The sequence below is a fragment of the Chiloscyllium punctatum genome, chromosome 12, assembly GCF_047496795.1.
Source record: "Chiloscyllium punctatum isolate Juve2018m chromosome 12, sChiPun1.3, whole genome shotgun sequence".
NCBI lineage: Eukaryota > Metazoa > Chordata > Chondrichthyes > Orectolobiformes > Hemiscylliidae > Chiloscyllium > Chiloscyllium punctatum.
Genome location: NC_092750.1, coordinates 101,477,290 through 101,549,378, shown reverse-complemented (window position 1 = coordinate 101,549,378; position 72,089 = coordinate 101,477,290). Strand labels below are relative to the sequence as shown.

Genomic DNA, 72,089 nt, shown 5'->3' with positions numbered 1-72,089 from the left:
ATTTTACAACAATTTATAAAATACTTTAAATCCTGGAGAAATGTGATGTCAGCCCTTTGTAGAAGTGAATGGAAAGTGTGATGTTTGTTTGACCTTTGGCTCTATGTATCAGGTCGAACTGAACCTTTAGCAAGATGTGGGATGTTTCCCACACACTTTGTTTAAAAAAACAAAGATTATGTTCTGAGACTAAAATGTTCAATCAGGTTTAATAAAAATCCTTCCAAAAATTGAGAGTTTGACTTCAGCTCCTTTAAAGAGACTTGCTCTTGGCCTTCAATTTTGTGCCATGTGACCATTCTTTGGTAAAGGTGGCTGTGTGTAACACTGCAGGATGTTGGGCTGAAGTACCTCATCGGGTGGATGAGCTTTATTACTGGGGTAACTTGGCTAATTTTGAGATGGAATATTATTCTGAGTTAAATCTTTTTAAAGTGTTTAAAATGTTTTTAAACTGAGGCATGCTTGTGTAACTCAAGTGTGGAAACTATGCTCATGTTTGCAATGAACCTTTCACTTTTGAAGATTAGCATTTTCCGATCTGTTTTGTAAATAAAGTTCACTATAGAAAGCACAGTGCTAAAGAACCACAGGTCCAGCAGCATCTCTGTGGGGGGAAAAAAAACATTGTAAGTTTAAAGTCTCATGACCATTTGTCCGTTCAGACGAAGAGTCACTGAAATTGAAATGTAACATTATTTTTCTCTTCACCGATGCCCTCAGAACTGCTGAGTTTCTCCAGCACTTTGTTTCTGAGGTTCAGATCTCCAGCATCTGCAGTTTATTGTTTTGTTATAGATCCTATGATTTGACTTGGGGAGCAAGAGGCAGCAACTGTGATCATCTCGGATAAAACTCCCCAACCATGGAAAACAAACACATAGTTCTTTATACTTTGCAAAACACGACTGTAAATAAGAAATGCAATTAAGCTAAGTGCAAGGCGGCATACCACTGGCCTTGTCTCAAACTTGCTACTCATCTTTGAGGACTAATCTGTCAGAATTGTGTTTGCTCGCTTCCTTTGAGATCACAGTCCACAAATGTCCCAGTTACAATTCCTGGGCCAGGCCCAGTTACCACATTGCAGTGGGGTGGGGAGATTTAGGTCAGCCTGAAGTTTTTGTTAATAACAACATTGCAGGTTGAAGTTGAATGTTTTGGCGAATATTGCGTCATCAAACTTGGAGGAAATCCTTCCGAATGTATTGATTAACTGGACTGAGCCTGTTTACATGCAGCCCTGTTCGTAGTGCGGTCATATTCTCAGTTAATAATCACACAACACCAGGTTATAGTCCAACAGGTTTAAATGGAAGCACACTAGCTTTCGGAGAACCGCTCCTTCATCAGGTGATTGTGGAGGGCACAATTCTAAGGCACAGAATTTATAGCAAAAATTTAGTGTGATGTAACTGAAATTATCCATTGAAAAATACCTTGATTGTCTGTTCAGTCTTTCATCTGTTCAAATACCATGATAGTTTCACTTCTTTCTTGTGTAAATCACAAAACCTTTTTTTAAAAGTTGCATCCCTGACAGTGGCCCATCAAATCACTCATTGTATTCATCACTGCACAGTCTCAACAAAGGAATGAAACTGGACGGCCCACATTACATCTACCAATGCACTGGAAAATACATCACAATCAGCCCTCTTGACCCTGCAACTTCTGTCTCACTGTGGGCCAACAACAGCAGCAGAACTGTACTCCAGCCCAATCTGAAATCTCATGGCCTGGTATATTCCTCATTCAACCATTAACATCAAGCCAGGGGATCAACCCTAGTTCAGTGGAAAGTTCTGCAGGGTATGCCAGGAGCAATACCATGCATATCTAAAAATGAGGTGCCAACCTGGTGAAGCTACCCAACCTGCATGCCAAAACAGCACAAGCAACACCAAATAGAACTATGTGATCCAACAACCAATGGATCAGATCTGAGTTCTGCCACACCTAGTCAGGAATGGTGATGGACAATTTAACAACTCACTGCAGGAAGCATCACAGATATCCCCACCCATACTGATGGAGGGATCTCACACATCCATGCAACAGACAAGACAACAGCATTTGCAGCAATCTTCAGCCAGCAGTGCCAAGTGGATGAGCCTTCTACATTGGTCCCAGACATCACAGACATGAATCAACTTGGTTGAAAACTTATTTCAAATCAGATCAAGAAATGGAGAAGAAGTGTAAAGGCTGTCGGCCCTACCAACATTGTGGCAATAATACTGATGGCTGTGCTCCAGAAATTGCTGCCCACCTAGACCAGTCCAGCACTGGCACCTACTGACATTGTGAAACATTTCCTAGGGATGTTCAACACACAAATGCAGGACAGATCCAACTCAGCCAATTTCCCTCCATCAGTCCACACTCGCTCAGCAGTGAAGTGATGGAAGGTGTCATCAACAGTGCTGTCATGCAGCTGCTCAGCAATAACCTGCTCAGCGATGCCCAGTTTGGGTTCTGCCTGGGCCACTCAGTTCCTGAGCTTGTTACAGACTTGATTCACAAACTGACAAACAGCTGAATTCCAGAGGTGAGGTGAGGGTGATAGCCCAGTCCCACTCCAAGACCACTATTTCGACTTCAGTGATATCACCGGACCTCACCACAATCTCAGCTCATTTGCTGAAACTCTCATTCATTCATTTTGTTAACTCTAGATTTCATTGTCTAAACCCACTCCTGGCCAGCATCCCACAATCACCCTCCCTATAATCTCCAGAATATTGAAAACTCTACCGCCCAAGTGCTCACTTGTACCAGAACTTGCTGATCCATCAAAAGGCTCCCATTTATAAGCCACAACAATTTACTTTCACACACTTGATTTAATTCCTGGCTGTAATCATTCCTGCACCACACACCCTTTCGTATCTCAATAACTCATTTTAGTTTAGACTCCCAATGATGTGTTTATTTTTGAGTTCAGCTGTGTGACTGTTTCCATAGATTCCAGGACAACATGGTCTGGAATTCCCACCCTCTAAGATCTGCTTTCTTCCTTTAAGGCATTCCTGAAAAATTGCTAATTTGGCAATGGTTTTGGTCACTGGACATAATATTCTCCAGCTGTGGCCTTATGTCAAAAGTTCTCAATATTTTTGTGAAATTAAAAACATGTTGATTTGTACAGATATCTTCTACTTTTCACTATCGCTGAGTGAATAATCTGTAATGTCTCTTACCCAACCATGTTGTGGGAACGCCTTCACCATTCAAACTGCAGCTGTACAAGGAAGTCAAACATCACCCTCTCCACAGGCAACAAGGCTTTGGCAATGACCACTGGTATCTGTGGAAGGAGAAATACACATGATGTTTCAGGAAGTGCAATATGAATTATAGGGAATGAAAATGGTGCAGAATTTGACTGTCAGAAATGGAAGGAAAATCCACTCACTATTGGAAAAAGGAATTCCTGACTGTCAAAGATATTGTGGAAAAAATAACCGGATAATGGAGCAGCATACGGTCAGGAGTCGGGCAGCAGTGGACAATCCATTTACAAAAAGGTCTGTGAATGTAATAGTAAAATACGAAACATGGCAAAGATACACTCATGTGAGACTGAGGAAGCTAGATAATGAACAAATGGACATCAAGGAGCCCAGAGGTGAATCAGAGCAGTGTTCACTTTTATGATCCCGCAGTCAGAGATGTCTAGCACAAAAACAGACTCTTCAATCCATCCATCTATGCAAACCAGATATTCTAAACTATTCCCATTCGCCAGCACTTGACCGACATCCCTCTGAACCCTTTATGTTCAAATGCCTTTGAAATGTTACAATTTTGGTTTCCCTTTCGGCTCCTTTTGAATTTTCCGATGTGCACCAAATGTTTGTAAAACCTCTCAGCCCATACCAAAACCATTTCCCTCCCACTTCCTGCTGTTTATTTCTTTCCTTACCAACAGCTCTCCATCCACACGTCCCGCACATCCGCGCCCACCGTGAGGATGATCACGTGGTATAGTCTAGTCCCGTCCCTCATTTACTCTGATTGGTCAGAGGACCAAATGCCCCGCCAGGTCCTCCAGCTGTGCCCCTGCCTTTCCATTGGTCTTCAGCTGACATCAACGACCAGGGGCCCATTGTTGCCTGGAGCATGCGCACTGCTTCGTGGCTTTTGTTGCTGTTTATCAGTTACAAGAGTGAGACACAAAGTTAAAAATCACACAACCACCTGATGAAGAAGCTGCAAAGCGAGTGCTTCCAAATAAACCTGTTGGACTATAACCTGGTGTTCTGTGAATTTTAATTTTGTCCATCCTAATCCAACACCAGCACCTGTAAGTCAAGAGTGTGGGAGGAATTCAATATATAACAACAAAAGAACTAGGAACAGGAGAAGGCCGTCCTGCCCTTTGAGCTTGCTCTGCCATTCATTAAGATCATGGCTGATCATTTCATGGACGCAGAACCATTTACCGACATTCTCACCATATCCCTTAATTAATTAGTTATTTCTTTTAAAAAAAAAGTTATCTTAGCTTTAAAAACGTTTACTGAACTAGCATCAACTACTTCCCTGGGCAATGAATTCCATCGAGGTCAAGAAGTTCTTCTCAATTCAGTTCTAAATTTGCTGCCTCTAATCTGGAGGCGATGCCCTCTTGTCCTGGCTTCACCTGCCAGTGGAAACATTCTCTCTACTTCTATTTTATCCATTCCATTCATTATTTTATATGTTTCCATTCTTCTGAATTCCAATGAATACAATCCCAATGTACTCAGTCTCTGTTAAGCCAACTCCCTCAACTCCGGAACCAACCTAGTTAACCTCCTCTGCACCCCCTCTAGGGCCGGTACATCCTTGAGCAAGTAAGGAGACAGAAACTGCATGCAGTACTCCAGGTGTGGCCTCACCAGCACCCAATACAGCTGGAACATAACCTCTGCTTTTAAACACGGTCCCTTCAGCAATGAAGGCCAAAATTCCATTTGCTTTCTGAATTGATTGTTGTACCTGGTAACCAACCTTCATGCAGAAGGTTACTCAGGTGCCCCTGCATAGCAAATGATGCAACTTTTTAAAACTCAAGTAATAATCTCTTTTTTAATGTTGCTCCAACCAAACACTATGACTTTACATTTATGAACATTCTATTCCAAATGCCAGACCATTGCCCACTCACTCAATGTATTTAGGTTCCTCTGCAAAGATTCACAGTCCTCCGCACACTTTGTTCTGCTTCTCATCTTAGTGTCATATGCAAACTTTGACACCCTACATGTGGTCGCCAACTCCAAATCATCTGTATCAATTCTAAATAATCGCAGTCCCAACACTGATCCCTGAGGCACACTATTAGTCACTGATTGCCAGCCAGAATAGTACTGATTTATCCCCACACTTTACTTCCTGTTAGTCAACCAATCTTCTATCCATGCTAATACTCTACTCCTCATGCCATGCAGCTTTATATTATGCAACAGCCTCTTGCACAGCACCTTGTTGAAGGCTTTTTGGAAATCCAGGTACACTGCATCCACTGGGTCCCTGTTGTCCACCTTGCTCGAAATGTCTTCATAGATTTCAAAAAGATTTGTGAAGCAAGACCTGCCCTACATGAACCCATGCTCTGTCAGTCCAATGGGACAATTTCAATTGAGATTCCCTGCTCTTTCTTCCTTGATAATAGACCCAAGCATCTTTCCCACTACAGAGAATAAGCTAACTTGTGTATAATTCCCCACCTTTTGTCCACCTCCTTTTTTAAAAAAGTGGCATCACTTTTGCTGCTTTCCAATCTGCTGGGACTGCCACAGAGTCCAGTGAATTTTGGAAAATTACTGCCACTGCATTTGCTATTTCTCCTGGCATCTCCTTTAGTACCCTGGGATGCATTCCATCAGGGTCTGAAGACTTTTCTGTCATTAGCTCAATTACCTCCAACAGTCCAACATTAGCTGTTCCGTAATAATGATCGTTTCCAAACCCTCACCTATCTTTGTCTCTTTGCTAATTATTGGCAAGATATTAGTGTCCTTCACTGTGATATCCCATAATTAAATGTTCCTTCTCATTTTCCACGGGACCAACATTTACTTTAGCCACTCTTTTCTGATTCAATATAAAATTTTGCTATCTGTCTTTATAGTCTGTGCTTGTTTATTTTTCTCATGTTCTATCTTACGTTTCTTTATAGCTCTTCTGTGGCTTTCTGTTGACATTTAAAGTTTTCCCAGTTCTAGTTTCAGGCTGTTTTTGGCCACTTTGTATGCCTTCTCTTTCAATTTGATCGCTTTCCTTAGATACCCATTGCAGAGTATGCCTTTTCTTACAGTCCTTCCTTTTTACTGGAATGTACCATTGCTGAGCACTTTGTAAAATGCCTTTGAAAATCTTCCACTGCTCATCAACTGTCCCACCATAACATCTTTGTTTCCAGTCTACTTTATCCAGGTTCTCCCTCATTTTATTGTAGTTCCCTGTGTTGAAGCACAGGACCCAGGTATTAGATTTTATCTTCACACTCTCCATATGTATTCTAAATTCAACCATACAGTGATCACTTCTTTCAAGAGGATCCCTAACTCTGAGGTCATTAATTATTCCTGTTTACTGCACAGGGCCAGATGCTGGATAGATTGCTCCCTTGTCAGTTCCATTTCATAGTTTTCTTGAACAGTATCATGGATACACTTAATAAACTCAAGGCTACTCTGACTGAGCTGGTTCGATCAATCTACATTTAGATTACAATCACCCATGATAATAGCCATACCATTTTTACGGGCAATAGTTATTTCTTTGTTTATTGCCCATCCCAATGTGATGTTATTATTTGGTGGCCTGCACATTACATCTGTCAGTGACTTTCTTGTTAGAATTTTGAAAGCATTATTCTTGTTTCTCCTAATGTACGGCAATAACAACAACTACTTACATTGTATGGAATCGTTTACACTGGCAAATCTCCTAAGGTGCTTCATGGATGATCAAAACATTGATTAAAGAGAATGATTTTAAAATACATCTTAAAGGAGGATAGAGAAGGTTAGGGAGAGTATTCCATTGACAGCACCATTCATGGAGTGATGCAGGTGGGGTGGGTTGGAAAAGGAATGTGCAAATGGGAAATGGAGGAGCACAGGCAGTGCATAAAGTCTTAAGGATAGAGGAGGTTCCAGACTGAGTCTGTCTGTCAGAGAGTATGGCTGCCTCATGGAGTTTGAAGCTCTGCAATGGGTCCATACATGTCACATTAGTCGAGGAGAGTATAACGGTGTCTGAGAGAACTTTTGATGAGGACTAGTCTTCTGAGATAGTATGGGCTGAGGTTAGAAAGAGAAGAGGAGAGGTCACACTGCTTGGAGTTTTTTTTATATATAGGCCTCCGCAGAGTTCCAGGGAGGTGGAAGAGAGGATTAGCAAAATTATTATGGATAGGAGTGAAAGTAACAGGATGGTCATTATAGGGGACTTTAACTTCTCCAAAATTGACTGGAAATACTCTAACTCTAATACGTTGGATGAATCGGTTTTTATCCCATGTGAACAGGAGGGTTTCCTAACACCGTATGTTGAAGGGCCAACAAGAGGGGAGGCCACATTAGATCTGGTCCTTGGTAATGAACCAGACTAGGTGTTTGATTTAGTTGTAGGTGAGCACTTTGGAGAGTGTGACCATAATTCAGTTAAGTTTAGTTTAGTACATGCCACAGGTCAAGAGTTATTGATGGGGCAAGGGCAATTATAATGCTATTAGGCAAGAATTAGATGCACAGAATGGGGTAGCAAAATGCAGGGTATGCAGACAATGGAAATGTGGAGCTGGTTTAAGGAACAGATATTGTGTGTCCTTGATAGGTATGTCCCTGTCAGGCAGGGAGGAAGTGATAAGGTAAAGGAACCTTGGTTTACTGCGGAAACTGCATCTCTTGTTACGAAGAAGAAGGAGGCTTAGGTGTTGATGAGGCAAGATGGTTCAGATGAGGCGATGGAGGATTTAAAGAGAGAGTTAAAAAGAGCAAAGAGAGGACACGACCAGTCTTTAACAATTAGAATAAAGGAGAACCCTAAAGCTCTCCATAGGTATGTGAGGAATAAAAAGATGATTAGGGTAGGAATAGGGCCAATCACAGACAGAATGGGAAGATGAGTGTTGACCCTGTGGAGATCAGAGAGATGCAAAATGAACATTTCTCATCGGTTTTCAGTCAGGAAAAGGAGAATATTGTAGAGGAGGAGAATGAGGTATGAGATTTTTGACTAGAAATTATCAAGGTTAGTTACGAACAAGTGTTATCAATGCTGGAAGGAGTGAAAATAGACAAGTCCCCTGGGCTGGATGGGATTTATCCGAGGATTCTGTGGGAAGCTAGGGAGAAGGTAGCATAGCCTTTGGCTTGGATATTTGAGTTGTCATTGTCTGCAGATTTGGTACCAGAGCACTGGAAGATTGCAAATGTTGTGCCCTTTTTCAAGAAGGGCAGTAGAGATGACCCAGGTAATTATAGACCAGTGAGCCTTACTTCTGTTGTAGGAAAGGTTTAGGAAAGGATTATAAGAGATAAGATTTATAATCATCTGGCTAACATCAATTTGATTTCAGACAGTCAACTTGGTTTTGTCAAGGGCAGGTCATGTCTCACAAACCTCATTGAGTTTTTTGCGAAGGTAACCAAGCTTGTAGTTGAGGGTAGGGCATTTGACGTGGTACACATGGACAAAAGTAAAGCCTTCGACAAGGTTCCACATGGTAGGCTGTTGGAGAAAATGCAGAGGAATATAATTGAGGGTGATTTAGCAGTTTGGATTAGAAACTTGCTCTCTGAAAGAAAGCAGCGAGTGGTGGTTGATGGAAAATATTCAGCCTGGAGTCCAGTTACGAGTCACGAGCCACCAGGATCTGTTTTGGGACCACTGCAGGTACAGGCGAATGGATTAGGAAATTTGCAGATGACACTAAAGTCAGTGTAGTAGTGGACAGTGTGGAAGAATGTTACAGGTTGCAAGGGGACTTGGATAAACTGCAGAATTGGGTTGAGAGTTGTCAAATAGAGTTCAATGCAACTAAATGTGAGGTGATGCACTTTGAGAAGCATAACAGGAAGGCTGAATACTGGGTCAATGGAAAGATTCTTGGTAGTTTGGTGTGCAGAGGGATCTTTGAGTCCATGTGCATAGAACCCTGAAAGTTGTCACCCAGGTTGATTTTGCTGTTGAGAAGGCAAATGTTGTGTTCGGTTTCATTCGTGGAAGGATTGAGTTCCGAAGTTGAAATACCATACTGCAACTATACGAAACATTGGTGCAGCCACACTTGGAATATTGTGTTCAGTTCTGGTGCCCATATTTCCGGAAGGATCTGGAAACATTGGAAAAGGTGCAGAGGAGATTTACCAGAACATTGCCTGGTGTGGAGAGAGGAAAGGCTGAGAGACTTGAAACTCTTCTCAATGGCAAGAATAAGGCTAGAGGGGATTTGATAGAGACATACAAGATGATCAGAGGATTAGAAAGGTAGACAGTGGAAGTATTTTTCCTAGGATGATGACGTCAGTGTGAGGGGATTGGGGGTGGAACCCTGCTCATGACTCCACCTCCATTCCCCCCACTCCAGTTACAGGCTCCACCCCCACTCCCAGCTCTACACCCATACCAGATCCCAGCTCCCAGCCCTGCCAAGTTTTCACCATCCCTCCAGACCTTCCCCTCACTGAGGACGAACGATCAGTTCTCAGAAAAGGCCTCACCTTCATCACCCTCCGTCCATGCATCAATGAATCTAATACACGCTGTGACGTCGAACAATTCTTCTGTTGCCTCCGTCTCCATGCTTACTTTCACAATCAGTACTCCTGTCCACCTTCCGAGGACCCCTTCACCCACCTCCAACACACTGCATCCACCTGGACACCACGTGCTGGCCTATTACCTGCCATCGACCTCTTCATTTCCAACTGCCACCTCATTAACCACCTCAACCTGGCTACCCCCCCTCCCCCACTCAATCCTCTCATGCTCACAACACGCAGCCCTCCAATCCCAACCTCACCATTTCGCCAGCAGATAAAGGGGGCACAGTGGTAGACTGGCGCACTGACCTCTACACCGCTGAAGTCAAACGTCAACGCGAGGAGACCTCTTCCAACTACCCCCTCGACCATGACCCCATCCCCCCCCACCCATCACCAAACCATCATCTCCCAGACCACACAGAACCTCATCACCTCAGGAGATCTCCCACCCACAGCTTCCAATCTCAGACCGGGAACCTCGCACTGCCCGGTTCTACCTCCTTCCCAAGATCGACAAGCCTGACCACCCTGGCCTACCCATTGTCTCAGCATGCTCCTGTCCCACTGAACTCATCTCTACCTGTCCTATCCCCCCAGTCCAGGAACACCCCACATATGTTCAAGACACCACCCATGCCCTCCACCTCCTCCAAGACTTCCGTTTCCCCGGCCCCTAACGCCTCATCTTCACCATGGATATCCAATCCCTCTACACCTCCATCCGCCATGACCAGGGCCTCCAAGCCCTCTGTTTTTCCCTCTGCCGACGTCCCCAACAGTACCCTTCCACTGACACTCTCATTTGTTTGGCCGAACTGGTCCTCACCCGAAACAATTTCTCCTTCAAATCCTCCCACTTCCTCCAGACCAAAGAGGTAGCCATGAGAACACATATGGGCCCCAGCTATGCCTGTCTCATTGTTGGCTATGTAGAACAGCCGATCTTCCATAATTACACCGGCACTACCCCCCACCTCTTCCTCTGTTACATTGATGACTGCATTGGCGCCACCTCGTGCTCTCACAAGGAGGTTGAGCAATTCATCAACTTCACAAACACATTCCACACTGACCTTAAATTTACCTGGACCATCTCTGACACCACCCTCCCCTTCCTGGACTCTCAATTTCCAAGAATGACGACCGACTTGACACTGACATTTTTTACAAACCCACCGACTCCCACAGCTACCTGGATTACACCTCTTCCCACCCTACCTCTTGCAAAAATGCCATCCCGTATTCCCAATTCCTCAGCCTCTGCCGTATCTGCTCCCAGGAGGGTCAGTTCCACCACAGAACACACCAGGTGGCCTCCTTCTTTGGAAACTGTAATTTCCCTTCCCACGTGGTTAAAGATGCCCTCCAACGCATCTCATCCACATCCTGCACCTCCCCACTCAGAACCCACCCCTCCAACCGTAACAAGGACAGAACGCCCCTGGTGCTCACCTTCCACCCCACTAACCTTCACATAAACCAAATCATCCGCCAACATTTCCGCCATCTCCAAACAGACCCCACCACCAGGGATATATTTCCCTCCCCAACCCTTTCTGCCTTCCGCAAAGACCGTTCCCTCCGTGACTACCTGGTCAGGTCCACGCCCCTCACAACCCACCCTCCCAACCTGGCACCTTCCCCTGCCACCACATGAATTGCAAAACCTGTGCCCACACCTCCTCCCTCACCTCTATCCAAAGCCCTAAAGGAGCCTTCCAAATCCATCAAAGTGTTACCTGCACATCCACTAATATCATTTATTGTATCTGTTGCTCCCAATGTGGTCTCCTCTACTTTGGGGAGACTGGACACCTTCTGAGGAGTGCTTTAGGGAACATCTCCGGGACACCCGCACCAATCCACCCCACCGCTCTGTGGCCCAACATTTCAACTCTCCCTCCCACTCTTCCGAGGACATGGAGCTCCTGGGCCTCCTTCACCGCCGCTCCCTCACCACCAGATGCCTGGAGGAAGAACGCCTCATCTTCCGCCTTGCAACACTTCAACCCCAGGGCATCAATGTGGACTTCAACAGTTTCCTCATTTCCCCTTCCCCCACCTCATCCCAGTTCCAAACTTCCAGCTCAGCACTGTCCCCGTGACTTGTCCTACCTGCCTATCTTCTTTTCCACCTATCTACTCCATCCTCCGACCACCCCCAACCTATCACCTTCATCCCCTCCCCCACTCAACCATTGTACTCTAAGCTACTTTCTCCCCACCCCCCACCCTCCTCTAGCTTATCTCTCCACGCTTCAGGCTCTCTGCCTTTCTTCCTGACGAAGGGCTTTTGCCCGAAACGTCGATTTTACTGCTCCTCGGATGCTGCCTGAACTGCTGTGCTCTTCCAGCACCACTAATCCAGAATCTGTACCCCACCACATCACTTTGCCCGACAATCGTGGTATCTGGCTGTGCACAAGGAGGAGTGGCACAGTCTGTTCTGGGATGCACTGGGGCCCTGAAACACATGGTAAAGACTAAAATCACCAGAGCATTGAGAGCCCCACCACATTGTTTGCATGTTCTATTGTTTTTACTCTTCCTGCCTTCCCTTGTTTTTTCTTAATAAAGTTGTTATTGCACACCCCTGCATAAGCTGTGAAATGAACTCAGGCCTCTCGATCCAAGATTCGGGATATTTTCACCACATCACAAGGCATCGACTCTAACTTCCCTTGTCCCTTAGCCTGCTGAGTCGTGCCTGAATCAACTCCACAATTGGGAGTAAGGGGCGGAACAGGAGGATCGAGCAGCGGCCGGTCGTCTAACCACAGTGAGTGAGGAGCGGGGCCAAAGCATTCTCGGGGAGTGAACGCTTCAGGATTGGTCAGAAAGCAAACTTTTGCAGGATTGATCATTTTCACTACATAGTGGAGCATTAAACCTCTCCCATAAATCAATGTGAGAGTTTAAAGAAATAGTTGAGATGTAAATATGATAACATACATTTGGGAGATTTAAGCAATCCTTAGATAAACACATGGATGATTTTGCAATAGTGTAGGGGGACGAGCTGAGAATAATTCATAGGTCGGTTTACACAACTCGAGTAAGAAACTTATTTTCAAACTCCCAGAACGATTGGTAATTTACATACCTGGCTAGTATGGTTAAGTTGGACCAAACAATCTATTTGCATACTAATCATCTCAATGACTAGAACGTGATAAATCAATTGTTAATGACTATTATTTCACCCATGATCCTGTGCAGTTATGAATATTCTCTGTAAACTCACTGATAACCTCAGACGCACGCGCAGTTTGGTTTCCATGCAGAGCATGCGCAGTGTCACATTGATCAGGTGACGGAGAAAGATAGAGATGGAGCTGATTTCTCCGGCAGCGGCTGCGATCAGCTTCAGAGAGCGGCGCTCAGAGCCGGTGTGTGGGAGCTTCGCTGGGATAAAGGAGCGGAGAGATTTCACAAATCCCGGATAAAGGTTAAAAATAACTCGAAAAAGACCCTTCAGGCCCGGGTCAGGAGGTGGCGGTCTCAGATCAGGGAAGTGGCCCGGGGTCACGGCCGCCATTTATTTGAGGGAAGAGGGAGCGCGGGCCTTAGGGCCGCCATCTTGAGAAGGTCAAGTTGCTGAAGGGCGGGGCTATTGGGGTCTGTAGAACAATCAGAGGAAAGGGAAGCCCCATTGTTATTGATTAATTCCACGAACACAGCTTCACTGGGCGATCCTGCAGGAATATCCTCTCTCAGTCCTGCTGGGATGTTTCACCCAATCAGAACCAGCAGCTCTCCTCCTCTCTCAGCTCCCCTTCTGTCCTTCCTGCAGCATCTGTCCCCTGGAACATTGACAATAGACAATAGACAATAGATGCAGGAGTAGGCCATTCTGCCCTTCGAGCCTGCACCGCCATTCAATATGATCATGGCTGATCATTCCTAATTAGTATCCTGTTCCAACCTTATCTCCATACCCCTTGACTCCACTATCTTTAAGAGCTCTATCCAATTCTTTCTTAAAAGAATCCAGAGACTGGGCCTCCACTGCCCTCTGGGGCAGAGCATTCCACACAGCCACCACTCTCTGGGTGAAGTAGTTTCTCCTCATCTCTGTCCTAAATAGTCTACCCTGTATTTTTAAGTTGTGTCCTCTGGTTCAGCACTCCCCCATCAACGGAAATATGTTCCCTCCTGCCAGAGTGTCCAGTCCTTTCATAAGCCTATACGTTTCAATCAGATCCCCTCTCAGTCTTCTAAACTCAAGGGTATACAAGCCCAGTCGCTTCAGTCTTTCCGTGTAAGGCAATCCTGCCATTCCAGGAATTGACCTCGTGAACCTACGCTGCACTCCCTCAATAGCCAGAATGTCTTTCCTCACATTTGGAGACCAGAACTGCACACAGTACTCCAGGTGTGGTCTCACCAGGGCCCTGTACAGCTGCAGAAGCACCTCTTTGCTTCTATACTCAATCCCTCTTGTTATGAAGGCCAGCATGCTATTAGCCTTCTTCACGACCTGCTGTACCTGCATGCTTGCCTTCATTGACTGGTGGACAAGAACACCCAGATCTCTCTGAACAGCCCCTTTACCTAATTTGATACCATTGAGGTAGTAATCTGCCTTCCTGTTCTTGCCACCAAAGTGGATAACCAGACATTTATCCACATTAAACTGCATCTGCCATGCATCTGCCCACTCACCTAACTTGTCCAGGTCACCCTGTAATCCCCTAACATCCTCATCACATTTCACCCTACCACCTAGCTTTGTGTCATCAGCAAATTTGCTAATGTTATTGCTGATACCATCTTCTATATCACTTACATATATTGTAAAAAGCTGCGGTCCCAGCACGGATCCCTGCGGTACCCCACTGGTCACTGCCTGCCATTTCGAAATGGAGCCGTTAATCACTACCCTTTGTTTCCTATTAGCCAACCAATTCTCTATCCAATCTAGTACTTTGCCCCCAATCCCGTGCGCCCTAATTTTACTCACTAACCTCTTGTGTGGGACTTTATCAAAAGCTTTCTGAAAGTCCAGGTACAGTGCATCCACTGGATCTCCCTCGTCCATCTTCCGAGTTACATCCTCAAAAAATTCAAGAAGATTAGTCAAGCATGAGCTCCCTGTCCTGTCCCTCCCTCAGCTGTTGTTTCTGTAATACCTGTGATATCCCAGTCCCATCTTAGATTACTTCACTAAAGACAGGAATGCACCCGATGCATTATTCTTAACATCAGCAATTGTTTAATACTCACTTACAGGTTTTTAATTACTTCGTTTTTGAAGCATTTACTTCACATTCAATCATTTGCAATGGTGGGATTAGAACCTGTGTCCAGAGAACACTTGCTGAGTTTCTGGATAAATTGTCACACAATAATGCCACTTGGCCATCACTTCGCCTGCTCACAGTTTGTATATCCCAGAGCAACATGAATCAAAACCCTTTCTTCCTGCACAATTGTTTGACCCAGCACTCTGGTGATGTGACTCAGTACCTCTCCATGTGGTATCCCTCACTGTGTGGGTCTAATTGCTGCCTCTGTCAGCGTCTCTCACTTTTGAAGCTACTCCAGATCATGAGCCAACAGAGTTCTCCACTCCAGAGAGATGTGGCAGCACAGGTCAGGAATGGAGACTGGGATTTTCCAGATCTCTGTGGGGCTCAGTGCCATTCTATGTGTAGCCCTCAAAGCATTAGTCTAATTTCCCATTCTGCCTATTTCTGTGTCCTCTACAGGTACTCATGGAATTCCTGACTCAATAGACTTGCCAACTGCTGGTTGGGATGATGGTTGGTCAGCCAGAAAGACAAAGTCAGGGAGGTCGGGAGTCTTCAATAAACCCTGCTGCCAGGTAAGATCATTCCTGTGCACAAAGCAGAAAGTAATAAGGGGGATCCAAACATCAGCTAACAAGGCATGACATAGAGAAAGTGCTGGAGGGGGAGCACAGTACAGACCCACCCCAGGCTCAATCACCACGCCTGCTGCAAGTTTTGTTGTAATGAGACAGCATCGGGAGTTCCCAGTTATCAGTCCAGGCCTGTGCTTTCTTAGGGAGCATCAGAACAACTGAGGGGAAAGCAGGCCTCCCCCGAGAGTGTGGTAATGCTGCCTGGGATCTTTCTGTTCCCTATTCCCTCTCCAACACTGTATCTATGGCTTGTATTGAGTACCAGTGTCTTCAATCATTCTAACTCCTATAACAGTTCCTATCTCTGTCATCTCCTCCCCTCTCACCAATTATTTCACATATTTGAAACCTCCAGTCCAGATGACCATCCGTATCGTTGTAACTTGCTTCAGTCTCTACAACATGCCTTGTCTCGATAGTCTCCTCCTCCAATAACTGGAGACATCAGGTCTGTTTCTGTGCGGCATGACTCTTCGGCCGAGGTTCCCTAAATGGAATGATTTGCGTTTGCCTGTGCTTGGCTCATATCCCTTCAAACCTTCTCCTCTCCATGGACCTGCCCGAGTGTCTTTTCCATGTTGTAATTGTAATGGGTGGCACGGTGGTCACAGTGGTTAGCACTGCTGCCTCACAGCGCCAGAGACCCAGGTTCAATTCCCGCCTCAGGCGACTGACTGTGTGGAGTTTGCACATTCTCCCCGTGTCTGCGTGGGTTTCCTCCGGGTGCTCCGGTTTCCTCCCACACTCCAAAGATGTGCAGGTCAGGTGAATTGGCCATGCTAAATTGCCCGTAGTGTTAGGTAAGGGGTAGATGTAGGGGTATGGGTGGGTTACGCTTCGGCGGGGCGGTGTGGACTTGTTGGGCCGAAGGGCCTGTTTCCACACTGTAAGTAATCTAATCTGTACTTGTTTTTACCATTTCCTCTGGCAGTCCATTCCGTCTATGCACCATCCTCTGTGGATAATGTTGCCCCCCCAGCTCCCTCTTTAAATCCTTGCTCTCACACCTCACGTTTATGCCTCTTGCTTTGGACTCACCTACCCTTGGCTATTCACCTTACTTAGGCCCTACATGGTTTCATAAACCTTTATAAGGTCACCCCGTGACCTCCTCTGCCCAGGAGAAATATTGACGACAATGTTACAAATATCTCCAACTCATGTACTCAATGCTCTGACCAATGAAGACAAGTGTGCCAATTGCTGCTTTCAACACCCTGTCACCCTGTCATGCCAGTCCAAGGAACAATGTAACTGCACTCCTTGGTCTCTCTCTTTTCTACAACACTGCCCAGGGCCCGACCATTAACTGTGTTAGTCCTCCCTGGTTTGTCTGAACTAAATCCAGAATTAAATTAAATTCCATCTTTCATTCCTTGGCCCACTGGCCCAGTTGATTACCATCCCCTTTGATAACTATATTCCCTGCCTCCTCCTCCACTAATCTTGGTATCGCAAACATACTAACAGGGACTCCTATATTTTCACTCAGATTGTTTATGTAAATGGCGCACAACAGTGGTCCCAGCACCAATCCTTACAGCACACTACTGGTCAGATGCACCAGTCTGAACAACAACCCTCTCCCCCCACCCTCTGTCTCCCACTGACATCCCATTTTGTATCCAGTTGGCTAGCTCTCCCTGATCCCTTGTGATCTCCCCTTACTAACCAATGTATCATGCTACACCCTGAACAAGAGTTTGCGGAAGCCAGAAACAACGTCTGTTGCTCTGCCTTCATCTATCTTTTTAGTCACATCTTGAGCAAACGCCAGTCAAGTTTGTGGGACATGTTATCCCATGCACAAAGCCATGCTGGCTGTCCGTAATCAGGCCTTATCTTTCCAAATGCATGTAAGGCCGACCTCTCAGAATGACCTCCAACAACTGACCCACCCTGATGTCTCACTCATCAGTCTGTAGTTCCCTGGCTTTCTCTTGCAGCCTTTCTTAATTAATGACACAACATTATAATCATAGTCAGAGAGTCAGACCGCAGTGTTTGGTTAAACCTAACCATACTCTAAAACGGATCTCATCCCACCTGCCTGTTCCTGGATCATATCCCTTCAAACCTTTCCTATTCCTGTACGAATCTGAATGTCTTTTGAACATTGTAATTGTCCCCATGTTCACCCCTTCCTTGGGAAGTTCATTTCCCACACAGCCCACCCGCTGTGTGACAATGTGCCTCATGTCTTTTTTTTATGTCTCTCCTCTAAACTTAAAAATGTAGTGCCTTGTCTTGAAACTCCCTTGTCCATGGGAAAAGACAACTCCCTTTCACTCTATCTATCCCCCTCATGATTTTATAAACTTCTATGAGGTCATCTGTCAACATTCAGGTTTCAGTGAAAAATACCAACCTATTCAGCCTTTCTTTATACTGAAGCCTTTCGTACCCAGCCACATCCCAGTAAACCTCCTCCCAACACTTTCCAGCTGAATAATATCCTTCCGATAACTGGGCGACAGAACTGGACACAGTATTCCAGAAGAGGACTCACCAATGGCCTGTATAATCTCAATGCGACTTCCCAACTCCGATATCCAAAGGACTGAGCAATGAAAGCAAGTGAGGCAAGCACCTTTTTTTTTAAACTATCCTGTCTCTCCATGTTGCAAACTTCAAAGAATTATGTAGCTGAACCCTGAGGTCCCTCTGTTCTACAACACCACTGAAGGTCTTGCCATTAATTGTATAATCCCTGCCCGTGTTTGTTGCACAAAATGCATTACCTCGCATTTATTCAGATTGAACTCCATCTCCACTTTTTCAGCCATTCACACATTTCATCAGGATCCCTTTGTCATCTCAGAAAACCTTCTTCACTCTCCACAATGCCACCCTCCAGTCTACCAGCCTATCACACATAGCTCTCTATGGTACAAATATCTCTCCTAGGGGCCCTACAATTTCTTCACCAGCTTCCCACAATGTCCTGAGATCCATTTGATCAGGTCCTGGGGATTTATCTACCTTTGTGTTTTAAAACCTCCAGCACCTCCTTTTCTATAATGTGGACTCATTTCAAGACATTGAGTCATAGAGATGTACAGCACAGAAACAGGCCCTTCGGACCAACTCCTGCATGGCGTTTCCAGTCACATTTGCCACAATTTTGCCAATATCCCTCTGAACCCTTGCTGTTCATACTCCCATCCACATGCCTTTTAAGTGTATTTCTATCAGCCTCCACTATTTGCTCTGGCAGCTTATTCCATCCACTCTGTGGGAGTCAGTTGTCCTTTAGACCCCTTTGAAAAGTTTCCCTCTCCTGGGGAAATGACCTTGTCTATTGACCCTGTCGATGCCCACCATGATTTTAAACACCTTTTATCGGTTAACTCCTCAGCCTCCCATGTTCAAGTGAAAACAGCCCCAGCCTATTCAGGCTTTTCCCTGAAGCACAAACTCTCCAACCCTGGCAACATCTTTGGTCATTTCTTCAGAACCCTTTCAGGTTCCACATTCACAACTCACCAGAACGAAGGACCCGATACCCAGCATGAGCAAAACTAATGTAGTGTAAAAAATCCCATGCAAGGACTGCACAAAACACTACATTGGACAAACAGGAAGACAGCTAACGATCTGTATACACGAACACCATCTAGCCACGAAACGACACGACAAGCTATCCTTAGTAGCCACACACACAGATGACAAGCAACATGAATTCGACTGGGACAACACTACATTATAGGGAAAGCCAAACAGAGAACAGCCAGGGAATTCCTAGAGGCATGGCACTCATCCACAGACTCTATCAACAAACACATCGACCTGGACCCAATATACCGGCCACTACAGAGGACAGCTGGAACTGACAACCAGAAGTGGCAGAGACAGGCCACTATAAATGCTGGAGTAAACATCACAGAAGCACTTCACAGGAGGCTCCCAAGCACTGAGGATGTCACCTAGACAGAGGACGAAACGTTTGCAAGACAAATTGTCAGCTCGGCAAACAGAACCACAACAACAAGCACCCGAGCTACAAATCTTCTCCCAAACTTTGAATGGTCACTACCTCCTAATGGCTCCTTCACTTTGACGTCCCTGATCCAATCCGGTTCGTTGCACAACACCAGATCCAGAATTGCCTTCTCCCTGTTAGGCTGCAGCACCAACTGTCCTAAGAATCCATCTCTGAGGCACTCCTCAAGCTCCATTTCTTGTGTTCCAGTACCATCCTGATTCTCCCAGTATACCTGCATGTTGAAATCCACCATATCTTTGCGACATATTTTTGTAGTAATATCTTTGCGACAGGCCAATTTCAGCTCCTTATTCAACTTACACTCTACATCCAGACTACTGTTTGGGGACCTGTAGATAACTCCCACGAGGGTCTTTCTACCCTAAAAATTTCTCAGCTCTCTCCATACTGACTCCACATCCTCTGCCAACAATGTCCTCCTTCGCAAGGGACTGAATACCATTCCTGACCAACAGGGCCACCCCACCTCCTTTCCCCGTCAGTCTGTCCTTACGATAGCACATATAGCCTTGAATATTCATTTCCCAGTCCCTGTCCACTTGAAGCCCCGTCTCCGTTATCCCCAAAACATCGTAATTGCCAATTTCCAAATGAGCCGCAAGCTCATCCATCTTATTTCTAATGTTTTGTGCATTCAAATATAATGTTTTTAATTTGTTACTGCCCTCACCCTTCCTATCAATCCCTATTTCACTTAACCTTACGGCATGATCCCTTTGTGAGTTTTCTGCTCCATTGATTCCGTTGTCTTTCTTGACTTCTCTTGTTCTAACTTTCCCTTCAATTTCCTTCTTAAACTTCCAGTTTGTCCCCCCGCCCACGCTATTTAGTTTAAACACAACTGTATTGCAGTGACAAACCTGCCTGCCAGAATGCTGGTCTCCCATCTATTAAGCCGTAAGCTGTCTCTCTTGTATAATTTATCCTTACCGCAAAACATACCCCAGTGATCCAAGAATTTAAATCCTTGCTTCCTGAACCAGTTCCCCAGCCACACATTCAAATCAATTATATCCCTGTTCCTGTCCTCTCCAACCCGAGGAACTGAAAGCAAACCAGAGATAACCACACGAGACGTGCGGCTTTTCAGCTTTCTTCTGAGTTGTCCGAATTCCCACTGTAGAATGTCCCTCCTCCTCTTCCTGACATCATTTGTGCCGACATGTACCATCACCTTCGCCCTTGAACACTCTGTCTGCGACATCCTTTATCCTGCACCAGGAAGGCAACACACTATCCTGAAATCCCGCCTGTTGCCACAGAAACCCCGTTCAGTTCCTCTCACTATGGAGTCCCCTATTACCACGGCTCTATATGATGTCTGACTCCTCGGGTCTGCCTCCTACGCCAACTTTTGATTGGCAGACCTGACCGCCTCGCGGACTGGCAGTGTCATCTGTCTCTCCTGTTTCCAAAAGATTCAACCTGTTCCTAACAGATGCTTTGACTAGGGCCTCCAGCACTTGTCTCCTCTCTGCCTTCCTCACTGTCTTTTCCCTTCTGGTATGCTCGGTGTAATCACCTCGCTGAAGGTAATGTCCAGAAAGATCTCGTTCACTTGGATGAGCATGAGGTCATCGAGTTCTTTATCAGTGTTTCAATATGCTGTGTCAGAAGCTGAACGTGTACACTCTTTCCACAGTTATATGAGCCAGATACACCAGAGTACTTGACCTCCAACATCATGCACACAGCCCACTGAACCAGCTTCGCAGTTAAGGAAACCTACACAAACATGGGGAGAATGTGCAAACTCCACATGGGCAGTCGCCCAAGGCGGGAACTGAACCTGGGTCTCTGGCGCTGGGAGGCAACAGTGCTAACCACCATGTCACCATAGGACCTGGGACTTATAACACACCTACTTAAATAACAGTCGCTCAACTTCCCAAATAGCCTCTGTGCTCTGACTTCACTTCCTCCCAGCTACCGCCACTCTCTGCTGCACTCAGACCCTGACACACTCCCTGCAATGACAGTCGTCCTGTCACCGTCACACTCCCCCATCACCATACCAATCACCCCTCACACTTTTTCTGTCACCATCTCCTTGTTGCCTCGCACTTATCCGTCACTGTCGCACTGTCTCCCACACACTCACTCTCACACCATCACACTGACCCGCTCACACTGACTCCATCACAATAACCCTGATACCATCAAACTGACCCCGTCACACTCACTCCCTCCCTGACCTCCTCACAGTCACTCTGTCACTGTCACCCTGAGCCATTCACATTCACAACATCATTGTCACACTCACACCCTGACATTGACTCCATCATCATCACTATGACATTCTCACACTCACTCCGTCACCATCAGCTTTACTCCCTCACACTCACTCCATCACTGTCACGCTGACACCCCAACACTCACTCTGTCAGTCACCCTGACATGCTCACATTCACTCAGTCACTGACACCTGCAAACCCCACAATCAGTCACTGACACCTCGATCCCCTCACACTCATTCCGTCACCGTTTCCCTGAACCCCTCATACTCACTCCGTAATTGTCTCCCTGAAACCCTTACGCTCACTCAGTCACCCTTTCCCTGACCCACTCACACTGCCATTGTTTCCATGACCCCCTGACGCTCACTCCGTCACTGTTCCTTGGAAAGGGTTACAATCACTAAGTCACCATCACCTTAAAACCCTCGCAGTCACTGCATCAGTTACAACCTGACAAACTTACATGCACTCCGATTCTGATATGCTGAAGTATTCACCATCACTCTGAGCTCCTCGCATTCTCCATGTCCCCGTCACGCTGACACCGTCGCACTCATTCTGTCACTGTTTACCTGGTGCACAAACACACATTCTGTCCCTGCCATGCTGAGGCGCTCACAGTAACTCTGTCATGTTCACCCTGTGCCCCTCACAATCTGCCTGCCCCTGTCACCCTGAGGCCCTCACACTGTCTTTGTCCCGGTCACCACCCCCCCCACACACTCACTCTATCTTTGCCACACTGATGCCTACACACTCACTCTGTCTCCGTTACGCTGCCCACCTCACACTCACTCCATCACCATCGCCACCATCTCTCACACTGTCGCATTGGTCCCATTGCACTCACTCCATCAGGGTCACCCTGAACCCATCAGACCCACACCATCACCATCACGCTGACCCCCTCGCATTCACTCCATCACCATATCCCTGACCAATTCGCACACACTCAGTCACCATCACCCGGAACCCCTCTAATTCATTCGGTCACCATCAACGTGACCCCGTCACGCTCACTCCCACCCTGACCACCTCACACTCACTCCTTCGCTGTCACCCTGACCACCTCACACTCAGTGCATCACCATCATCTCATTAACATTGTTCCAATACCGTCACACACACTTCGTCACGGTCACCCTGACACCCTCACACTCACTCTGGCACTGTCTCCCTGAACTTCTCACACTCACTACATCACTGTCACCTTGATGCCCTCACACTCATGCCGTTATTATTGCTCTGACCCTCTTACACTCACTCCGTCTCTGTCAGCCTGGCACCCTCGCACTCAGCATGATTGTCACTCTGCCACCGACACATTCACTCAGTCACTGACATCCTGGCATCGTCACACTCAATCTGTTACTGTCACCCTGATGCACTCACACTCACTCCGTCATTGTCACCCTGGCACCCTCGCATTCACTTAGTTACTGACACCCAGACACCCTCACACTCACCCAGTCACTATCACACCGTCCCCCTCATAGTCACTCCGCCATTGTTCCCCTGACAGGGTCACACACACTCAGTCACCATCACCCTGAAACGCTCACACACAATGTATGAATGTCAACCTGATGGAAACACACACTCACTCCATCCCCGTCATGCTGAGGCACTCACAGTCTCTCTGTCCCTGTCACGCGGAGGCACTCACACTGTCATACTGACACCCGCACATTCACTCCATCAGGGTCATCTGGATCCCCTCACACTCACTGCAAACCCCTCAGCATGCTCTCCCCACACTCACCCGTCACTGTTACCCTTACCTCCGTCCATTCACTCGATCACTGTAATCTATGATACCCTCACACTCACTCCATCACAGTAGCATTGGCACCCTCACATTCACTCTGCGACCGTCACAATGACCCACTCACACTCACTCCATCACCGTCACAATGAATGCAACACACTCATACCTTCAATGTCACCTGACACCCTCACACTCCCTACATCGCAGACACTCAGACCCCCTTATTCTTTCTCCGTCACTGTCACACTCTGACACGCAATCTGTCACCGTTACCATCAGCCTGACACCCTCACACTCAGGCCATCACCTCACCCTGATCTGATCACATTCACTCCATCACTGCTAACTATGCTCACTCTGTTGCCCTGGCTGACTAATAATCACTCAACTGCCATCACAATTACCGCCTTATACTCAGAATGTCACTGGCCCATGCAAACCGTGACATGCACTCTCTTACTGTCACCCTGACCCAGTCACACTGAGTTGGTTCCATCGCGCTTTTCTCCTTAACTCACAACATCACTGTTACCTAAGCCTCTCACACTTACTCCATCACCATCACCCTGATTCCCTCACACTCATCCGTCACTGTCAACCTTACCTTCTCACATTTACTCAATCACCATAACCTATGACACCCTCACACTCACTCCGTTAGTTTTACCCTGAAACCCTCAGAATATCTCCTTCACTGTCACCCTGACGCTCTCAAACTCAGTCACAGGCACCTTGACCCCTTCATATGCACTCAGTCACTGTCATCCTGTCCTCCTCACACACACTCAGTAATGCCTCACTGACCCACTCCCAATAACAACATCATTATCATGCTATTCCCCCTACCCTCACTCTGTCACTGTCACCCTCACTCCGAAACTCACATTGGTACCATCAACCTAATTCCATCAGACCCACTCCCTCATTGTCACCCTGACACCCTCACACTCACTCTGTCTCTGTCACGCTGAGCCCAATGACACTCAGTCCGTCAAAATAAACCTGTTGTCACAATGATAGGCACCCAGACCCCTCATACTCACTGAGTCATAATCACCGTGTCCCCCTCACATTCACCCTGTCACCGTTTCCCTGATCCCCTCACACTCATTCCATCACCATCAGCCTGATACCTCACACTCACTCGAACACAATCAACCTCACCCCCTCATATTCACTCATTCGCTGTCACCCTGACCCCCTCATACACACTCCTTCACTGTCACCCTGACCTCCTCGCAATCACTGCTTCATCCTGAGCCCCACACACTCACTCCGTCACTGTCACCGTGATCATCTCGCACACATTCTATCAGGGTCACCGTGACACTCTCACACTCACCCCATCTCCCTCACCCTGACCTCCTCACACTCATCCGTTACTGTCATCCTTACCTTCTCACATTCATTCCATCACCTTAACCTAGAACACACTCAAACTCACTTTGTCACGGTCACCCTGACGCTCTCAAGCTCAGTCACAGGCACCTTGACCCCTTCACATTCACTCAATCACTGTCATCCTGTCCTCCTCACACACACTCAGGTACTGTCACCCTGACCCACTCGCACTAATTCCATCACCTTCTAGCTAATCCCCCGACCCTCGCTCTTTCACTGTCACACTCACTCAGGAACTCACATTGGTACCGTCACACTGATCCCATCAGACTCACTCCCTCACCATCACCCTAACACTCTCACACTCACTCTGTCTCTGTTATGCTGAGCCCATCACATTCAGTCCCTCAAAGTAACCCTGTAGTCACAGTCATGGGCACTCTGATCCCTCACAGTCACTGAGTCACAATCAGCGTATACTCCTCACATTCACCCTGTCACCGTTTCCTTGAACCCCTCACACGCATTCCATCACTGTCACCCTGATACGTCACACTCACTGGGACACAATCAACCTCACCCCCTCGCATTCACTCATTCACTGTCACCCTGACCCTCTCACACACACTCCTTCGCTGTCACCTTGACCTCCTCGCAATAACTACTTCATGCTGAGCCCCACTCACTCACTCTGTCACTATCACCCTGATCCCCTCACACTCACTCCAACACTTTCACCCTGATCATCTCACACACACTACATCAGGGTCACCTTGACACTCTCACACTCATTCCATCCCCCTCACCCTGACCTCCTCACACTCATCCATCACTGTTATCCTTGCCTTCTCACATTCACTCCATCACCTTAACCTAGAACACACTCACATTCACTTTGTCACTGTCACCCTGACGCTCTCAAACTCAGTCACAGGCACCTTGACCCCTTCACACTCACTCAATCACTGTCATCCTGTCCTCCTCACACACACTCAGGTACTGTCACCCTGACCCACTCGCACTAATTCCATCACCTTCAATCTAATCCCCCTACCATCACTCTGTCACTGTCATCCTCACTCCGAAACTGAACATTGGTACCGCCACACTGATCCCATCAGACTCACTCCCTCACCGTTACCCTAACACTTTCACACTCACTCTGTCTCTGTCACGCTGAGCCCATCACATTCAGTCCATCAAAGTAACCCTGTAGTCACAGTCATGGGCACTCTGACCCCTCACAGTCACTGAGTCACAATCAACGTATACTCCTCACATTCACCCTGTCACCGTTTCCCTGATCCCCTCACACTCATTCCATCACCATCAGCCTGATACCTCACACTTACTCGGACTCAATCAACATCACCCCCTCATATTCGCTCACTCAGTGTCACCCTGACCCCCTCATACACACACTCCTTCACTGTCACCCTGACCTCCTCACACTCACTCCTTCATCCTGACCCCCTAACACTCACTCCATCACTATCACCCAGACCCAATTACACTCAGTGCACCCCGCCACCCTGACCCTGTCACACTCAAATCCTCAATGTCATCCTGACCATCTCAAACTTACTCTCCCCACAGGCCACCTCACACTTCTCCATCTCTGTCACCATGACCCCTGCACACTCACTCCGTCATTGTCAGCCTGACCTCATTACACTCACTTTGTCACCCAGACCCAATCATATTCAGTCCTCCCTGCCACCCTGGCCCCCCTCACTCAGTCAATCACCGTCATCCTGACTCCATCACAATCAGTCTTTCAGCAATCGTCTTACCCCTCGCACATAGTCAGTCACTGTCACCCTGAACATCTCACACTCTCTCTGTAATTGTTCCGCTTCGCAGCCTCACAGCCATTACATTCTGTCACCCTGACCCCCTCACACTCACTATACCACTGTCATCCTGACCCCCTCACACACACTCTGACACCATCACCCTGACCCCCTCACACTCACTCTGTCACCCTGACCCCCTCACACTCACTCTGTCATTGTCACCCGTACCCCCTCACATTCTTTCCGTCACCCTCATGAATTCACACTCCCTCCATCACCCTGAAACCCCTTACATTCACTCCGCTGTTATCACCCTGACCCTCTAACACACATTTTCTCACCATCACACTGAAGCCCTCACTCTCATTCCATCAGTTTCATACTGACTCCGTCAATCTCACTTCATCACAGTAACGTTGGCACCCTCAAACTGGCTCCATCACTGTCACACTAACACCTTACACACATACTCCATCACTGACACACTGATCCCCTTACACTCACTCTGTCACTGTCACACTAACACCCTCACACTCAATCTGTCATCGTCATTCTGACACCCTCGAACTGACTTCTTCACCACCAGCCTGACACCCGCACCCTCACTCCATCACCGACTTCCTGACCCCCTTACACTCACTCAGTTACCGTCACCATGAACGCCCATTTCTCGTTGGTCACCGTCAGATTTACTCTTACTCTCACGCTCACTTGCTGACTCTCACTTTGTCCCCGTCACCGTGACCCCATCAGACTCCCGCAATCACAGTCATCTTGAACCCATCACACTCACTCCATCACCAACAATCTGAATCGTTCACTCTCACACCGTCATTCTGACTCGGTCACACAGATGCACCCTCCATATCACCCTGAACCCTCAAAATCATTCCTTCGGTGTCACGCTGACTCCCTCACACTCAATACCCAAGGATCCCCCAAATGCCTCACACTTCCTCTGTCACTGTCACCCGCAGCCCTCTCACTCACTCCATCACACTGACCATCCTCATAAACACCCTGTCACTGTCACCCAGGCCCCCTCACACTCACAGTCACTGTCACTATGATCCCCTCAAATTCACGCAGTCACAGGCAACCTGACCCCCTCATAAACACTCAGTCACTGTCACTGTGTCCCCATCACACTCATTCCCTCACTGTCACCCTGACCCCTCGCACTAACACAATGTCCATCACACTATACCTCCACACTCACTCAGTCACTGTCACCCTCAACTCCCTGACGCTCACCTTGTCAAGTCACACTAACTCCATTAGACTCAGTCCGCCATTGTCACCCCGACCCCCTCATACTCAATTTGTCACAGGTCACAGAAGAGATACCTGTTAGGAAGGAAGATGTGTTGGACATTTTGAACAACTTGAGGATAGACAAGTCCCCCGGGCCTGACAGGATATATCCTAGGATTATGTGGGAAGCAAGAGAGGAAATTGCAGTACCGTTGGCAATGATCTTCTCGTCTTCACTGGCAACTGGGGTGGTACCAGGGGACTGGAGAGTAGCGAATGTTGTGCCCCTGTTCAAAAAAGGGAATAGGGATAACCCCGGGAATTACAGGCCAGTTAGTCTTACTTCTGTGGTAGGCAAAGTAATGGAAAGGGTACTGAGGGATAGGATTTACGAGTATCTGGAAAGACACTGCTTGATTAGGGACAGCCAGCACGGATTTGTGAAGGGTAAGTCTTGCCTTACAAGTCTTATTGAATTCTTCGAGGAGGTGACCAAGCATGTGGATGAGGGTAGAGCAGTGGATGTAGTGTACATGGATTTTAGTAAGGCATTTGATAAGGTTCCCCATGGTAGGCTTATGCGGAAAGTCAGGAGGCATGGGATAGAGGGAAATTTGGCCAATTGGATAGAAAACTGGCTAACCGGTCGAAGTCAGAGAGTGGTGGTAGATGGTAAATTTTCAGCATGGAGTCCAGTTACAAGTGGAGTTCCGCAGGGATCAGTTCTGGGTCCTCTGCTGTTTGTAATTTTTATTAATGACTTAGATGAGGGAGTCGAAGGGTGGGTCAGTAAATTTGCAGATGATACAAAGATAGGTGGAGTTGTGGACAGTGAGGAGGGCTGTTATCGGCTGCAGAGGGACTTAGATATGATGCAGAGCTGGGCTGAGGAGTGGCAGATGGAGTTCAACCCTGCCAAGTGTGAGGTTGTCCATTTTGGAAGGACAAATAAGAATGCGGAATATAGGGTTAATGGTAGGGTTCTTGGTCAGGTGGAGGAACAGAGGGATCTTGGGGTCTATGTACATAGATCTTTGAAGGTTGCCACTCAGGTGGATAGAGTTTGTAAGAAGGCCTATGGAGTATTATCGTTCATTAGCAAAGGGATTGAATTCAAGAGTCGTGAGGTGATGTTGCAGCTGTACAGGACTTTGGTTAGGCCACAGTTGGAGTACTGTGTGCAGTTCTGGTCGCCTCACTTTAGGAAAGATGTGGAAGCTTTGGAGAGGGTGCAGAGAAGATTTACCAGGATGTTGCCTGGAATGGAGAATAGGTCGTACGAGGATAGGTTGAGAGTTCTCGGCCTTTTCTCGTTGGAACGGCGAAGGATGAGGGGTGACTTGATAGAGGTTTATAAGATGATCAGAGGAATAGATAGAGTAGACAGTCAGAAACTTTTTCCCCGGGTACAACAGAGTGTTACAAGGGGACATAAATTTAAGGTGAAGGGTGGAAGGTATAGGGGAGATGTCAGGGGTGGGTTCTTTACCCAGAGAGTGGTGGGGGCATGGAATGCGCTGCCCGTGGGAGTGGTAGAGTCAGATTCATTGGCGACTTTTAAGCGGCATTTGGATAGGTACATGGATGGGTGCTTAATCTAGGATAGAAGTTCGGCACAACATCGTGGGCCGAAGGGCCTGTTCTGTGCTGTATTGTTCTATGTTCTATGTTCTATGTAACCTTGACCCACTTCCTCCCAATTAGTCACCGTTACCCTGAACCGCTCACACTCCCTCCATCACTGTCACCCTGATCCCCTTCCACACTACACTGTTACTGTAACCCTGACCATTTACATTGATTCTGTCGCTGTCACGGTGACTGCTTCACAGTCACTAGCTCACCATCACACTGACCCGCCTCACACGCACTCCGTCACCCTCACCCTGACATGATCACATATACTCCATCACTTCTACCCTGGCTCCCTCACTCTTCGTCAGTTACCTTGACGCCCTCACTGGCACCCTGTCCCCCCCGCTGATCACTTCATTATCCCTACCCTGCCCACCGTCATACTCGCACAGTCACCCTAACCCGCTTACACTCTTTTCCTCACCGTCACCCTGACCCCCTCAGAATCGCATCTTCGCCATAACAGTGTATCTCTCACATTCACTCCCATCTCTATCAACCTGACCTTATCAGAACCCTCCTTCACCATCCCCGTGAACCCATCACACTCACTCTGGAACGACCACCCTGACCCTCACACTCACAGTGTCGATGTTACTCTGGCTACTCACACACTCTCACTCCATCTCTGTAACTCTGACCACTTCACACTTACTCCACCAAAGTCACCTTGAATCTGACACACTCATTCCATCACTGTCAACCAGTCCACCTCATGCTCACTCCATCATTGTCACCCTAACACCCTCAAACCCGCTCCGAAACTATCACCCTGACCACTCACACTCACTCCGTCAATGTCACCCTGGCCACCTCACGGTCACTCTGTCACTGTCACTCAGACCCACTCACAGGCACTTGGTCAATGTCACCCTGACTCCCCTCTCCCACACTCACTCTGGAACTATTACCCTGACCCGTCAGACTCACTCCATTGACGTCACCATGGCCATATCACACTTACTCCATCTTTGTCATCCTTGCCACATCATATTCACTGCATCAACACGATTTCCTCATAACCACTCCGCCTTCACCACTGGGATCCCTTACACTCACTCCATCACTGTCTCCAAGACCCTCTCACACTCAATCCATCACTGTCACCCTGACACCTTCAATCTACTCCGTCACCTTCACCATGACCCCCTCACACTCACTCTGTCACCCTGACACACTCACACTAAAACCATCATAGTCACCTAGACCTTGTAACAATAACTCCTTCTCTGTCACCCTAATTACCACACACCCACTCCATCACCATCAGACTGACCCTCACACTTATTGCGTCACTGAGACACTGACTCTCTCGCACTCACTCGACCTTTGTCTCCCTGACTCACCAACATTCACTCTTTCACTATCACCCCGAAACTCTGATATTCAATTTTTCACCCTAATGTTCACATACTCACTCCATAACCGTCACTATCACCCATCACATACCCTCTGTCACCCTGACCCCCTCACACTCTGTCATCGTGACCGCCTCCCACTTTCTCTGTTGTTGTCAGTCTGACCCTCTCACACTTACCCTGTCAACATCACCCTGACCCCCTCATACACACTCTGTCACTATCACTCTTACCTGCCTCACTCTCACTCCACGGCGCTCACCCTGTTCTGATCACATTCACATCATCACTGCAACCCTGACCCCCTCACACTCACTCCGTTGCCTTGACCCACTAACTATCACTCCACCCCCGTCATACTTACCGCCTTACACTCTGTCTTTCACTGGTGCACGCACACACTGATACCCTCTCTGTCACTGTGACCCTGACCCAATCACACTGAGTCCGTTCCAGCACAAATTTCTCCTTCTACTCACTCCATCAGTGTAACCTGAGCCACTCACACTCACTCTATTACTATCATACTGACCCCCTCGTTCTCACTCTATCACTGTCACCCTGACCCCCTTACACTCACTCTGTAACCATCATCCCGAGTCCCTCACACTCAGTCCCTCACGGTCACTTTGAACCCTTCAGTCTCATTCCATCACAGTAAAATTGGCACCCTCAATCTCTCCATCACCATCACCCTGACCACCTCACACTCACTCCATCACCATTGCCCTCACGCCAACACACTCACTGCATCACCATGACGCTGACGACCTCAGTCACACTCCATCACTGTCACCCTGAACCCCTCAGTCTCACTCTGTTACCATTACCCCGAACGCCTCTCTCTCACTCTGTCATCATCATCTAAACAGATTACACTTACTCAGTCACTTTCACCCGCACTCGCTGACTCTCACTCTGTCTCCATCACCCTGACCCTGTCAGACGAACACACATTCTGTAACTGCCAACCTGACCCACTCACGTGCACTCTATCACTTTCATCCTGACCTCATTACACTCAGTCTGTCACACTCAGCCTGTCCCCATCAGACTCCCTCCGTCACCCTGACACCGAACACTCACTCCATTCCCCTCATCCTGATCACTTCACACTCCATCCCTCACTGTCACCCGACAATTTCACATTCACTCCATCACTGTATCCTTGATTACCTCACACTCACTTCGTCACTGTCACCTTGACCACACACATTCACTCTGTCACACAAACCCAATCACACCCAGTCCGCCCCGCCAACCTGGCTGCCTCCCAGTCAAACCCTCAAAGTCATCCTGCCAACTCAGACTCACGTTGTCACCCTGGGCAACTCACACTCGCTGCGTCACTGTCACCATGAACCCCTCAAACTCACTCAATTATAAGAACCCTGACCCAACTGCCCTCATGCCCCTGCACCATCACACTCACTTCCTCACTCAATCCCCCACTATTACACTCACTACTGTGCCCCCTCACCAGTACCCCAAATGATCTCCGAATGTCACCCTCAATCTCACCTTCAACCAATGTGCCGCTCACTCCTGTGCATATACCCCCACTGTAAAGCTCACTCACCCTCACACTTCCCCAAGCTCATGCTCGCTCTCCTGCACACTTGCTTAGCACTGAAGTCATCCCCTGACACGCTCTCCTACATTCTTACTCATTTCCCTGCACACTGCTCCACCATAACACTCACTTTCCTGTACATGCACCCAGAGTCGTAGTCACTCACCTGCACAATTCCTCACCATCAAGATCACTTCTCTGTTTGCTCCCCAGCCTTTTCTCTCACTCATGCAAGTGTTGGCCTGCCATCATACTCTCTTTCTGGCACACACCCCAACCATCACGATTACTCCCTGTACACTCCCCCATCGTCATGCTCACTTCCCTGCACACACCTCCAGCGTTATGGTCATATTTGTGCACATTCGTCGACCATCACTCACTTCACCGCACACTCCCCAACACAATGCTCACTCCATTGCACAGTCCGCCTCCATCACCATCGCTCTGCTGCACACTCCCCGAGCAACTGCCTCATTCGCCCCAACATCAAGCTAACTTCCCCACAATCTCATCCATGTCACACTCACTGCACTACACACTCACCCACTATCAAACTCACTCACCCACACTTTCCACACTGTCACGCTAACTACCCTGCACACTGACCCACAGTCATGCTCATTCCACCACACTCTCCCTCACCCTCACACTCTTACAACCCCACCGTAGCGCGCACTTGCCCACACGCCCCTACCATTGCACCCACACACACACGCCCCTAACATTATGCTCACCGCGCCACAGACACCCACAGCAACGTGCTCATTCTCGCACAAAATCCCCCACCTTCACACTCACTCCCCTGCAATCTCACGCAATGTCATTTTCATTTACCCCCACACTCCTGAACCGTGCACACTCTCCCACCCTCACGCTCACTCTCCCACACACTCCCACACAATGAAGTTCACTCTCCCACACACCGCCTCAATGTCACACTCCATTAACACCATACTCACCCACCGTCACAGTCACTCCCACTTTTGCGCCATTACACAAACGCCCCCACGCACTCTCCTACCATCACACTCCCTCCCCCCACGCACCACTTCCTTTGCATCCATTCCCCGGCATACTCCTCCACGATTGCACTCACACCACTACTGACTCCTGCACACACTCATCCACCCTCATACATTCTTGTCTGCACACTCCCCACCATCATGCACACTTCCCCACACGCTCACCCAACATCACACTCAGTCACCCGCACAGTCCACTTCCGTTCAGCTCACTCCCGCACTTCATGTCCAACCATCCTGCTCACTTCACCACACACTCCCCCACAGTCCCTCTCACTCCCCCCACATACACCACAATGTCATGCTCATACCCTTGCACACTCTCTCACTGTTATTTTCATACTCCCCGTACACTGCCCCAGTGTTGCTTTCATTCCACCGCACATGCCACCATCACACTCACGTCTCCGTGCACACTGCCACTATCATGCTCACTCCCCATCAGACACTACCCAGTCACTCTCACCTCCCTGCACACCCCTACCATCACACCTACTCCTCTGCATGGTCCCTATAATCAGTGTCCCAGATCCTTCCCCACAGTCATGCTCACTCCCCAATCAGACACACTCCCCTGCACACTGCCCCACCGTTACGCTCACTCCCCTCCCACACACACGACTACAGAACGTTCATTACCATGTACACTTCCCCCACCATCACACTCACTGACCTGCACACTACTCTGCGTTACGATCATTCCCCGAACATTCCACCACCATCACATTCCCTTTCCTGCACTCTCCCCCACCGTCACACTCACTCACCTGCATACTTTAGCATAATCACACTTACGCCCCCACACACATCTCCAACGTCACTCTCTCTCCCCATGTATACTCCCACCATGAGACTCCCGCAGCTGCACACTCTCCCACTGTCACTACCCTAAGCATTCACTCACGTTCATGTTCACTCCTCACACACTTCCCACCCTGACGTTGACTCCCTGACACACTCCTCAACCGTCATGCCTACTTGCTGCACACTCCCTCACCATCACGCTCAGTACTCCGCCCACACCAACACTGTCAGAATTAATCCGTCACACAATCTCCCACAATCATACTCAGGCCCTCTTGCTTCCCGACTGTTATGCCCACTCCCCCGCGCACTCCCCCACCGTCAGTCTCACCCATATATTCCTCTCCATCTTATGCACTTTCCCATCATCATGCGGACTCCCCACAAACTCCACCAACGTTTCACTCATTCCCCAATGCATTCTGCCACCGTCACACTCCCTTCCCAAACACTGTTCCATCATCACGCTCACTCGCCATGCACACCCCAATGTCACACTTACTCACTAGCATATGCTCCCACCGTCACACTACTCCCCCGCACACTCCTGCACTATCATGCTTACTCCCCGACACACTCCCCCATGGTCACACTCACTGCCTCACACTCCCGCGATGTCGCACTCACTCAGTAGGAGTCTCCATCAACATCACACTCACTCCCCTGCTTACTCCAATATCATCATGTTCACTCGCTGCGCTCTGTCCCATGGTCACATATACTCCTGCAATCACTCCAACATTGCACTCACTCCAATATTACTGCACATTCTCATTCACCACCCCACATATTTGCCCACTGTTATGCTCACAATCACCCACAATCACCTTCAATGCCTTGCACACGTCCCCACTTTCACACTCACTTCGACACGCTCCCGCACTGTACACTCACTCTCACGTACTCTCCCCCACCATCAAAGTCTCTTCACTGCACATTCCCAAAACCATCACGCTCATTCCTCTTTCCTCTCCCTCACTGTAATGTTCTCCTCGCACACACTTCTCCACCTTCACTTTCACTCCTCTACACATGCACCCACCATCATACTCACTCACCCGCACACTCCCCGACCATCACAATCACTCTCTCACATATTGACCCAAAATTCCGCTCAGTCCCTCCCACTCTCTGCCAATGTCATGCATGGACCCATTCACTCCCCCACTGTCACACTTACTCTGCTACACTCTTCCCCGATGGACAGGCTCGCTCAAATGCACAAATATGCCAAGGTCACTTTCACTCCACCTGCACACCCACATCATCATGCTTGCTCTCCCACAAGCTCCTACACTGTCAAACCCACACCCTCACACACTCCACTACCATTGCAATTATTCCCCACATGTTTGCCATCTAACTCACAGCCCCAAATCTCTCCACCATCATGTTCACACCCCCATACACTCCCCCATTATCATGCTCGCTCCACAACACACTGCCCCACCAACAAGCCGACTCCCCACACATATGCCCACCATTACCCTCACTCACTCACACACTCTCCACCATCATGAGCACTCCCCTGAATGCTCTCCACAGTCACATTCACTCCCCTACACAATTCGCCATGGTCACATTTACTCCCCTGCATACGCTCCCAATATCACACTCATGACCAAGCATACGCCCCCATCGAATGCTCACTTCCCTACACACCGCCACAACGTAATGCTCAATACCCTGCACACTGTCCTACCATCACACACATTCCCCTGCACTCCTTCCCACTGTCCCGCTCACTCTTCCATGCACAACCCCGCTGACACACTCATTCCTCAGATCTCTCTCCCACTGTCATACCATCTCGCCAGCAAACTTGCTTCCATCACACTCATTCCACAAATACTCCATCATCGTCACACTCACTCCCCTGCATACGACTGCACCATCATCGCCACTTCACTGCACACTCCCTCACCATCACACTCGCTCCCTCTACACTCTTCTTCACTGTCACCCTCTCTTCCCCGCACACGCCCAAACCATTATGTTCACACTCCTGCACACTCTCCCACTGTCAAGCTAACTTCCCCGCAAACTCTGTCACCGTCATGCTCACTCCCCGCACTCACCCACCCTCACCCCTCAACATTATGCTCTCTCCTCCCACATGCCCACATTACAATGCTCACTCCCCCGCGCAGTTCCCCAACTAATGCTCAATTCTCGTTCACTTCATCACCATAACGCCGACCATGCTGCACACTCCCCACCATCACACTCACTCGCCCACACACTCCCTCATCATCACATTTACTTCCCCTACACTCTACTCCACTGTGACATGCTCTACCTTTCCCACGTCAACACCATAGCCCTTACTCGTATGCACATTTCCCCACCATCATGAACCATCATCGTCAAACTCACTTCCCCACACACTCCCCGGCCATCACTCTCCCTCCCCACACACTCATACATCATCACGCTCTCTCCCCCACAAACGCCCACACACTCATGTTCACTCCCCAGAATACTTCGCCACCATCGCACTCAGTCTCCCTCACACTACCCCACGGTCCCACTCACTCTCCCCGCACAGTCTCCTACCATCATGTTCACTCCTTGTACACTCCAGCACCCACACACCTACACGACTGCGCAGTCCACACCGTCACGCTCATCCGCCTGGATTCTCCCTCTCCATTACGCTCACTCCCTACGCTAAGCATTGGTCATGTACCCATCCCTAGTTCATTCTCTCGAACTGGCCTTTGATCACATTCCCACTCAGATCAGTGAGCATCAACAATGTGTTCCACACAGTCTCCTCCTGTAAAGCAGCCTATTCTTCAATACCCACCCTTTTGCCCCTGCCACAGCCGATTATGCCTCCCCCATTATTACCTCCTTCTTACGACTAATGCTCTCACATTCACCGAGCAAAGACGTTTGTCCCAAGCTCCAGGTATTAAGTGAGCAACAGCCTGTCACGCCTCATTCATCTTTCCTGCCCCAGCATCGGCCTGAATATCCACACCTCTCTTCCTTTCCCCCAGCAACGGAATGTAAAGAGAGGATTTGAGGAAAAGAGAATTGGAGAGTGGGAGTTTGGGAGATAATGAGTGCAGAACGCAGAGAGCTCAGGAGAGTGGGGAATGGAGGTAAAGTGAAATAGATTGTAAATGGAAGATGGAGTGAGAGACACAGAGGAACAGTGTAAGCATGGGAGGGAGATATGGATGGAGAGGGAAAAAGGCAGAGAGATGAATTGTGCAGACGTCCAGGTCCAAGTGGGGAGACGCAGAGGTGAAAGCAAAGACAGAGTGACTTAAACGCACCTGCTGAGTTCAGGCCCATTCCCTCCCCTTCCTGTGGACCAGAACTTGGGCTGAGTCTGTCTCTCTCCAGCCCAGCTTCTTCAAAGCAAAAGCAAACAACAATACCATTCACTCTGCTGCTTGGCGCTATTTAATGAACATTATTTGTTGTTTACAAATGGAAGTGGTGGAGTACAGTCAGTGAGATGTTGCTGTTGCTCATTGGCCCCTACGTTGTGAGAAACATTCTCATTTGTCCCTGTAACGCCACTTTGGGGTAATGTTGGACAGACAATAGCTACCCTCAGTCTGTTAACATCGAGACAGACTACTTCATCTCTGAAATTCTGAACTGATGTGAGGAAATCCTGGATGGACTGATTAACGACTGAATAGGGTTGAGTGATGAATTTAGGTAAATGGATATTTCAGCGCATTCTTCAGAAGCTTTCTGAACTTATTCTGTGTCACTGCATAAATCGCGGTGTTTGTGCAGCAACTGAGGAGCTGCAGCATGAAGCCCAATTCCCGCAGATAAGGATGGAGATATATAGGGGTATTCCCAATGTCCTGAAACCGGGCCCACATAGAATACAGCATAAATATTGACCACAGCAGGATGAAATTAGCTGAGATCAAAAACAGTAAAATTATAGATTTAATTCGATTTTTCATTTCTGGGTCGGACTGAGCATCCCCATTGTTGGCAGCTAGGAGTCTCCTGCGGGCTCTGCTGGTCACGATAATGTGTGTGGCGGTGAGACCATTGAGCAGCAGAATCAGGAGAAATGGGAGAGCCGGGGTTATAGTGTATTGGATGGACTGGATTGTGACCCAGACATAGGAGGACTGAACACCATCTTTTGCATAACAAACCCAGTGGCGGTTTATCATCACATACTGAGTTGTGAGCATAAAATACCAGGAAATGTTCTTTAAACAGCTCAGCACAGTCACTGCTCCCAGAACCACAGCCGCCGTTTTCTCACTGCAATATTTACTTTTCAGCTTCTGGCAACAAATGGCCACAAACCGATCAAAGGTGAAAGTGACGGTGAACCAGACAGAACAGTCAATGGATGCATAAACCAGGACGGCGTGGATATTACACATGGGGATGGACGTGTAAAAATAAAACAACTCTTCATAAACAACGGGAATCCTTCTCAGTATCAGTTCGAAAGTAATGACCGCTGCCATGGCCACCAGGTAACGTCTCACATATGGAGACAATCCACAATCTTTCTCACGCAGGACGTAGATTGTCAGTGCGTTCACTGTGAGGAAGGAAAACAAGCAGATTATCCATCAGACTGGACGCAAATTTCCTCATCTAACTGAGGACCCAGTGAGATTATCGAATGTGTCACTGTACATAGGGATTTATTACTGAAAGAATTGGAGCTGCAATAACAAATGGGAAATTCTGAATTACTGACAAAAATGTCACAAGCCACAAGAAACCCTCCCTCCCCAAACACACAGAGACACGTCCATAAGAACAGATGGTTCCTGAAACATTCCCACACACTCGATCACTCGAGACCATGCACAGGTCACTTCTTTCCAGATCCTAATACGGAGGGTGAAAAATTTGCTGTTCCAGAGGATTCATTCCCGGTTCCTTGAAGAGAAACGGAGTTTGGAACTTTCTGGTTTTTAGTCTAAGTTGTGGTCGATCCTGTGTCGTAAAGGAATGTAAACGCAGGGAAAACGTACTCAACACTTTCACTGCCTGAGCGACTTCGGAGCAATCTCTTTTTCCCTGGAAAGGTATCCTTTCCCTCGGCATCTGACCATTTGTGCAATTCATTAACATCCGGCCGTTCACAAATAGTGTCCAGGATAGAATGTTCGGGGACTGTCCGTTATAAAATATTGGGTACAGAATATTCAGGGAAATCTTCCACAGCTGCTTTGGCACCATTCCCCATATTTTCCTCCACTACATTGGTGACTGTATTGGAGTTATCTCGTGCTCACACGAGGAGATTGAACAGCTCATCACCTTCACAAATATATTCTAGCCAACTCAATTTCACCTGGACCATTTTGGGCACCTAATCCCTTCCGAGACGTCGTCATCTCCATTTCTGGCGACCAATTAACAATGGACATTTCCTACAAGCGCACTGACCTACGCAGATACTACACCTCCTTCTACCCTGCCTCTTGTACAAACGCAATTCCTTATTCACAATTGCTCTATCTCCGTCCCACCTGCTCCTCAGAGGACCAATTACACCGCATACAAAACCCAGCCGCCTTCTTCACAGATTACAATTTACCTTCACACATGTTTGATAATGCCATCCAGCACATCTCGTCCACTTCCTGTACATGTGCCATCCAACCCCAGTGCTCCCAACGCAACAAGGACAGAAGCCCTTCATCTTCCACCCCACCAACTTCTGCATACATCGCATCATCCTCTGCCATTTATGTCACCTACGAACAGACTCCACAACTTGGAATATAGTTCCCTCCTTATCCTGATCAGAGGCCATTCCCTCCATGACTTCCTCATCAGATTGACACCCTCCACCATCCCTCATCCCACTCCTGACACTTTCCCCGGCCATCACAAGACCTACAAAATATGCACCCACACCTCCTACCTCATATCCATCTACAGTCACAAAGGATCCTTTCGCATCTGACAGAAATTTATCTGTAACTATGCCAATGTTACCTACAGTCTCCTTTGCACCCAATTTGGTCTCCTTTACATCGGGGATACTGAATGCCATCTTGCAGATCATTTCAGACTACATCTCTGGGGCACCCGCAGCAATCACCACCACCGCCCCATGTTGAACACTTCAACTCCGCCTCCCACTCCGTCAACGACATGCAGGACCTGGCCTCTTCATCTACAAACAATAACCAGCCGAAACCTTGAGGAAGACGCCTCATATTCCGCCGTGGGACATTGCAACTGAACAGGGCCAATGTAGATTTCATTATTTTCCGCATTTCCTCTCCCACTACGTTATCACATTCTGAAGGCTCCACCTCCGCACCACATCCTTGACCTTTCCTTCATATTTCCCTTTTTCTGGTCCGCTCTCCTCTCTGACCTATCACTTTCTACCCCCCCTCCACCTGTCTATCACATTCTCAGCTACCTTGCCCTCAGGCCAACCCCTTTCCATTTGTTTCTCAGCCACCCAGCCCAGAAGGCTCATTCCTGAGGAAAGGCTGATGTTCGAAAAGTTGATACCCCTTCTCCTCGGATGCTGCCTGACCTGTAGTGTTTTTCGAGCATTACATTCCCAGTTAGAAATCAGTCTGACACCATCTTACTCAAAGATTCAGGCCTGATGTTTAATGTTTCATGAAGCACTGTCGCCATCCCTGGGTATATCTTTACCCATCGGCAGGACAGACCCAAAAGTAATGGGGGTTCCCTGGAGTACATTTAAGGAAGGGGTTACCCTGCAATTCACCAATGTTGATTTCAGGACCCGGGAAATCTCATGCTAACAGGTCAAAGATGGTCAAGGAAATCGCCTGAGGATGGATATATCCTGCCCCCCTCCACCCAACCTCTCTGTGGTAACTCAGTTCCCCTTGACTTTGAAAACAAATCAAAGGAATCACTACGGGTGAGAAGGACATAGAACATACTCTGGGTCTGGGACTTCATGGCCATCACCAATTGTGTCTCCACAGGTCCACCACTGACTGAGCAGGAAGAGACATCAGATACACAAAAACCAGACTGGGGCAAGTGATGGGGGAACCAATAAGAAGGAAACATTCTCACCAAACTCCTTTTTCCGGATGGATCAGTCCTTAACAGTATCTGTTGGAGCAGCCAGCACACAGTTCTGGAGGGGGGAATGCCTCAGCCGCCTCATATTGAAGGTCCTGCCCATACTGTTATGTGGCATTCCCTCCTGTGAAGTAGGACATACTTCGAAAAGACCAAGCAAATGGAAACTGGTCCTCCATGAGGCATCATGGGCTATCAGCAGCTGCAGCATCAATGGCGTTCCCTCCATCATAAAATCAGAAGTGGACTGTTCAGCCATGGTTCCAACATGTTCAGTAACATTCATAACTACACCTATTCTGAAGCAGGCTATTCAGCCCATCAAGTGTTTTAAACAGGAACAGAATGAGGCTATTCAGCTCTTCGAGCTTTTCAGCTTTTGAAGCTGATCTTTTAATATCTCATTCCTGGTCCATTGGAAATTGCAGGGAACATTCATCCTTTCAAAACAGCCACTCAGGAATATGGGAGGACTGGTTATTGAGCCGGGCGAAGGTATAAGTTAGGGATAAATGTGTCTTTATCAGTTCAACACAAATTAACGACTGCAGTGACACGGTGACCAGTACTGGGATCTCAACGATTTGCAAGGTTTTAGAGAAATGCAACAGATGTATTCTAACTCAGTCAGAAAATTAATTTATCAAGAAGAGGTAGAGAATCTCTAATTGGATAAGCAATGGACAGCGGCTTGGTAGATGGAATGTAACGTGGGTATATGAAAACTATGATATTTATCAGCAAGAATAACAGGCTGTATGTTAAATAAATGTAGGGGGATAACAGGACTTATAGACACAGTGTGTCCTGCTGCGTTCAGTCTGACCTTTTCAGACATGGGAAGTGTTGCTCCATCTCTCTGATGGTCTGCTCCCTAATGTTCCCAGTGGCCCCACAGCTCTCGTTACACACGGGATATTTTGTAGTGGTTGGTTGGCGGTGTGGAGTAGTGAGAGGTACTGTGTTTTGAGCCGTGTTCCAAGGGGATGGCCTTTATTCTGATGGCTATCATTTCTGGCTACGTAGGTACCTGAAGACAATAGGAATAGCTGACTGCTTCTGAATGAAGAAGCTGTGGTTACTGCCAGGACAGTGGGTATTCACCAAAATGATGTACTGTACTTAGTCACGCTGCAACATTAATGGAGTGAGAGATGGAGGGTCCTATTACAAAATGAGAATTAAAGGCATTACAGATCAGCTGAAATTGATAGGTCCAATACATTTTCAATCCATAACAGAGAAGCATTAAATCAGAGGAGATATCTCACCAGCACACAATACTGTGTCGACCAAGATCTGCTCAGTCCAGCCCAGCAATCTGCCGAGTGCAGAAAACTGTGCAGACCACAGCAGTGCATTACTCTAAACTAGACATCTGTCCAGCACAGGGAGTTGAGCAGACCACAGAATTGCTTCGATCTTTAAGCTCAGACTAGATGTATGTTCATCACTGGGAGCTATGAAAAACACAGCAGTGCATTGATCTTTAAACACAGTCTAAATATCAGTCTAGTACACCGAGCTATGCAGAGCACAAATCTACAAATCCTGATTAGATGTCTTGCCAGCACCGGGAACTATGCAGACCGCAGCAGTGCATTGATCTACGAACCTGAAATGGAAGTCAGTCCAGAACGCGGACCTATGCAGAACACAGCAGTGCATTGACCTATAAACCCAGAATAGATATCTGTCCACGGTGTGCTGCTGGGAACGCACATCAGGCCAGGCAGCATGCAAAGAGCAAGAGAATCAGAGTTTCGGGCATAAGGCCTGATCAGATTCCTGATGAAGGGATTATGCCAGAAACTTTGATTCTCCTCTCCTTGGTTACTGACTGGTCTGCTGTACATTCCCAGAAGCACACTCATGACTCTGTTTTCAAGCATCTGAGTCCTCACTTTCTGATTGGTCTCTGTCTAGCACTGGGAGCTAGGGAGACCGCAACACTGCAGTGATCTATAAACCTAAAAAAGATATCTATCCAGCATGGGGAGATACGCAGACCACCGCAGTGAATTGATCTATAGACCTGTACAATTTATCTGTTCAGCACCAGAATCTATGCAGACCATAGTAGTGCATTTACCTACACACGTGGACTCGATATTTGTACAACACAGGGAATTATGCAGACCACAGCTGTTAATTTGCATCGAGGTCACCCTGAGTGAAGTAATTTATGAGAGGTTGAGTTTAATTTTAGTTCACTTTCTCCAACTTTAAATTTTTTTTGGAAATACACTTCAAAAGTATAGTGAGAATAGATTGTAAAGTCGTGAAACAACCCCAATGGCAGCATATGGACCACCAAAGGGCATGTCTGTCTCTTTCTGTTATTATCTCAAGGACAACGTTGCAAGGAATGGTAGAAAACTGCTCTGAGTCTTCAAAGGCATTCTTTGAAGAAGGAAACAGCGTGGAATGTCGTAAAGATGGTGGCAGGGTTCAGAGTGTTCCAGTTTGAACACCTATGCTCCGCCGACACTTTGATTCTTTCTTATTTATTCTATTTTCTGGAGAGTATTTTGTTGCCAAACTATTATATTTTTAACGTGACTCCTTTGGGAAAGGAGGGAGTGAGTTCCAGATCAGAGGATCGCGAGGGGAATCAAGGCTTCAAGGGTTAAAGAATAGTTCTGCTTGGAGACATGTCCAAGAGCGGTTTGGATACTGGGCCCCGGACAGTTTGGAGACTGTTTCTGGTGCAGTCTGGAGACTGGGCCCCGTGCAGTCTAGAGACTGGGCCAAGTGTGGCCTGGTGAATTGGCCCGGTGTCGCATAGACATTAGGCCCGATGCAGTGTGGAGACTGGCCCCAGAATGTTCTGCAGTCTAGCCCAGTGTGTCCCAGAGACTGGGTCTGCTGCGGCCTTGTCACTTGGACACAGTGTGCTTTGGACACTGGCCCTGGTATAGTCTGGAGCCTGGGCCCCGTACGGCCTTGAGACTGGTGCGGTCTGCCGACTGAACCTGGTGTGATCTACAGTCTCGAGACTAGATATTGTATAATGTCGCTAGTGATATTTGGTCCAATGGAAGATAGTAGTGGGAAGTGTTCGTTGAATCTGAGGACATGGGGAAGCACTTCGTTATTACTTTTCGTCAGTATTCTCATTAGAAAATGGCAATGTCATTCAGAATACGGAGATACAGGCTACAAGATTAGATGGGAATGTTGACAAAGGGGTGGTTTTCACAATTTTGGAAGATCTGAATATAGGTATTAACCCTGGGCCAGCGGGATTTATTCTCGGCTTCTCTGGAAAGCCAGGGAGGCATTACAGAGTCTTTGACTTCAAAATATATGTCATCATTGTCGACAGGAGTAGTGCCAGAAGTCTGGAGGATATCAAAAGTTTTTCTCTTGCTTAAGAAGGGGTATCAGGACAACCCTGGTAACTAAAGGGCAGTGCGCCTTATATCAGTTGTGAGTTAGATGTGGGAAAAATTTGTGAGAGATAAGATTTGTAATCATCTGAAAAGGAATAATTTGATTAGAAATAGTCAACATAGTTTTGTGAAACGTAGATCGTGCCTCACCAACCTTATTGAGTTCTTCGATAAGGTGAGAAAACAGGTGGGTGAAGGTAAAGTGGTTGATGTGGTGTACAAGGACTTCAGCAAAACATTTGATAAGATTACACACGATAGGGTATTGCACAAAATACGGAGTTTTAGGATTCAAGGTGATTCAGCGGTTTAGATCAGATATTGGCTATCTGAAAGAAGACAGAGGGTGGTGGTTCGTGGAAATTACTCATCCGGGAGGTGAGTTACTAGTGATGTGCTACAAGGACCTGTTTTAGGACCACTGCGGCTTGTCATTTTATAAATGATCTGGATGTGGACGAAGATGGATTGGTTAGTACATTTGAGGGCGACACGATGGGAGGCAAAGTTGTGGATCGTTCTGATGAATACATAAGATGCAGCACTAGACTGAGAAATGGCAATTGGAGTTTAATGCAGGCAAGTTTGAGGTAGTTCAATTCGGAAGAAATGACAATAATGCAGATTATTGAGCTAATGGTAAAAGTCTTGGAATTTTAGATGAACAGAGAGATCTCAGTGTCCAGGTGCATACATACCTGAAAGTTGCCACTCAGGCTTATAGGGTCGTTAAGAAGGCATATGTTGTGTTGACGTTTATTTGTAGGGGGAACTGAGTTTCGGAGCCAACAGGGCAAGGATCAACTGAGCAAGACACTGGTAAGGCCGCGCTTGGATTATTGCCTGTAGTTCTGGTCAGTGCATTATATGAACGATGTGGAAGCTTTGGGCAGGTTCCAGATGAGATTTATGAGAATGTTGCCTGTCATGGAAGGAAGGTCTTACGAGGAAAGGGTGAATGAGGACTTACACTGTATCTGTTGGAGAGAAGAAGGTTTAGAGGTGACTTCACCGAGACGTACAAGATCATCAGAAGGTTGGATAGAATGGACAGTGAGAGCCTTTCATCCTCAAATGGTGAAGGCAAACACGAGGAGGCAAAGCTTTAAATTGAGGGGTGATAGATATAGGATTGATATTAGGTGTAGTTTCTTCGCTCAGAGTGCAATAGGGGCCAGGAATGACCTGCCTGAAACAGTAGGAGAGTCGCCGACATTAAGCGCATTTAAATGGGCCACAGATAGACATATAGATAATAATGGAACGGTGTAGGTTAAATGTGAATCAGATTATTTTCACCGTTCGGTGGCATTGAGTGCCGAAGGGCCTTTTCTCCGCTGTAACTTTATATGTTCTATGTTCCGGTGCAGCCTGGAGACTAGACATGTTGCAGTCTGGATACTGGGCCTGGTGCAGTCTGGAGACTGGGCCCAGTGCTGTCTGGATACTTGTTGCTGGCATAAACTGGATTGTATTTCGAGTCAGTTCTTTCTTTCATTTTTATTCTTTTGCTGGACTTTCCTTTCTTATTCTTTCAAGTTTGTACCAAATACCTAAGAATCTACACCTAGATTTCTTGTACCTATAATGGCGCGTAAGTGAAGTCATTGCAAACATTCCACTGCAATCATTAAACTGCACGTGACAATGAAGCCAATTCAATTCAAATGTGAGAGAGTCACTGTCTTTGATGCTCCTTCCAAACCAACCTGCTGCTTGTACAGTGACATGGAGCGTCCGGAGAGAATTTTATGACTTTATTTTAAACACAAGAGGGAGAGACAGACAGCGAGTGAGTGAGGGGGGGGGGACATTTTGGTTCCCATTTCAATGGATTTACTCCCAAAGAACAGAGACCCAAATGCTCAGAGATGCTGAAGCACGCACGCGCGCACTCACACACACACACCGTATTCGCGCAGACACATGGAGATATTCAGCCCTTCATGCGTCCTTAACATTCCATGGCTGATCTGAACATGGCCTCACCTTTATCTCCACGTGTGAGAATGTGAGAATGAGGGCATTTTGGACCGGTGAACATAATTCTATTAGTTTGATAATAGTCCTGAAAAAGGATATACCTCCTCCACAAGATTATATTACAATTTGTGCAAGAGTAATTGTGAAGGAATTGGACAAAAACTTCCAAAAGATGATTGGAGGAAGCTGTTGAAGGTGAAAGGATTTCAGGGAAGTGGGAGTAATTCAAAAGTGAGATAGTGAGACTTCAGGAATTACATGTTCCCGTCAGTGTGAAGGGAAATGCGAACAGGAGTAGGGCGCAGGACATGTCAGGGGATATTGAGGCTTTGGACAAGGGAAAAAGAAGGCTTACGTCAGGTCAGGCACATGCTATCAAAGGAATCCCTTGCTTATATGGAGTATAGGAGAACACTTATTAGGGAAATCAGGAGGGCAGAATGGGTGCATGAGGTAGCTTTGGCTGATGAGGTGAAGGAGATTTGAAAGAGATTCGACAAAAGAGAATCTGGAGAGACATTAGGGCCCCATAAAAATCAATCAGCCATCTAATGTTTGGCTCCACAGGAGAGGACATGAATGAGGTTTATTAGGTCTATTGTCACATGCACTCTCGTGAGGACAGTGAAAAGTTTACAAGTCACCACATGTGACACAATCTTAGATACAAAGCTTCCTGTCCCTCCCCCCTCCCTCCCACACCCCCCCCCCCCCTCCAAGATACAAAATCTTGGTAGAAATCAGAAAAATAAAGAAAATAAAATTAAGTGTAAAACATTACGGCATTTCCTGCAGTAGTGGAAAAACACAGAAAATCAGTTCATTGTTCAACAACAGAGTCCATAAGCGTCTGGCCATGCTGAATGCACACTTTACATCAGGACTCGACCTCCCCACTCTGCTGCCTTATCGCCTGTTTCTGCTCGAAGGGTGAGGTCCCACGCAAAAACTTCATGTCGGTATTTACTCTAAAGGAAAATGCGGAAGAGAGGAAAGTCAGAGAAATAAAAATAAGTGATCTTTGAAACGAGACCACATTACAGTAGCGGAAGAGCTGACGGTCTTAAAATGCATAACCATAGGTTAAAAACCCGGGACATGATGAAATGTATCCCGGAATCACTGCTGGAAGCTGGGGAAGGAACTGTGCTAGCACGGGATGAGATGTTTGTATCATTCCTTAGAATTCTGGTGAAGGGTTACTGGATCGTTAATTCCGACTTCTCTGCACAGATGTTGCCAGACCTGTTGAACTTTCCCATAACCTTCTGTCTTTCTTACCGATTTACAGAATCTGCAGTCCTTTCAATTTTTTTTTATTTGTATCATTGATAGCCACGGGTGAGTACTTGAAGGCATCTAATGTGGCAACATTATTTTTAAAAAGGCTGCCAGGAACTGCAGACCAGTGACTCTGACATCAGATGTGGCTAAATGGGTATAGGAGCTTCTTAGAGACAGGATTTACATGCATTGGGAAAAACAAGGACTGATTAGAGATAGTCAGCATGGCTTTTTGTGGGGGAGAACTGGTCTCAAACATAACTTACATCAGTGACCAAGAAGATAGATGAAGGGCAATCAGCACACATTGTCTAAGTGGATCTTAGCAAGCCCCAACATTTGGGAGAGCTAGCCAATTTGTTACAGCAATGTCTTAACAGTCGGAGGCAGAAGGTGCTGGGAGAGATTTGTTGTTTCTACAGCTCGCAGGTGACCAGCGGTGTGGTCACAAGGAGCAGGATGCTTCTTTTCATTGTTTTTGTAAATGATTTGGATGGGAATGTAGGAACCTTGCAACGTAATTTTGACGATGAAACCCCCCAAATTATTTGTTATAGTGGGTCGTGAAAAAGCTTCCGGAAAAGAACAATGGTTCAGTGGTTCGTATTGTTGCCTCAATGCACCAAAATCGCAGGTTCGATGCCAGCCTCGGGCAACTTTCTGTGTGGATTTCACGCATTCTCCCCGTGTCTGCCTGGCTTTCTTACGGGTGCTCTGGTTTCCACCCACAATCCAAAGATGTGCAGGTCAGATGAATTGGCCATGCCAAATTGCCCATAAGTTAGGAGCATTAATCAGAGGGAAATGGGTTGGGTTGGGTTAACTTCGGAGGGTCGGTGTGGACTTGTTGGGCAGAAGGTCCTGTTTCCACACTATAGGTAACCTAATCTTGATCTACTGGGCCAATGGCCTGAGGAATGGCAGATGGAGCTTCTTTCTGTTAAATGTGAAATGTTGCATTTTCAAAGTTTGTGAGAAGATTTGTAGCTCGGGTGCTCGTTGTTGTGGTACTTTTCGCCGAGCTGGGAATTTGTTTTGCAGACATTTCGTCCCCTGTCGATGGGCTTCCTCAGTGCTTGGGCACCTCCTGTGAAGCGCTTCTGTGTTGTTTCCTTGGCACTTAAAGTGATTTGTCCCTGTCGCTTCCAGTTGTCAGTTCCAGCTGTCCGCTGCAGTGGCTGGTATATTGGATCCAGGTCAATGTGTTCGTTTATAGAATCTGTGGATGAGTGCCATGCCTCTAGGAATTCCCTGGCTGTTCTCTGTTTGGCTTGTCCTATAAAAGTAGTTCTATAAAACTACTATTATAGGACAAGCCAAACAGAGAACAGCCAGGGAATTCCTAGAGGCATGGCACTCATCCACAGATTCTATAAACGAACACATTGACCTGGATCCAATATACCGGCCACTGCAGCGGACAGCTAGAACTGACAACCGGAAGCGGCAGGGACAAATCACTTTAAGTCCCGAGGAAACATCACAGAAGCGCTTCACAGGAGGTGCCCAAGCATTGAGGAAGCCCATCGACAGGGGGCGAAACGTCTGCAAAACAAATTCCCAGCTCGGCGAACAGAACAACAACAATGTTGCATTTTGTTCGACAAACCAACACAGGATTTACACAGTTAACGGTTGGGCCCTGGGCAGTGTTTTCCAACAGAGAAACCCAGGTTGCTGGCACATAGTTCTTTGAACGTGGAGTCGCAGGTTGACAGGGTAGGGAAGAGGTTATTATACATGCTTACATTCAACTCACATACCATTGAGTATAGGAATTGGGACATCATGTTGTGACTATGCAAGAGAATGGTAAGGACACATTTGGTGTACTGAGTACAATTCTTGTCGCCCTTCAATGGGAAGGATGTTATAAACTGGAAAGGAGAAAAATATTTTAAATGATGTGGCGGAGATGTAGGTTTTGAGATATATGGCAAGTCTGTGATTTTGTTCCCTTTCCGTAGGATGTGAGGTTACCCTACAGAGGTTTATAAAATCATAAGGGGCACAGATAGGATGCACGGCCAAGGCCTTTTCCCCACAGTAAGTGTGTCTGAAACCAGAGAGGATAGGTTTAAGGTGAGAGGGAAGATATTTAAAAGGGATCTAAGGGGCAGCTGTTTCTCACAGAGGGTTGTATGTATATGTAGGCAGCTATCAGAGGAACTGGTTTTGCTGAGTACAATTACAACATTTAAAAGGCAATTGGATGGGTACATGTACAGAAAAATTTGGCCGAGTATGTGCCAAAAGCAGAAAAAATGGAACTAGTTCCATTTAAGAAACATGAGAGAGAGAATTCCTGATGCTGATGTTGTGCTACAGACCTCAGCAGCAGCAGAAGCATACTTATATTCAACCACGATCTGCAATGTTTTCTTCTGGGGATAATCCCTCAATCTGCCATTAATACCGAAGCGATCTATGGTTCGGTGATAAGTGTGGGTGAACATTCCGGACAGAACCATGTGTACCTAAACCTGATGGCAAATCTTTAACCTACGCACTTACTGCTTACATTCCAAACAGTTGGACTGACATCTGACAGAGTGGGCACAATAATCCCAAGACCAACAGACCAACAGTCCGACCACATTCAGTCATAAGTGGTGATGGACAGTTAAACAACTCATTGGAGGAGATGGCTCACAAATATCCCCATCCAAAATAATGGAACAGCTCTGTAGCTCAGTGTAAAAGACAAGGATGTAGTATCTGCAGCATCCCCAGCCTGAAGCGTTTAGTCATTGATCTACCTAACCCTCGCATGATGCCCACAGCATCACAAATGCCAGTCTTAAATCAATTCGATTTTCTGCACGTGACGTGAAGAAACGACAGAACACAGTAACCTGACAAAGTCAATGGGCCCTGACATCATTCCTGCAATGGGACTGAAGAGTTGTGCTGCATAACAAGCCGTGTCACTGGGGAAGCTGTTTCATTCCAGCTCTAACTCTGTTTTCTCCCTGGCAATGTGGAAAATTACTCAACTATGTCCTATTCTCCAAGAGGGCAATAATTCAATACGAACATGTACCACACCCTCAGACTCATCACGACAGTGAAATACGTGGAAGTTCTTGTTGACAGCTGTCGAGCTGCACAGAAACGGCCAAGCAAGGCGATCAATTGTATCAATTTGCTCCGAGGTCGAAAGGATTGACTCAGATGGAATTCATGATTTGGAGATGCCGGTATTGGACTGGGGTGCACAAAGTTAAAAATCACAAAACACCAGCTTATAGTCCAACAGTTTTAATTGGAAGCACTTGCTGTCGGAGTGCTGCTCCGTCATCGAGTTTTGTACTTTTGGAGTTTTTGCTTTTAACCCCGGATACAGCCTCCCTATCGGAAAAAGGAAGGGGAAGTACGGTCCTACCGACTCTGTCGAGGCCTTCTTCCTAACATCTGACAGCTTGTGACAACATTTACAGAGCTTTCCCATAGACTGCACAGAATCATCGGGAAACGAGTAAGCCATTCAACACGTTAAGCATCCCCCATTCCAGTTCTTGAACATCTCCCTCATGCACTTCTCCCCCAAAATGTATGCATCCCTCAATGTTATCAACCAATTGAAAAACATTAAACATTAACTTCAGCAGTCCCTTCGATCCATCGTTTTGTACCCCCATTCAATGTAATGAGGTCTGATCCTTTGTCTTCAAACCATGGTCCTGCGCTATCTCTTCCTATTTAGTGTCTATGCATATTCAGTGCGTTTAATCTCACAGGCTTGAGTGGGACAGAATTCCCCAAGTTCAACAGTCTCTGGGTGCAGATATTTATTCTCGTCTCAATGCAGAGTGTCCTGGCTGTCCCTCATAATATGACCTCTTGTTTCAGATGTCCCAGCCAGGGGAATTATCATCCTTGTTTCGAATCTGTCTCACCGTCACAGGTCCATATTATTTACTCAGATCTCCACTCATTTTCCTAAACCCCTTGGAATACAGGCTCAGTTCACACAAAGTATGTTCCCACAACAAGCCTGATTTCCCAGAGATCCTTCACTGCACTCCCTGAAGGTCAGTTTTGTTCTTTATTAGGGACAGAAATCAAAACTGCACATAATGTTGCACAATGTTAGACAAGGGTTCTCACCAAATTGCAGCTGCAGTAAGACACCCTTAATCCTGTTTTCAAATTCCCTTGAAATGACGGTCAATACACCATTTAATACCTAAAAGTTGCTTTCAGTGACGAGTGTACAAGAAGATCCAGATTATTTCCAATATTACAGCTAACCACTTAGTGGGTATATGTACACTAGTCACTGTGTCAATGCCATTCCCAGTACTGATCTCTGACGCCAGAACTCACAGCTGTGGATGAACCCCGAGGGTCTGTGCAGATGAAAACAAGAAAATCTGCATAAGTTCCATAAAAACAATATTTTTTAACCTATCCCTTTTCAAATAGCAGGCTACTGTCCTATTGTTCCCACCAAAGTACATAACATCACATTTACACATATTAGTCTTCATCTGCCATGTACTTGTCCATTCACGCCATTGTCTCAGTCACCTTGAAGCATTTTGATATCCTTCTTACCCACTCGCAGTCAGACACCGTTTAGTGCTGTCAGCAGGCTTGGAAATATTGCACTTGGGTCCGACAACCCTACGTTTGAGGTATACTGGGAATACCTGAGGCCCAAGGCCCAATTCCTGTCACACACCACGATATGTCCACCCACAAAAAAGTGTTCTCACACTCAGGGATCAGTGCAGAAGCCCCCTCTGGACTTCCTGGTTTGCTGCCCTTCATTGAGTACTCCCCTGTCTGCGTTTTTACTTCTGAGGTGAATCACCTCGTATTTATCAGTGTTACATTGCATTTGTCATTGATCTGTCCATTCCATCTACATGTTCCTGTTACATAAGACCTTCCTCCTCACCGTCAAAAACTTATTAACCACATTCCCTCACCACCCTCAACATCCACAACTCCAATATTTTAGAGTACCCCAAATAGGAAGTGACACAGCACTGATCCTTGTGTTACACGATCCCAGTCATACAAACAGCCTTCTGCCACCACCCTCCTTCTCCTTCCTCTGAGAAAGTTTTGGATATAACTTGCTAGTTAACCTTGATACAATAAGCTTATAATAACTTTATTAGTTTCCCATGTGGGGCTTTGACAATGGATTTGGTGAGAAAACCATTAAAAGAACAACTTGAAAAATTCCAATAAAAACCATTAGGCATGACTTCCCTCTGATAAAGCCATGGTGACTGTCCTTGATGAAATATTGCCTCTCAAATGGAGATCCATTTTATCCTTCTTTTTATTCGCCAATAGCTTCCCTGAAAGTGATCTGATACTCACTGATCTACTGTGCCCTGGTCTTTCTGCACCACCCTTCCAGTACGGTGTAACCACATCCATCCTCTAGCCTCTCTCTCCTGTCACCAGATTCTATATATACATAAAAAAATTGGTCAGGTCTTTTCTTCCTTATCTCCAACAGCAGCCTGGGATAAAACGCATCCGGATCATTTTTATCCAATTTTTAGACCAGCTAAAACCATCAATCAACCATCAATCAATTCACATCTTATATGAATTTGCTAAATAGCTTCCCACTCCATCTTCTAAAATTCTGTCCATGCTTCCTCCTTCACACACAGATGGTTTCTAATGGGTTCTCACTGTTCGCTTGTAATATTATTCTGCTTGATGTCCTTGTGGAAAATCTTAGGACTCTCCCCAATCTTGCCTGCTACCAATTCTCCAAGTCCGTGTTTTATTCAGCCCTTTCTGTGTGAACTTTCTCGTTTTCATTAAGATTGCTTTTCAATCGTTGAAACTCTCGGTAACACAGGCCGAGTTCCCTCGCCAGACAATCTTGCCATCTGTGGGATTAATCTGGAGAATGTCCTTTCAGTATATGTTGCCAGTATATTTTTCCCTAGATCAGGACACCGCAACGTTATACAGTATTAAAGGCACAGTCTCAGCAACACTCGGTGTAAGCGAGGGAAGACACATTTACCTTTAATAAAAGTAAATTACTGTAGATACTGGAATCAGTACTGAAAACAAGAAATGCAGAAGACCACAGCTGTTCAGACAGCACCAACGGAGAGAGAGCAAACTAATGCTTCCAGTCTGGATGACTGTTCGTTATCTACATTCTGATTCCCATTAAATAAAGGTAAACCGAAAATCTATCTTCATGTTTCCACATGTTTCTCCAATACACATTTCTTCATTTTCTTTCTAATAGCGTGCTGTGGCATTTCTTTAAAAGAAATCCTCCTGAATATACAATTATATCATATCTGTTGGTCTCCATTGTATATATCTGCAAGCGATATCTTCAAGAAAAAATGTCTGAAAATTGCAACTTCCCTTTCATATATGCATTCTCTTGAAGTTTGCTATTACTTTCTAAATGACCAATACCACATTTGTTATAACAGATTTAAACAGATTCCCTCCTGTGCATGACAAGTTACTTGGTCTATACTTCTCCACTTGTCCTCTTCTTCCCTTTTTGGATCGTGGAATGCATTTATAATCTTCCAAATTGCAAAGGAGAAGTAATGTGTTACCCAATGCAATCAATCTGTGCATTGGCTCTCTCTCTGAAATTTCATTATGAAGTACATTTGTTCTGTCAGACTTATCAATCACTAACCCGGCTATGTTTTCAAACACGCCTCGTTACTCATATGAACGATTTTAGTCTTTAGTTACACAAGTCTCAGGGTCACTTTGTATTTCTGGGAGATGTTATGTATTCCTCCACGAAGACAGACACAATATAACGAGTTCGTTTCCCTGCAATTTCTCTTTTATCAGCAATAAATTATCCTATCCATATTTGTTCCCCACTGCTTAACATTTCAAGTGGATTTAAAATTTCCTTTCAAATATTGTCAGAAGCTTTTCATTAGTCCTTACGTTTCTTTTTTATTTTGCATTCTTGATGTCTTTGTAATGCCCTTATCAATTTCTTACTCCTCCTTTGTTCCAATGAATCCATACTGTCTTCAATTTTTCTGATCGGCTTTCCTTGATATAATACAATTTTTAACTTTGTCTGTTAATCATGGTTGAGTCACCTTATCCTTTTGCCATATGCGCCTTGAGGATATATGTGTACTGTGCAACTGATAGTGTTTCGATAAATGAAGGGCGGCACGGTAACTCAGTGGTAATCACTGCTGCCTCACAGTACCAGGAACCCGGGTACAATTCCCGCCTCGGGCAACTGTCTGTGTGGAGTTTGCACATTCACCCCGTGTCTGCGTGAGTTTCCTCCAGGTGCTCCGGTTTCCTCCCACTGTCTAAATGTGTGAAGGTTAAGTGAATTGGTCATTCTAAATTGTCCATAGTGTTAGGTGTAGAGGAATGGGCTGGGTGGGTTGGTGTGGACTTGTGGAGCCGAAGAGCCTGTTTCCACACTGTAGGGAATGTAATCAACAGAAAGAGCCTGTCTTCCAGTGTATCTTTATGACGCACTTTTAAAATTGCCACCTGCTGCTCTTGCATTCATGACTCCAGTCAGATACACACATTTTAATTTTAAAAAGTTTGTATTCAAACGTCATTTAAAATTTAATATATTAAGATGGTTATTTCCAAAGGCTCCTTTTCCGCATGGTTTTCAAATAGGTCTTCTGATCACACAGCAACTTCTAAACAGCCTGATCTCGAGTTCACTGTTCAACATATTGTTCAAGGAAAGCAGCTCATACACACTCATGAAACTAATTTTCCCAGCATTAACATTAACTTTGATTCACATTGTTTAGATGCGATTTTAATTTCTCCATAATTACTGCTGTACCCAAAATCTTGTATTTCTATTTTCCTATTTTGTAACATATGCACCATTTGTGTCACAACATTGACATTGATAAATACCTCCCATCAATATTTGATTATCCTTGCTGTTTCTAAACTCCACTTTAGCAGATTCTGTGGAATCTGAGCGACGTGGGATCGAGGAAAATTAATAGCCGATTCAGCGAAATGTTTGGCCAAGGCATGTTTGAACATTGATATTATCTCGCCGCATCCTACACGTTCTTCACAAGCGTCATCTGACATTTTCACCAATTCTCCCGTTATGCTCGTCAAGTAGAGAAGAGCAAAATATTTCAACAATGCTGTGCATTCCCCCAGACAACTGACACCGCTCTAACCTTGGTGGGAACCTTACAGCAGGCAGGTAAAATGTTGCTGGTGCTGTACAGGATCTTAGTGCGATTATACATGGAGTAGCGTGCACAGATTTAATCTCCACACTGAGTAAAGGATATTTGAATTAACCAAGAGATTGTTCCCTTAACTTATTTGCACGGTGATGATTTTAATCATAGAATCGCTGTAGTGTGGAAGCTGGTTATTTGACTCATGGACTCCGCATTGAGCCTCAGGAGACCATCACATCCCAATCCGAAACACTGCTCTCGTTCAAACATGCCCTGAAACCCTGCACTTTCCATGATTAGTGTATCGAGCCTGCACATTCTCGGACATCCTGGTTAATTTAGCATAGCAAAGCCACTTAGTCTTCAAATTTTGGGACTGTGCGTCAAAGCTGGAATATCAATGGAAACCTTTGACAGACACGGGGAGAATGTGCAAACCCCGCTTAGAGAGTTAACTGAGGCGGGAATTGAACACGGGTCTTTAGCGCTGAGAGGCAGCAGTGCTAACGACTGAGCTACATTCTGTCGGTGTTAGAGCTTGCCTACATAATAAAGGAGCAGCACACACTTGTTTCTATCTTGGGTCTTTTCCCACGGGAGGTGAATGTAACAACTCCCACTTTACAGAATCACAGTGTGGCCGCTGACTTCCTGAAGGCTCTGCGTTGTCCCTCATCATAGATCACTTTGCAAGAAACAGATTACATTTTTGATATATTCAATTTAAATATTTCTCACTCACACCAAGATTCAGCATAACACGCAATTAGTACAAATGGCAGTGATGGGATTCAAGCCCTCAGCGACTTTCACAGTGAAGCTTACAAACAGCACCTTACATGTCTCGGCCACACCGCCACACAAAACTGAACCCATGAACAGGATTTGATTTGAGCTCCTGAGGACATTACTACATTTCTGGCTGCATAGGGAAGCGCACAATCACCTCAACTGAACACAACATTGTCTGATGGGGGGACAAGCCCAGTTTATGGGGGTGGGAGCGCTGTTACCTTCAAACACAGGAAGCATGTATAATAGATAATTAACAAAATTAACATTTGCTGTGTAATCCGAAAGAGATTACTTTGCTAAATCTAACACTTTGCTAAAATTTTAAGTAGACAACCAAATTTTGCTGGAACTACTTGCCCTTACAAGTCTTGCAAAACTGTCAGAATCCGCAATAGTCAGGGAAAACATAAACTTCATATCAACAGCCGAATGTTCCTATTTCCTGTCCTCGAGAAGGATGAACGAAATGTAGTACAAAAAGAATAGTACAAAAAGAATATGTGAAAGTTGTGCAGCCCCTCACATACGGCAATTGCCAAATGTATTGAGCCCCCTGCAGAAGTTACAACAAAGCGTTCTCTTTGCTCTTGCTAGAATTTGATTCGGGTCAATTTAATTTCCACGACTGTAAACTTGGGGGCTCGTCCGGGACCCCACGATTGGGTAAAAATCCGAGTATTCCCAGGAGGCGTAGGCGCCAATGAATTCTTCAATCTTATTAGTCCGCTTAATTCCTCGTTTAAGAATGGTCCTACTCTCCCGATATTCCATCAGGGCCCGTTCTATTCTTAGCTACCTGGACGTTATGTACACTTCCCTATTCCTCTTGGCTACTCGTTCCATTACTCCTGTCATCCACGGTTCACGAATCTTGCCTTTCCTATCCTTTGCTTTCAACAGGGTATGAAAATGTGTTGCTGGAAAAGCGCAGCAGGTCAGGCAGCATCCAAGGAACAGGAGCATGCCTATCCTGCACTATCTTTGCACTATCTTTGAAAGCCTTCCACATATGAAATGTGGACTTCCCTTCAAATAGCTGGTCCCAATCCGCATTTCCCAGCTCCTGCCTAATTTTGATACAATTGGCCTTGGCCCAGTTTAGTACTCTTCCCTTAAGACCACTCTAATCTTTATCTTTGGCTTTGAGTATACTAAAACCTCCATAATTGTGGTCACTGTTCCCAAAATATCCTCCAACGCTACTTCTACCGCTTCGCCTGGATCATTCCCCAACACCAGGTCCAATATGGCCTCTTCCCCCGTTTGACTATTAACATACTGCTCCAGAAAACTCTCCTAGCCGCTTCTTATAAATTCTATCCTATCCAGACCTCAGACACTAATTGTCTGCCAGTCAATTTTGGGAAAATTAAAATGTCTTACCACCATGACACTGTTGGCTCGACACCTTACCATAATCTGTTCACCTATTTGTCCTTCTACCTCACACTCACTGTTGGGAGGCCTGTAATACAGCCCCAACAATGTAACTGCACCCTTCTTATTTCTCAGTTCCACCCATAATGCTTCACGGTTAAAGCCCACCATAATTCCCACCTTTTGCAGAACCGTGATATCATCCCTGACCAGCAATGCAACTCCGCTCCACCCTTTTTACGTCTCTCCCTGCCCTGTCTGAAGCGTTTATATTCTGGAACATTTAGTTGATAATCAGGCCCTTCTTTCAACCAAGTCTCTGTGACTGTAATAACGACATAATTCCAGGCGCCAACCCAAGCCTTACATTCATCTGCCTTCCCCACTATACTCCTCGCATGAAAGTATATGCACTTGAGGCCACCATTTCTTTGCGTTCATCTGCTCTCTGCCTACTCTTCCCCTTATTAATGTTAACTTCATGATTCTTATCGTCTCCAGTTTCCACCTTGTTGTCTTCTTCTCTGCAATTCTGGTTTCCAGCCCCCTGTCACATTAGTTAAAATCCTGCCCAACAGCAGTAGCAAAACTCCCCTAAGGACGTTAGTTCCAGTCTGGTTCGGGTGGAGACCATCCAACTTTCCCCAGAACCAGTTCAAATGTCCAACAAACCTGAACTTCCTACACCATCCCCCAAGCCACGAGTTCATCCTGCCTATTCATTCATTTGTATGCTGGCTAGCATGTGGTTCCGGTAGTAATCCCGAGATCAGTGCCTTTCATAGTCTGGGAATTTTTTCCCTTTTGCATGGCAGGCTGAGTGGTGAACTTGCAAAGTGTTATTATAATGATGGACATGGATAGGGTGAATAGCCAAAGTCTTTTCCCCAGAGAAGAGGTGTCCAAAATCAAAGGTACACGTTTAAGGTAAGAGGGGAGAGACGTAAAACAGATCGAAGAGTTAGTTGTTTCGCACAGGCTGCTATGTATATGCAATAAACTGCTAGAGAAGGCAGTACAGGGAAATACAATTACAACATTTAAAATACAATTCAATGGATACATGAGTAGGAAAGATTTGGAAGGCTATAAGCCAGATGCAGACAAATAGGATTAGTTCACGTTAAGAAACCTGGTGAGCAGGGCCACGTTGGGCAGAAGGGTCTCTTTGCATATTGTGTGAATCTAAGACCCTATGACATTATAAATCTCTTTCTACACCAATGCTTTGCTGTTATCAGCTCATTTCTAGGACAAATATCCACTTCAAAGATCGTGCTCCTCTTACTTTGATAATAACACTCTTAACATTGATGTAGTACCGCAAGCCACAGCAGCAGCAGCAGCAAAATGGTATTGAACCACGACCTGAAGCCTTTTGCCCGGTATACTCCCTCAGTCTACCATTACCAACGAGCCGATCTATGATTCAGCAATGAGTGTGTTGCACATGCAAGTTAGAAACGTGTGGACTGAAACCTGATCACAATCTGTTAATGTTACTGAACTGGACTGGTTACATTCCAACCAGCAGAACTAACATCTGAAAGAGAAGGTGAAATGCTTTCAAGACCAACAGATCAGATCAAAACTCTTCAGTCCTGCCCCATCCATTCGTAAATGGTGAGGGAAAAATAAACAGCTTACTGGAGGAGATGCCTCCAAAATATCCTATTATTAGGAATGGAATAGCCCTGCGCATCAGGATAAAAGCAAAGCATGCAGTATTTGAACTATCATCAGCCAGAAGTGTTCAGTCGATGATCCACCTCACCCTCGCCATGATACCTACAGAATCACAGATTTCTGTCTTCAACCAATTTGATTCACTGCACCTGACGTGAAGAAACAGCTGAACATAATAGGTATAACAAAGACAATGGGCCGTGACACCATTCCTGGAATAGGACTGAAAACTTCTGTTGCATGTTGTCTCTGGGGAAACTGTTTCATTCCAGCTCCAACTCTCACAGCTCCCTAACAACGTGGAAAATTATTTAGCTGTGTGCCATCCCCTAAGAGGAGGGTAATTACAATTTGACCAATACCACCGCTTCAGTCTCATCAAGACAATAACATTGGTGGGAGTTCTTTTTGACAGAGCTTTCAAGCAGCTCAGAAATAACCTGCTCAGTGTGGTTTCTGATAGGTTCCCATGTTGAGATGGTGCTGTTGTGGAAATGTCATTGGATTACTAACCACGCCAGGCTAATGGTCTGACAGCTGGTGGAAGTTAAAAATCATTTAATAAAATCTCGAGATCTAAAATCTAGTGTCAGTAACAGTGACCCTGAATTCAGCGTCGACTGGAAGCACCACTTTATTACCCAATGTACTTTCAGGACGCAAATCTCGCTTGTTTTCCTGGTCTGGCCTAAACATGACGTCAGACACACAGACATATGCTGAACTCTTCAATAGTCTCTGAAAGGGCCAAGCAAGAACATCAATTGTACCACATTGCTCTGAGGTCTTCAAGGATAAACCGGATAGAACACCCATCACCAGCCTCAGAATTGGGAAAAAAAAGCATCCGAATACACAGTCCTTTAGACCTTCAGAGCCCTCCTTGCGAACACGTGGCTGCTTGTGACAACATTTACCGAGATTTCCCACAGACTGCACAGAAGCATCGGGAAAGGAGTAGGTCATTCAACACAGTGAGTCTCGACCCATTCTAGTTCATTTGAGAATATCCCATCAATATACTTTACCCACAAAATGTGCATATTCCTTAATATTATTAACTATTATAAAAAATGTAAAAATAGACATTTGATTAATCCTTTTGGTTCATTGCGTTTTCTACCAGAATCCAAAAATAATGTCTGATGCTCTATCTCCACAACATACACCTGTTCTCTCCCTCTCTTGTATAGAAATCCTCATTTATATTCAGTGCATTGACTTCCGCAGCCATATGTGCGAGAGAGTCCCCCAGGTTCACCAGTCTCTGAGCGCAGACATTTATTGTCATCTCAATGCAGAGTGACCTTTGGGCACTTATTGTAGACGTCCAAGCCAGGGGAATTATCATCCCTGCTTCCAAGCGGTCTCACCCTGTCATAGAATTATATATGTCACTGAGATCTCCACTCATTTTCCTAAACCCCAAGGAATACAGGCTCATTCGTCCCATACTCTTCTCCTACACAATCCTTTTATCCCAGAGATCAGTCCGGCTCTACTTCGCTGCTCTCCCTCAATGTCTGGTGTTGTTTGTTAGTTAAGTATTCCAAAACTTCATACAATCCTCCACAATGTTCAAGAGGAGGTATCATCAAGCCCCTGTACAGTTGCAGTGAGATACCATCACTGCTGGACACAAATCCCCTGGAAATGAAGTACAACACAATATTTCTCTTCTTAACTGCTTTCTGTTCCTGCAATATTGCTTTCGCTGACTGTAGTGAAAAGAGATCCAGATCCTTTTCTGTGCTACAGCTACCCATGTGGGTCTATATACACTGGTCAGCGTGCCAATGCTATTCCCAGTCTTGACTTCTGGCTTCAGAACACACTGTCCTGCATGGTCCTCGGAGGGGTTTGCAGCAGGAAACAGGAAAATGATCATAATTCACCTTATTCTAACAACATTCTTTCACCAATGCCTTTTCAAATGGTATTTTGCCATTCTATTTTTCCCACCAAAGAGCACAACATCAGATCTGCACACAATACTGTTCAACTGCCACGTATTTGCCCAGTCACTCACTTGTCTCAATCACCTTGGAGCATTATTACATCCTCCTCACCCACTACCATCCAACATCGGTTAGTGCCATCAGCAGACTTGGAAATATTGCATTTGCTCCTCTCAATCAAATGTTTGAGATGTACTGGCAATAGAAGTGGCCGAAGTACCACTGTCTGTGGTACTCCATGATGCTTCTGATACAAAAAAGGATATCTTTAAACCGATACACTACTTCCTGTCAGCTCGCCCATTCTAAAACCATATTCATGTATTAGCCCCATTACCACTCAGTTTGACTTTGCACTCTAGGCTTGGGACTTTATAAAAAATATTCCTAAAATCTCAAATGCACTGCATCCACTGTTTCTCTATACTGCATCGGACAGTCATGTTAACTTTGTCGATAACTATTATTTGCAACACAAAAAAGTTTCTCCCAAACCTTCTATTTACAAACATCATAGTGTTGTCGGGAGTGTGTTGCTGGAAATGCACAGCAGGTCAGGCAGCAACCGAGGAGCAGGAGAATCAACGTTTCTGACATCAGCCCTTCAGCAGGAATGAGGCTTTTGGAACAAAGCTGAGAGATAAATGTGACGGGGTTGGGGTTGGGGGGAAGTTAGTTGAGAAGGCGATATGTATTTTAAAGTGAAGGAGAAGGTGATAGGTGTGAGGGAGGAGGGATGGATAGTTCTGGTGGGCGGTGTCGAGTTGGAGACTTGGGATTGGAATAAATTAGGGCGAGAGGAAATGAGGAAGCTGTTAAAATCCACATTGATCCCGTGTGTTTGTAGGGTCCCAAGGCGAAATATGAGGCATTCTTCATCCAGTCGTCGAGTAGCAACGGTTGGATGTAACTGTATGTCATTGATGTAGAGGGAGCGGGCGTTGAAGTTTTCAGCAACAGGACGGTGAGGTTGGTGGGTGCGGGTGACCTAGAGATGTTCCGTGAAATGATCCACAAGAACGGAAGACAGAGTGTCTTGTCTCCCCTTATAGATTCTGCTTGTCTCCCTGAATGTCTGAGGTTGCTCACAGTACAACCTCCAACATAACATCCCCAGCACCTGCACTCACTTTTCAATAACATGAAAAAGCCAGAAGTCCCTAATCTGCAAGATAGATGCTTGACGCTTTAGAATAATACTCGAGGGACTTCCTCGTGTGACTGACAGCACAATCAGCTGAGAGGGAGAAACAAGCGGTCCGTGGACAGGCACAGACCAAGATTCAAAAACATAAATCAAAGCTGCTGAATGCCCTATGTCCAACATGGAGCACCATATTGGACACACTGGGAAGTGAACAACGACCCGACACACACCATTTCATTTTTTCTGATGTTCAACACTCGACACAATGGGGAGTCAAAAACCAATGTCAGGGAAAGAGACAGTTAGACAAGTGATTAATTAATGGCTGACATGTTGTGACCTTATGGATAAGGAGACAGAAGAATAGAACTAACTGGAATAGTGACACAATGGTTGGCCCAATCACAAGGATGAGAAAATTCAATAAAGTATTGTCAGATCAGTAGAAATGGTTTGTTACTTCAAATTCTGAATTTGCCTCATAGAACCGCCCCAGACACCATTAACGGGGCAAGGTACCAGCCAGAATGGAGAGCTGTGCAGACCGTTCTACTGCAGTACCACATAAATTGGGCTATCTGCCCAGCATGGGGAACATTGCAAACCATTGCCATATATCACTCTTATGCTTGCATTTGAGAATTGCGTGGCGTTGCACTGGGGGGATATGCAATCCATCGAGTGACAGTAAATGAACTCCCATAAATGTATGGTTCTGTATCTCATTTGCACCAGTATAAGGTAATACATTATGGGTGGGGTGTGTTTTTGGTCATCGATATGAAAACAGTTTTATGAGATAGAATACACACGGAGGAAATCATTTTAAATGTGAACAATTGGCAAAGGTTTGGGTAATCAACACAGAGATACTAAGCACCGATAAACAGAGAATGTTTCTTTTAAAAAATTTTTGTGATTTACATATGCAAGAAATAATCTGGATCTTTTTCAATATATAATTTCAATTACATCACACTGTAAACTTTTGCCATAAATTCTGATGGACTATAACTTGGTGATTTTTAACTTTGTACATCCCAGTCGAACACCAGCGTCTTCAAATCATGACTGAACAAATGGGTTCAGTTAACCCCTTCCTTACGAATTATTATATCATCATAAAAGGGAACATTTACTCGGTCTGGATGGAATAGCCTTATCCTATCCCTCTCTAACAGGCTCAATCGGCGGAATGGTCTTCTCCTATGCGTGTATAGCAGGTCGGCGGTATTAAATGAGCAGCAACCCATGGATAATGAACAGCCAGTAAACAGTATTTGCTGGAGCTCTCAACCTTCTCAGTTACAGAAAAAAACATAGAGCACTATTTACTCCAGGTGTCCTTTCATTAACACCTCGTACAGCTGCAGCACCACTTCTCTACGTTTTGACCAATTCCTTTTGCAAAATGTGCCAAATTTCAGCTTTCCACCTCTTTCCGTGGTATAAGGCCCGTGTAGGCTGAATAACCTCCTCATATCCCTCTGTTACAGGCACATGGTATCAGATTAGTTTCTCCCCGTTCCTGAGAAGCAGTCTCGGTGCTCTGAAAGATGTTTCAATGTTCTGAAAGGCCTTAATAACTAGTCATTAAAACATGGAGCAGCATTGCAAAAAGTCAGCGAACAAGAAACATTTTTACGTTGCTTTGTGGCCTCTAGACATGGCCCCATCAGACATTTTATACAGCTGGTCTGTTGTTTTATCTCTGTCTTGTTTTTATAAACAGGTTGGGACATGTACAATCCTGCACTGATCTGGCACTATTCACACAGACAAGAATTAAAATGATTGAAAGATTTATGGTCCCTCCCTCAGCAACTGTCATCCATTCCGTTGTTGCAACACGGCAGTAAAAGCTTCTGCTAATTAAAGCACGCAGACAGCAAAGCTCATCTTGCCTCGTAATCTGTTAAAGCATGGGTGACAGAGAACGACCCCAAATATCACTGTTTAACGAAAAAAACTTAAAATGTTTTTCTTTAACTCCAAAAGTGATCATTAAATAACAAAATATTCCAAATCCGAGCCTCCTTTGTATTAAATATTTAGCTAACTTCTCTGTAACAATATACTGATCCAATATAGCCCCTATTAAATTTACAGCCTATAATTTTCAAAACCAGCTAGCAGTGTTGATCCTCCTCTGCAGGCCCCGGGACGTCTACGGCCTTCTGCTGCAGATTTTTTTTTATATATGGGTAAAATGGTTCCTTTTAGAGAGAGTTGCAGTCGTTCAATGGCAGAAGGTGCTCTTTTTCTTGCTAACTGTTTGTAATGTTGGCGTTTATACCCCAAAACACTGGATCGTCTCATTGGTTTAATACTGTCAAAACAGTAAAATTCAAATCCGATTGCCTTTTAGAGTATTGGGGCATTATTGGGGCATAACGTAAACAGGTTGGTTGAATTCGAAATGCTGTGAAAACAAGAAGGCAACAAGGTTTCTTACGCAACAGCCAAAATGTTTCATTTTCAAATTGTTCAGGACACTTTGTGCCTGCAGTCAGCCACATGACAGCTTTTCAACTTTCTCTTAAAGGTATTCTTTCAATTTCATGCTTTCAGCTTCATCACTTTATAACTTCTCCAGAGTGGGTCACCAAATGCTCTAATTTTCTTGAATGTACACAGCAGCTTAAAACACAACTTCCACGGAAACAATCCCCAGCATTTCTAGTAAATTTTCAATAACCGAATTAAATTAGATGTCACTGAATGACAAGTTAGAATCCTAGTCTGAACCAAACACAGTTGAAGGGATTCCTCATGCAACTGAGCAAATGATCAGCAAATAGTGGTTATTACGGGCTTTCAGTAAATAGGCTCAGCACAAGTTACAAAGACGTTTCTGAAAGCTGCTGAAATCCCACTGTCCAACATGAAGCACCGTGTAGAGCAAAGAAACCGCAAGCTATGCTTTTAAAAAATAAACTTTTCCTCAGCTTCTTAATAGTGGAATCACGAGGGGAAGCATCACTAAAGGCCATGGAATGCTACAGGACAGTTATTCACTTTAAAACTGAATGTCAGTTTGATTAACAACAAATGTGAGGGTTTGGAAAGTAGACAGCGGGAGAGACACTGGGAGAGAGCATTGTCGAAGGAAGTGTTCACAGGTTTCAGTGTGCTGAAATTAAGACATTTCAACAGCATTTTGCAGTATTTCCAGTAATGATGCATAAACAGAATTTTGGTGTGAGCTCAGACAGAGTCAGAGAGTCATGGAGATGTATAACATTGAAATAAACCCTTCTATCCAACTGATCCCTGCTGAACAGATATCCTAAAACAATCTAGTGACACTTGCCAGCATTTTGCCTATATCAGTCTAAACCGTTTGTTGTCATATACCTATCCAAATGCGTTTTAATTGTTGTATTTTTACCCGCCTCCACCACGTCCTGTAGCAGTTCATTCCAAACATACACCACCCACTGCACGAAAAAGTTGCTCCTTAGGTCCCTTTTAGTTGTTTTCCCCTCTCACCTTAGATTGTAACTCTCTAGTTTTGGGGAAAAGACCTTTGATATTCACCCTGTCCATGCCCCTTAAGGTCCAAGCAACGTAGCCCCAAACTAATCAACCTCTCTCTAAAGCTCAAGTCCCAGCAACATTCTTGTAAATATTTTCTAACCTCTTCAAGTTTCACAGTTCTTTCCCACAGGAGGAGAGCTAGAATTGAATGCAGTATTTGAAAAGTGATGGAACTACTGTCCTGACTACAGTCCTGATTCCTATAGTCAAAGCCCTAACCAATAACGACAAACATACCAAAGCCTTTTCACAATCCTGTCTAACTCTGACTGCATTTTCAAGGAGCCATGAACCTGCACTCCCATGTCTCTTTGTTTACCGACGCAGGACCTGCTCATTCCTTTAAGGAAGCAAACTGCGATACTTACCTGGTCTGGTCTACATGTGACTCCAGACACACAGCAATTTGTTTAACTCTGAACTGCCATATGGGAAATTTGAGATGGCCAATAAATTCTGCCTACCCAATGACACCTTCATCCCGTGACTGAACATTGAAAAAACTGGATTCCAGCTGTCTATATCTGACATATGATTCCCACTTATCCAGGAATAGAACCTCAATTTCTCGAGTCATCCGGCATTTCTCACACCTCCCACCTTTACCCTTCACACTAACAGGAGCATACTGACTCGGAATTCTTGACAGCTCGTTTTTGGAGGCGTCCCTCTTCCCAGCTGGCCACTTACCTGCCACTATAAGGTGCAATCGTATTTTCAAAGTTCGTGCCTAATATCATCAAGTTTGACCTTCCTCCAATTTCGAACTTTATCTTTTAGATATAGTTCGTCCGTTTCCACCTCTATTTTAAAACTCAAATTTATGATGACTTGCCACAAATAGCGCCCCCCCAAAGGTAAGTCACGTTTAGCTACTTCTCTGTGATAGTGAGTAATGGACAAGCAGCTGCAGCTTTGAAACGGGGGATGGGCTCAGCAAAGTCTAAGTTTCTTTGGGCTGAATCTAACAATACTTTGTCTCAGTCACATTTTCATTGAGTGTGACAGGGAATCGTCTGCAGGAGGCCTCGCTAGTTTCCTTTCGAACACATTTCAGTAACTACATACCCCACTCCATGGTGTCCTTCTCATTCAATGACAGTTCAATTCTCCCACCCATAATGGCTGGTGATTCTCACCATCTCCTGGATGCTCCTGGATATCCCGCAATCCCTGGCACGAGCGTTATCCTTAAAAGGACAATGGAGGTTTCTCAGTTGGGAGCTATCCTGCACAGTTTACCGTGAGCATTCCAGATAAGCGGAAATTACACAAGGTTTTGGCGACGGGGGCACAGAAATCCTGGTGGATGGGCTAGTATAGAAGAGGACCATTCTCTTCCCAGAGGGGGCCACACCACCAGACCCACTAAGCATGGTCTGAGCTTTCCACCCAGCCTAGTGCAGTATCTGCAGTCTGAAGAAATGCCCAGCAATACAAGAGACTCATCAACGACCTTCACCGTATTCGCTCTGCTCCCTCATGCTCACTGTATATCTGTTATAGCACCTGCCCCGTGAACAACTCATTCTCCACCACTCTCCATTGCATACAGCATCTTTCCTATCTCTCTCTCTTTCTCTTCAATCCCCCAACAACCTTTTGCTATCCTCCCACATTAATAATATTGTTTGGATTCAACACTGCGGGCTGACTACGTACTGACACTATGCCAATTCATTTGCTAACACAAACAGCACGGCCACCCACTCCCACCCTCACTCCCTCCTTTCCCCTGGTACCTGTATGTGTACATTTATTCAAATCTGTGCGTTAGTTAAATATTTTTCGGAAAAGTGACTCGATGATATAATGAACCACAGATGGGAAAGTGAAGCCACAATCTGATCAGCCACAATCTTTGTGACAGGTGGAACATAGAACAACTCCTGCTCCTCAGTTCTACGTCACCTTCTTTCAGTCAGCTCCTCAAAATTGCGAGACAGGAGCAGTTGGAGATCACTTTCTCCTTGTAACTGATGCACAGAAAATAAAGCGGAGAAAATTCAGCCCCTGCTCACAGTAAAGCATGGTTTGATATGGATTGGAAAACGTTCTTGAGGGAAGAGCAGGTGTTATAGTGAAACATTCCCCTCGTTTCGTTTCTTCTTGCAGAAGTTCCCTTGTCTCCATTTATTAGCCATGTTGTACACCCAGATTCACTATGAATACATGCCTGATGCCGCACCCAGTCATTACTCGTAAAATCGTTCGGTCGCTCTGACTGTAAAATTCCTTCACAGGACTTCTGGGAAAATAAAAACAGTGAAACCACTAATAACAGAATGAAAGAACATGAGAAGCAGGTGTAGGTCACTCAGCCCCTAAAGCCTAACGTTCCCTTCAATCAGATCATGGCTGATCAGCTTTCGGCCCCAACTCCTGAACTGCCTGACATGTCAAACATCTATCAATACCTATCTTCCGAAATTCTTAGTGATCGATCTCCCCTAACTCTCTGGAGAGGAGATGTCCCGTCCATCACTACCCTCTGTAAAAACGAAGCACTCACTGCACGTACACCATGACCTTTTGACATGAATAAAATATATGCACACAAGGGAAGAGTGTCAGGTTCTTATATCAAGCAAGAGTTAACTGAGGTTGGTATCAAGAAACTTGAAGAAAATTGAACTTAATGGCAACCAGGAATAATCTTCCCACTGGTTGGAGTGATTTAGAGCAGGAAGGAAATGTTTGAGGTTCGTGGACATCGACCATCTCAGTCATGGGACATTTCTGCAGGCGATCCTCAGGATAGATTACTCAATATAAACATCTTCAGCTGCTTCATCAATATGTTAAGCCCATCATAAGATCAGAAGTGCGGATGGCCACTGAAGATTACACAATGTTCACAACAATGTGGCCCGCTCATCTCCTGAAGTGGTGTATGTTCACGTGCGGCAAGAATCGGACAACATTCAGGCTTCTGCAGTTAAAGTGTGAATAAATTACATGTAATAGTACTGCTAGACAGTGCATATTTCCCCAGAAAAATTAAGGAGATCATTGAGCACCTCAAGATTGAAGCTAATCAGCCTCCCAAAATATTAGCTAAGAGTGATAGCCCATTCTCTCCCTCCTGCTATTTAACCAGGAAGAGAAAGAAACTAGTCAAAATGTTGAGCTGTTAAACAGGAACCAGCGGTAGCCAAATTCTGTCCTTAAGCTTCTTCAATTAGATCAGGAGACTTCAGTCTTTCAGGTCCCTCAAATGGGAGAATGATATTGTTGTGGTTCTGTTCGCCGAGCTGGGAATTTGTCTTGCAAACGTTTCGTCCCCTGTCGAGGTGATATCCTCAGTGCTTGGGAGTCTCTTGTGACGCGCTTTTGTGATGTTTCCTCCGGCATTTATAGTGGCCTGTCTCTGCCGCTTCCGGTTGTCAGTTCCAGCTGTCCGTTGCGGTGGCCCATATATTGGGTGGAGGTCGGTGTGCATATTGATTGAATCTGTGGATGAGTGACATGCCTCTAGGAATTCCCTGGCTGTTCTCTGTTTGTCTTGCCCTATAATGGTAGTGTTGTCCCAGTCGAATTCATGTTGCTTGTCATCTGCGTGTGTGGCTACTAAGGATAGCCACACACGCAGATGACAAGCAACATGAATTCGACTGGGACAACACTACCATTATAGGGCAAGACAAACAGAGAACAGCCAGGGAATTCCTAGAGGCATGGCACTCATCCACAGACTCTATCAACAAGCACATCGACCTGGACCCAATATACCGGCCACTACAGCGGACAGCTGGAACTGACAACCGGAAGCATCAGAGACAGGCCACTATAAATGCCGGAGGAAACATCACAGAAGCGCTTCACAGGAAGCTCCCAAGCACTGAGGCTGTCACCCAGACAGGGGACGAAACGTCTGCAACACAAATTCCCAGCTCGGTGAACAGAACCAGAACAACAAACACCCGAGCTACAAATCTTCTCCCAAACTTTGAGGAGGATGATATCAACGCCCCAACATGACAAACCACGAAGCAAAGACTAGAGGGACAGACTGCTCCACGTTGTTCCTCCTGGCTCCAGTGTTAATGGTGCACACGTGGTACTTTATAGTGGTTTGCTGATGGTGAGTTAGTGTTATGTGCAGAGTCTTCAAGTAGGCAATTTCCATCTCCAATAAGACAGGCTAGTGCTCTGTTTGGAGGTCAGAAGCTGGTGGGACTTGCTAACTCTTTCAGCAATAAGGCATTTTGCCTACTGACAGATTTATGAACAACATGATGTTCAGTGAAGGGTCACAAGCCAACTGCACATTGAGATAGTGAGAATGTATTCAGAGCCTGGAGTTCTGTCTCGCCTAATATGGCGGCCCCATGGAGATACTTAAACTATCAGGCAAGGCATTATCGCGAAAATGCAATTTCTTATGCTATCAATGTCTTTCACCCGACATAATGAGTGTTAGTCCATAATCTTCAACATTTAATACCATCATCTCTTCTTCTGTCAGAGTGGTACAAATTGAACACTTATTTCCTTCACATTCTCCTGATAGTACCATCAACCCATGGATTAGTCTGGTGAAAATCCTTTTCACTGTCTCTGTGATGTGGAGACTTTTGCTTGTAAAGGAGAGAACCTCTGTCCAGAATACCCCAAATACTGCTTCAAGAACTCTCTACAGCTGTACGAAGGTGCCTTTACTCCTACCTCGATTCATTTTGTAATGAAAGATAGCATACTATTCACTGTACTGATTCATAGATGGCCTGCATGAATTCTGTCAGTGACTTATCACCAAGGGCATCAAGGTCCGTTTCGAGAAAAAACGCTTCCCTACTTCTCACCTTCGAAGGAATACAAAATGAAAAGGACTGTATACGATGGTCACATCATTTGTTGTTCAAGTCATTTATTTGAGTTGTGAATAGTGGCGTTTCAATGACTCACGCATGCAATACCAATGAGTAGTAGCCTTCAGAACAGAACAGGGCCCTGCTCTCAGTATTCTCTCCATCATTCAATTCTAAATGCATTTAGTATATTCCCCCTTACCCTACAGTGTTACTTTCTTCACTCACCTTGTGCGCAACCATGTGAAAATATCTTCTCAGATTAAAATGCACCACTCCCACTGCTTCTCATTCTTCGATGACACAACCAACATCCTCTATAAACTCCAGTATTTTTAGCAAAAATAATTTCCCGGTCATGAATCTCGGCTGACTCTGCTAAATCATATAATTATTCCCCAAGGGTCTGGATATCGTTAATTACAAAAATATGCGAATATT

At 45.9% G+C, this 72,089-nt stretch overlaps 1 long non-coding RNA gene across 1 annotated transcript; it reads left to right on the top strand.

Annotated features, from left to right (window-relative positions):
- The first annotated feature begins 15,486 nt into the window (after window positions 1-15,486).
- Window positions 15,487-42,296, top strand: LOC140483504 (uncharacterized). The gene is made up of 3 exons (XR_011961997.1): window positions 15,487-15,594; window positions 38,726-38,926; window positions 41,393-42,296. It is a non-coding gene; the product is annotated as an uncharacterized lncRNA (long non-coding RNA).
- Window positions 42,297-72,089: the final 29,793 nt, after the last annotated feature.